This window comes from Haliotis rubra, unplaced genomic scaffold (assembly GCF_003918875.1).
Source record: "Haliotis rubra isolate DU_JTF1 unplaced genomic scaffold, ASM391887v1 Scf33, whole genome shotgun sequence".
Taxonomy (NCBI): domain Eukaryota; kingdom Metazoa; phylum Mollusca; class Gastropoda; order Lepetellida; family Haliotidae; genus Haliotis; species Haliotis rubra.
In genome coordinates, this window is record NW_025767002.1 from 2,544,424 (window position 1) to 2,605,371 (window position 60,948).

At 39.6% G+C, this 60,948-nt stretch overlaps 1 protein-coding gene across 1 annotated transcript; it reads left to right on the forward strand.

Annotated features, from left to right (window-relative positions):
• The first annotated feature begins 22,758 nt into the window (after positions 1-22,758).
• Positions 22,759-60,697, forward strand: LOC124284165 (UPF0764 protein C16orf89 homolog). The gene is made up of 7 exons (XM_046720227.1): positions 22,759-23,177; positions 40,400-40,561; positions 43,273-43,423; positions 51,070-51,187; positions 55,300-55,459; positions 57,822-57,947; positions 60,459-60,697. Exons 1-7 carry the CDS (start codon positions 22,976-22,978, stop codon positions 60,626-60,628), a joined length of 1,089 nt encoding a protein of 362 aa, XP_046576183.1. The 5' UTR covers positions 22,759-22,975; the 3' UTR covers positions 60,629-60,697.
• Positions 60,698-60,948: the final 251 nt, after the last annotated feature.

Genomic DNA, 60,948 nt, shown 5'->3' on the forward strand with positions numbered 1-60,948 from the left:
CATGGATACCCAATTGTGGTGTCTCCCGTCATGACATTGCTGAAATATTCCTAAACGCAGCGTAAAGCCATACTCACACTTTTCTATGAAGTAATGGAAATATCCTTCAATAGGAAAACAGTTATAAAACTATCGGATTCGAACATGGACCTCCATCTTAACAAAACAGATCGTACCTTGAAGTATTTACCGACCATATTTCTTTGCTCCATTGTCATTTGCGGTAACACGGACATACATCTTACCAGGTAATCTACCATCTGCCATTGTCATTAGAAGAGAAGAACCATCCATTAATTATGTTGGAGCCCGAGCGGACCAACCCCTGTGATCAGAATCAACCTGATGCTGTCATCAAGCTTGTGGGATAAATTACCTCATTTCGTTGACACAGACTAATGACATTAGGGCAGATCACAGGACCAATCAAACATAATTTACGACAATGCATCATACATCATTATAAAGCGATGTACTTACATAGGGTCTGCAATTAGTCTGGAATTCTCTAAGGCTCTGTGCTATTTGCGATGAAATATCACAATAAATTTTCATATATAACCAGTTAAAAGAACCCTACACCTGCCGGTTATTGTCACTGCATATTAGATATATGATATATCCGCACTTTCTTACATGCTTGTGTATGTTGCATAAATGGCATTATAATATATCATATCCCATAAAAAGGAAAATTGAAATGGGGTTTAACGTCGTGCTTGAGAATATTTCGCTCATATGACGACGTGCATGCGTGTGTATGTGTATGTGCGGCTGGTGGTACTAGCCCTGACTTAAGCTGGTTTTATAGTGCTAGCCCACTGAGATACCATGCCGCAGTGATGCATGAATACCCCACTCAGACACATTATACTGACTTCGAGACGACCAGTCCTTGTTGTATCCATTATTGCCGAACGCCAGACAGGGACCAACAAGTACCATATTTTAACGTCTTTTGGTATGACGCGGTCGGGTGATCGACCCCCGCCACCTTCCGCTCTCTGGGCGGACGGTCTAACCACTACACCACGGAGGCGGTCCCATAAAAGGAAGATCGTTGAGATTAATGACAATAATTACTTGATATCGGCGATTGAGTCTTCATCATTACATGTTTACGAATTAGTATACAGATACACGGTGCATTCGTCCGTTGGTGGCTTTCTTCAGCAGTCAGGCTGATGGATGTCTTCAGTACCAGACAGATAAACTTGAATATTGGTAAGGCTGACAGTTGATGGAACTATACATGCATCTTCACTGTCTATGGTAGTCAACATATTATACGGAAACGAACACTCTCAAATGCACACAATACAACAATAGTTCAAATTTCAGGTATGGCTAACAAATTCGTTTCCCGGACAAGAGAGAACTGCAATACTTATGAATATATGAACCACCAATAAGTTATTTTTTTCAGTTGGGGCAGCCAAAGTCGAAACTGTTTAAAAGTTTGGAATACAATTCAGGTACATGTATATCGATGATCTAATAGTTTTCAACAACAGTCAAATAGCCAATTCCCTTTGAAATATTTACACACCATAGAAATAAAGGTGATCAATGAGACCTACTCAAATGTTACATATAAATCTATGCATAAAGAATCCGAGTGACACAGAGACTTTCCACATCACTATATGACACCACGAAGGTTGACCTCAACATCTAACATTAGGTTCATATCGAGCATTATGCCTACAGCTCTATGGCCTTTTGTGGTTACGTTTAACAACCTTTGAGGTACAATCAAGCATAAACTTTCCACAATGATTTCAAACAGCGTCTTTCAACTCTTGCAGATAAGTTTCATCAAAGGTATAACATTCCAGGCCCCAGTAAAACTAAGGAATCGACTCTATGGTGGACAGGTGGAGGACATTTCTAACATTACCACACCAGTAAGAAAACGTTTGCTATTATTTACATACATGTATATGACAAAGCACTATTCATTGACATGACCAAGGATGGTCAAATATATTGCAAGGTCTTTATCGTAATGTTGCATGTTTTCCTTCGAGTAAGCGGTAAATACTGCATGATCAGACAAGTGTCAGGTAATCTGCCATCTGAATAATTGCGACAGGGAGTTTTCCACGTTCTAATATTAACACACAAAGCTGTGTAGATCTGTTGCTGTTGAACCTATCTGTCGTTGTTGCTTCAGAGGAGCAATCGGGGCGGTGGGGTAGCCTAGTGGTTAAAAGGGTTGGCTCGTCACGCCGAAGACCAAGGTTCGAATCCCCACATGGGCACAATGTGTGAAGCCCATTTCTGGTGTTCCCCGCCGTGATGTTGCTGGAATATTGCTAAAATCGGCGTAAAACCAAACTCAGCCAGTCAGTCAGAGGAGCAATCCTAACTGATCTAGTAATGTGTCCTACCATATATGTTTCACATACGATGCTCATGAACAAAAGAAGTCGCAGTCTGTAGAGAAAGCAAGGTCAGTAGCTGATGAGTCTAACCAATCTTCTTGTGCCAGGATCTTCCAAAACCTCAAAACAGTTCTTCGCCTGCATGAACGAAAAGCTCACTGCTCTGCTTCCAACTCTGAACTGTCAATGTATCATTTGGCATCAAAAGTTTCCCTTTTCTTTAGTTTGCATTTCTCTCCAGCTATTCACCACTTGCTTCGTACAGTATCAGTTTTTTTTAATTATCATTGTTTAAATTGAACAATGAAATATCGTCCAGAACCCCTCATGAATCGTTGACAGTGACACGCAATGTCAATTACTTTTCATACTTTTTAAGAGTGAACCCATATATACTCCTCACAAAAAGTTAAGCAACAAGTATTTTTTTCCACATATTTTCTTCATGGGTATATGAAGTTATTACTTGGCATATAAGCCATGCAGGAGAACCCTTTACGATTGATGAACTTAAAGCATTTCCCATATTGTTTTTTCTGATAACATTGTTAGCACCGCCTGAACGCAACCACCCTCAAAACTCACATGCAAAATGCATGGAAAACATGTGCTATACACGTCGCACATGCGTTCTGATTGCGTTAAAACTGCCAGCAACGACAAATTGTTGACAGTAACATTTGAAATGGCTAGGCGTCACTTGACACCAACTGAAGTTGCTCAAATTGTTGGAATGGTGCAGGGGGTCAGACCCAGAGTGCTGTTGCCAACCATTTCAATGTTCATCGAAGCGTCATCTCCAGAGCGATCACTCGTCACCAACAGACCGGATTGATGACTGAGAGACCACGCTCAGGTCGTCCAAGGGTGACAACTCCCAGAGAGGACCGATACTTGGCCACCCTAGCCCGGCGGAACAGGTTCACCACAGCCAGATCTCTCCAGAATGACCTCCAGAGAGTTGCTGGGAACAGAATCTCCACACAGACAGTGAGGAACAGACTCCATGCTGAAGGTCTCAGGTCCCGAAGACCAGTGCAACGTATCCCACTGCCTGCACACCATCGTCAACAGAGACTGAATTGGGCTAACCAACGACGTAACTGGAGAGTCAATCGCTGGCGTAATGTTTCTCTTCACAGATGAGTCAAGATTCTGTCTGGACTTTAATGATGGTAGGGCTCGTGTGTGGAGAAACCGTAACGAACGATACGCCAACTGTACGATTGCTGAACATGATCAGTATGGAGGTGGGAGTTTGATGATCTGGGCAGGAATCCAAGTTGGACGACGAACTGATCTTGTGGTCATCAGACGAGGTACCATGACAGGTGTGAGTACCGAGACGAAATTGTCACACCTGTGATCATTCCGTGGGCTCATCAAGCAGGTCCTAACTTCATCTTCATGGATGACAATGCCCGTCCACATCGAGCAAGAGTTGTCACTGATGTTCTTCAGACCAACAACATCACCCATATGGACTGGCCTGCAAGGTCTCCTGACCTGAATCCCTATTGAACATGCTTGGGACATCCTCGGAAGGCGTGTGTACGGCCTCCACGTTCGTCCTCAGACTCTGGATCAGCTTTGCGGAGCATTGCGGAGAGAATGGCAGAACATTCCACAACAGACTCTAGACAGACTCATCTGGTCAATGCCTAGACGTCTTGAAGCGTGTATTCAGGTCAATGGTGGCCATACACGTTATTAAACTTTGGATCAGTGCTCAAAACTGACAGTAAAAGTGTTTTCAGACATTTTCATACCCTGATGCAACACATTTTGCACGGCTTTTTCAGTGACACTGTTTTTGATGATTTGCAAGTCAGTTATTGTTCAATGAATTTTGATTTCTTTGTTGGAAAAGTGTGTGGATATGCTTTATCTTTGTTATGTTTGATTCAGTTGTAATGATCATGAGTAAAGGCATATGTACTGACCAAAAAATACACTTGTTGCTTAATTTTTTGTGAGGAGTATATTTAGCTTATCTCTTCGGACCATATCCAAATAACACAATAGTGAATGAGCGTGTGATGTGACTTTAACGCCTCAGTTATGTTACTTTATATTAGGATATGTCAAATGGGAGGCAGGATGAAGATGCTTCTACTTCTACTACAAACGAGGGGTGATAAATGTAATCGGTGCACATCTGCAAATCGAAGATAACCAGAACTCTTATCAATGTTGCTTCATTAATTTAGAAGAACCACCTGTCAGAACAGATTTATAGTGACAGTGGCTTTCGTTTATCGCGAGTAATATCTCACCGATTTTACGGTGTGACACCTCGACAATGAATATTTTATGTTTACTAAAATGTGTTCTTGGATGAATTGAAAAATGGACAGCAAATGCAAAGTGCAAGTTATGCTTATTTGTATTTTTGTGTACTCGTATCTTCGTACCACACGATATTCCATACATGCATTGAGCGAGCAAATAAGATTTACATGTACTCTTTAATACTTGCATCTTCGTATTGTGAAATATTGCAAATATGGCGAGCCATATCCACGAAAAATTGTAGAGTAACAAAGATGACCCTATCTGCAAAGCAAAAGAGTACATAAATGTGCAATTAACATCAGATGTTCGCGAAAATATTGGGGACGATATGCAATTTTGTATTTCTGGGTTCCAAACTTCAATGACAATGAAACAACCCATTGTCTATCAAAGAACGATATAAATATGATAAAGAGACGGTTATTTTGGTATCTCCAAGAAGTCAAAGAAATCCACTCTTCTATCACATTAAACGTAAAACAATGAACCCCATATAGTCTCCGTCACGTCTTCTGTAAATCTCCCACCACCGACGACGTAGTTTCCTGGCAGTGATGAGGATTCCTGCAACACATGACGTCTTTACAGGTGCCACAGACAATGAATAAATAATACCAGCGACATCCTTATTCTTTCTGTCATGGGGCACGTCGATGTCAGACATGTCGGCGTGCTGAAATATTGGTCGAAGATCATTCCAACACCTAGCGCGACTCATTATGCTCTGGTCCATGTCACGACTGTGCACTCACGACAGGAAAGTCTGCTGTAAATTGAAAGGTCACCAACGTTGTCTAACATAACGTTTAATGGTTTACAAGGACGCGTGTGATCTTACATATTGCCAGTATTTTTTCACACAATGGTTTATTTGCCATATCACTTTTAAGTGTTAGTATTTAACATTAATTAGGCCCTACGTTTTCTACATTTTTCTCACTGCAGGTATGTATCCTCTTTAAGAACAGTTGGGGAGGCAGACATAAGATGAGTCACTAGGATCAAGACAGAAGGCGATAACCCTTTATTCAACTTACAGGGAATTAATGGTAATGGGTAATGAAACGCATTTCCTTGGATACAGATGTATGTAGAGTGATGCTGTATCTGGATGGTTCATTGAAGCTAGTGGAACACTGCCTGTCCTAATCCAGTCCTTACAGTGATACTTTACGTTTACTGGTTCTTCGTCACTCGCTGGCAGTAAATGCAGTAAAAGATAAAACACGTGTCAGGTAATCTGCCATCTGAATAATTGCGACAAGGGAGTTTTCCACGTTCTAATATTAACACACAAAGCTGTGTAGATCTGTTGCTGTTGAACCTATCGTTGTTGCTTCAGAGGAGCAATCGGGGCGGTGGGGTAGCCTAGTGGTTAAAGCGTTGGCTCGTCACGCCGAAGACCAAGGTTCGAATCCCCACATGGGTACATTGTGTGAAGCCCATTTCTGGTGTTCCCAGCCGTGATGTTGCTGGAATATTGATAAAAGCGGCGCAAAACCAAACTCAGTCAGTCAGTCAGAGGAGCAATCCTAACTGATCTAGTAATGTGTCCTACCATATATGTTTCACATACGATGCTCATGAACAAAAGAAGTCTCAGTCTGTAGAGAGAAAGCAAGGTCAGTAGCTGATGAGTCTTGTGCCAGGATCTTCCAAAACCTCAAAACAGTTCTTCGCCTGCATGAACGAAAAGCTCACTGCCCTGCTTCCAACTCTGAACTGTCAAAGTATCATTTGGCATCAAAAGTTTCCCTTTTCTTTAGTTTGCATTTCTCTCCAACTATTCACCACTTGCTTCGTACAGTATCAGTTTTTTAATTATCAGTGTTTAAATTGAACAATGAAATATCGTCCAGAACCCCTCATGAATCGTTGACAGTGACACGCAATGTCAATTACGTTTCATACTTTTTAAGAGTGAACCCATATATTTAGCTTATCTCTTCGGACCATATCCAAATAACACAATAGTGAATGAGCGTGTGATGTGACTTTAACGCCTCAGTTATGTTACTTTATATTAGGATATGTCAAATGGGAGGCAGGATGAAGATGCTTCTACTTCTTCTACTACAAACGAGGGGTGATAAATGTAATCGGTGCACATCTGCAAATCGAAGATTACCAGAACTCTTATCAATGTTGCTTCATTAATTTAGAAGAACCACCTGTCAGAACAGATTTATAGTGACAGTGGCTTTCGTTTATCGCGAGTAATATCTCACCGATTTTACGGTGTGACACCTCGACAATGAATATTTTATCTTTACTAAAATGTGTTCTTGGATGAATTGAAAAATGGACAGCAAATGCAAAGTGCAAGTTATGCTTATTTGTATTTTTGTGTACTCGTATCTTCGTACCACACGATATTCCATACATGTATTGAGCGAGCAAATAAGATTTACATGTACTCTTTAATACTTGCATCTTCGTATTGTGAAATATTGCAAATATGGCGAGCCATATCCACGAAAAATTGTAGAGTAACAAAGATGACCCTATGTGCAAAGCAAAAGAGTACATAAATGTGCAATTAACATCAGATGTTCGCGAAAATATTGGGGACGATATGCAATTTTGTATTTCTGGGTTCCAAACTTCAATGACAATGAAACAACCCATTGTCTATCAAAGAACGATATAAATATGATAAAGAGACGGTTATTTTGGTATCTCCAAGAAGTCAAAGAAATGCACTCTTCTATCACATTAAACGTAAAACAATGAACCCCATATAGTCTCCGTCACGTCTTCTGTAAATCTCCCACCACCGACGACGTAGTTTCCTGGCAGTGATGAGGATTCCTGCAACACATGACGTCTTTACAGGTGCCACAGACAATGAATAAATAATACCAGCGACATCCTTATTCTTTCTGTCATGGGGCACGTCGATGTCAGACATGTCGGCGTGCTGAAATATTGGTCGAAGATCATTCCAACACCTAGCGCGACTCATTATGCTCTGGTCCATGTCACGACTGTGCACTCGGGACAGGAAAGTCTGCTGTAAATTGAAAGGTCACCAACGTTGTCTAACATAACGTTTAATGGTTTACAAGGACGCGTGTGATCTTACATATTGCCAGTATTTTTTCACACAATGGTTTATTTGCCATATCACTTTTAAGTGTTAGTATTTAACATTAATTAGGCCCTACGTTTTCTACATTTTTCTCACTGCAGGTATGTATCCTCTTTAAGAACAGTTGGGGAGGCAGACATAAGATGTGTCACTAGGATCAAGACAGAAGGCGATAACCCTTTATTCAACTGACAGGGAATTAATGGTAATGGGTAATGAAACGCATTTCCTTGGATACAGATGTATGTAGAGTGATGCTGTATCTGGATGGTTCATTGAAGCTAGTGGAATACTGCCAGTCCTAATCCAGTCCTTACAGTGATACTTAACGTTTACTGGTTCTTCGTCACTCGCTGGCAGTAAATGCAGTAAAAAGATAAAACACGTGATGTGGGCAGATGAAAGTGTAGTGACAGTGTGTTTACTCCTCATTCACGTGTTGTTTGTCAGATTATATTATCAATCCTCACTTTCATTAATTTGCGTATTAAACTAAGCTGTAGTATGTTGAGCAGAAAGTATGGAATACTGTAAGGGACATTCTCGCGATCTCGCATTCTCGCGATCTCGACCTTTGGAAACAAGTTAAACATGCCAAAAGTGCGAGAATGCGAGATCGCGAAGAACGCGAGATTTGGCCAAAATCTCGCGTTCTCGCGATCTCGCATTCTCGTGTTTTTGGTCCATAGCACTTTTTGTCAAAAGTCGAGATCGCGAGAATGCGACATTTGTACATGCTGTCAAATTTCGCATTCTTGCTATCTCGACTTGTCAAAAATAGCCATAAAAACATGAAATCGCGAGAACGCGAGAATGCGACATTGCATTTTCTCGCGACCTCGCGTTTTAGACGCTGTCGTTGCGCATGCGTAATATCATAAGGTCAAGGCGTATGCGTATCTAAGTAGTGCTGTGGTCATGCTTCTTTCATGCTTTTCACTTCCCAAGTAGTATTTAGCATTTAATTCCTTCACATCCCATGAAGAAATTTTATGTAGCAGGTTCTATATGATTATGTTCCATTAGAGACGAAAAACGGCCTTGGCAAACTACTCTTCCTCAATCAACGATCTTCAATACACAATACACGATAGACTATCCATACTAAACGATGAAATATAACCGATCCACGATCTACTTTCGACAGTCAGAAATCCAAGATTTACAATACATGGCAATCCGATCTAAAATTCGCAATCCCCGATCTACCATCCAGGTTTCCCTGATCTACCATACACGAATTACGACACACAATCAATAAGCCAAAATCCATTATCTACAATCCATAATCCACGATCTACAATCCACGATCTGTTATCTATAAACAACAATGTCCACAGCCTACAACCCACAATCCACTTTTCATAATCACTACTACAATAAGAGACCATATACTCTATTATATTATCTCTGCAACAATACACAACAAAGTCGATGAAAAGTTCAAAATATTACGTTCAGTTGCAGAAATAGGGAATTTTTTTTTTCGATTTTCAAAGTATAATTGATACGAAAGAGATGCTGATCGTATTTTGGAATTCCCCGTTTTCAAACGCTTGAAATCATTATTGGCATTCTGGCAATACAATCATATGCCATCTCTGACCTGTTTGTTTTTAACATCTGAGGCTTAGACTGATATCGAAATACAGATGAGAAAAGTACATCTCATACAGACATGAGGGGGTTACATACCTGGAAGTAGACATTTGTGATGTTTAAAACAACAAACCAGTGGAGCATGTAAGGATTTTCAAGTCCACTGCCTCCAGAGAACAATGGAGGTTCTATGTTATTTCAACCACATGGGTCATACAATCTCGAAGACATTGGGGTGAGCCTTAGAAATAATTTTCTTAAGGCGACCATGCCAACCTTCCAGGTGGTTATTGGTTCTTGGACCGGTGTTCTGGTAGTGGTTCCACGCTGTCTGGGGTATATGTCCTTCCACCCACTGGGTGGTCACGTAGTCGGCGAGACGGAGGCAGCGAGGGTCGTCAGGCATGTCTGCAAGTGCGTTCAGCCACACGTCGTCTACCTGGAAGCACAAGATTATTTTATGAATACATAATTTGTGATTATTGATCATCAGCCGCGAAGTACACAAAATGAATGACATAGTTTAAGCATAGTAATATATGATTTATAATAATAAAATCCGATTCCAATTCAGGCGCAATGCAATGCAATACTTACAGGTCCATGGTTATGTGGGCTGGGATGCTTGGTGATGATGTCGTTCACAGTAGAGACAGTCGCAGCACATGTCTTCTCCTGGCATCTCCAAGATGCCCATGAAGCATCGTTGCGTCTTCGATTCAATCGAAACACAAAGCCTTCAACAACTAGATAACGTCCACCACGTGAAGTCGGGAGAAACTTATAGTCTAACTGCTGGTTTGCCATTTTTGACAGTGATAGATTCTTGGTGGAATTACCATGATATATACCCAGTGTGAGTTTATATCAATCAATCTAAATTCTATAGTTAATTTGTGAGTTGATATCAATCAAATAATCATAATTGTGTTATTTGTCATTTAACTAGTGAGTTCATATCAGCAACTATGTTCATAGTTAGAACTAGTGAGTTCATATCACTAATTAGTGAACTCCGAGTTCACTCACCAGTTCAAGTTTTAGTGTCACCCATCTCATTAATCCTTTAAAACAACATGTATCTACCTCGGCCGAACATCAAAGGATTTTTACTGTAATAACAAATGTCTACTTCCAGGTACGACACCGACATGAGTGAGTGAGTATGGTTTTTAGCCGCTTTTAACAATATTCCAGCTTTATCACGGCGGGGTACACCAGAAATGGACTTTATACATTGTATCCATGTGGAGAATCGAACCCAGGTCTTCGGCGTGACGAGTGAACGCTTTAACTACTAGTCTATACAACCGCCTCCATACAGACAAGAAAAGTACAACTAGTAGCTGAATAAAGTAAAAACACATAGAAATAAACTGCCGTGCCGCAATTCATTGTGGCGACTAAGAATCAATAACATTATAAATCTGTACAGAGGGTGTCAATTGCATTAGTCAAACCAAATTCAAATTTATCAAAGTGATCCAAAAACGGGACATCAGTGATTTCCTCATACAGACAATATTTGATTAGCGTTTGTATTTTTATCATATTCTTTAGAATAATCAGTTCCTTATTCATGTTGATGGAATGTGAAAGAATGTTAACTTCCTTTGTGTAGTGTGATAGCCACAACATAATTGCATTTTAATATTCAAAGGTACGAGCTTTGAATTACATTCCCACATAGATATAGAAACATAGTCAGCTATATCTGATCAAATGAACATTTGTCAAAATAATGTTGGCGTCATACTTCATGTTCATGCAAAATGCGAAAGTGATTGGATGTTAAGTCCAAAGTTTTCCTCACACAAAAGTTGGAAACATGATTGTATGGAGACATGATTGCGTATAAATTTGCCCTACTTCTTCTGCGCTTCGTCAAAACATCGAGTCAGTGATGTTGGTATGCGATGTGCTAATTGAGTTAGTGTGGCGTGGGTATAGAGTAAGTGATGTTGGTATGTGGCGTGGGTATAGAGTAAGTGATGTTGGTATGCGATGTGCTAATTGTGTTAGTGGTGTTGGTATGCGGTATGTTATACTGAATAGGTGATGTTGATTGGCGGTTTTGGTATTGAGTAGGGATGGTATGCTGTGTGGGTATTGAGTATATGATGCCCTTTGACAGTATGGGTATTGAATAGGTAATGTTGGTATGTGGTGTGTATTCAGAGTGATGTTGGTATGTGGCGTGGGTATAGAGTAAGTGATGTTGGTATGTGGCGTGGGTATAGAGTGAGTGATGTTGGTAAGCGGCGTTGGTATACAGTAAGTGATGTTGGTATGTGGCGTGGGTATAGAGTAAGTGATGTTGGTTTGTGGCGTGGGTATACAGTAAGTGATGTTGGTAAGCGACATGGGTATAGAGTAAGTGATGTTGGTATGTGGCGTGGGTATAGAGTAAGTGATGTTGGTATGTGGCGTGGGTATAGAGTAAGTGATGTTGGTATGTGGCGTGGGTATAGAGTAAGTGATGTTGGTATGTGGCGTGGGTATAGAGTAAGTGATGTTGGTATGTGGCGTGGGTATAGAGTGAAAGTGATGTTGGTATGTGGCGTGGGTATAGAGTAAGTGATGGTTGGTATGTGGCGTGGGTATAGAGTAAGTGATGTTGGTATGTGGCGTGGGTATAGAGTAAGTGATGTTGGTATGTGGCGTAGGTATAGAGTAGTAAGTGATGTTGGTATGTGGCGTGGGTATAGAGTAAGTGATGTTGGTATGTGGCGTGGGTATAGAGTAAGAAAGTGATGTTGGTATGTGGCGTGGGTATAGAGTAAGTGATGTTGGTATGTGGCGTGGGTATAGAGTAAGTGATGTTGGTATGTGGCGTGGGTATAGAGTAAGTGATGTTGGTATGTGGCGTGGGTATAGAGTAAGTGATGTTGGTATGTGGCGTGGGTATAGAGTAAGTGATGTTGGTATGCGGCGTAGGTATAGAGTAAGTGATGTGGGTATGCGGCGTGAGTATAGTGAGTGAGTGAGTTTAGTTTTACGCCGCACTCAGCAATATTCCAGCTATATGGCAGTGGTCTGTAAATAATCGAATCTGGACCAGACAATCCAGTGATCAACAGCATGAACATCGATCTGCGCAATTGGAACCGATGACATGTATCAACCAAGTCAGCGAACCTAACCACCCCATCCCGTTAGTCGCCTCTTACGATAAGCATGGGTTACTGAAGATCAATATTTTAACCCGGATCTTCACGGCTGCGTGGGTATAGAGTAAGTGATGTTGGTTGACGGTGTTTTATACTGGGTAGATGATATTGGTAGGCTGTGCTGGTATTGAGAAGGTGATGATGTAGGCTCTGTAGGTATTGGGTAGATGATGTTGTAGGCTGTGTGGATATTCGGTACACAGTTGGTGATGGTAGGCGGTATGGCCCAATATTAATGCGATGTTGGTACATGATGTGAATACTGGGTATATGATGATGGTAAGCATTAAGTAAGTGAATGAATCAGATTTATGCCGCTTTAAACAGCTGCCCAGTAATTAGATCCCGCCGATAATAACTGTGAGAAGTTTGTACATGTTGAGGACACTGCATAGTTGATGTTGGATATAACATGTTGTTGATAAATGGTGTTGGTAAGTAATGGTTTGGGTTAGTCACGACACCGATTGAGGATAGGTATGCTTTTGCGGAGAACCATCGCGATGGTCAAATAACAGAACGTGAATCCTTCCTAAGAACCTCACGTTAACCTTCACCTATGAGGAATGTCTCAATAAATCAATGACACATCAATATGTTTATCTAAGTTACATTCTCTTCATCGAATTATTTCCCTACGCCGAAGATAATGGAAGATGGTCTTGGACAAGAGTTGTATACTCCCCAGGAAGTTGAGATTGATAATACGATGTGCCGTTGAGATTGACATCCAATGATCGAGGGGAAAATACCAGCGCCTTGAGCATGCAATAGTTGCCTGGATATGTGCGCTATATAAATATCCTATAATAATAATAATAACATCACCACGCAGAGACTCAAAAAATGTTCTTGGTAAAGGGTATAGCAAATTCAGAAGATTGTAAGTTGCTGAAACGAAGCGAGGTTTATCTTTTACAGTTTCATTTAGTAGTTTAAAAGCTGTGATGGTACAAAGGAACAACGTTGTGTTCCTCCGCCATTTTCTGCTAAAAGGCCAATCGATTCGATTACGCAACAGGCAAATCGTCCAAAGTAAACATATTTCATCTTTATGGTGCCGGCAAATATGAATTTTTCAGATTTTAATCATTGATCGAGATATAAAATCCCCTATCAGATATTTTTATTGCGCGACTTTGGCCAAAAATACTTCAACTTACAATTTCGCCATATGCGTTTATTCAAACAATTTCACATTAAACACACGAATACTCGGTCGTCTTGCTAGTGAGTGAGAGTTGTTTTACGACATAACCAATAACGAACCATTTCAGGCATTGAGTGCTGGTCATCTGCTTGTATTTGGTCCTAGAATGTCCGAGGATCTGACCCAAAGCCAAGGAAGTATATATACTCATGCCAATAATGGTTGTCACCCCCTTCAATTTTTTTTATTGGAGAGGGTGTGGGGTGTGGGGCCGGGGTTGGGGTAAGGGGAGGGGGGTGACAACCATTATTGGCATGAGTATATCTGCTGATTCACAATTTTATCAGAGAAAAGGCTGGTGTTTTGTTAGTGTCGTAATGGTTCTGATGCATTTCATGTGGTTTCGCTTCTAGCCAAGTATCACATTCACATTGAAAACATTTGCAGTGAAGTCTTCAGATCAATACAAAATGATAAATCAAGCTACATTGGGTTACAGTGATTACGCCAGTTATTACGCGAAAACCCACTTAAAGAAAGTGATGACACCCTGTTGTAGCAAAACACTGTAAAAACGGTGATGGCGCCAACTGTTCACAAACCACTGTAAAGTTATAATGACACCAGGTGTTCACGAAACACTGTAAAGCGCGTGATGACACCAGCTGTTCACAAAACATTGCGGAGTATGAGATGACAGTTATACTGCGGACCACTGCAGTTAGTTGGTTTGTTGCTTTCAGCAATATTCCAGCTATATGGCGGCGGTCTGTAAATAATCGAGTCTGGACCAGACAATCCAGTGATCAACATCATGGGTATCGATCTACGCAACTGGGATGCGAAGACATGGGTCAACCAAGTCAGCAAGCCTGACTACTAGTTCCCGTTAGTCGCCTCTCATGACAAGCATGGGTTGCTGAAGACCAATCCTAACCTGGAACTTCACGGGTCTCGGACCACTGTAAAGCGGGTTATGACACCAGCAGTGTTAACGTAGCACTGTAAAGCGCGTGATGACACCAGCTGTTCACATAACATTGCAGAATATGAGATGACAGTTAATTGCGGACCACTGCAGTTGGTTGGTTGGTTGATTGGTTGGTTGGTTGGTTGGTTGGTTGGTTGGTTTGGTTGGTTGGTTGGTTTGTTTGGTGTTTGTTTGGTTGGTTGGTTGGTTGGTTGGTTGGTTGTTTGGTTTGTTGGTTGGTATCGATAACTGGGATGCGAATATATGGGTCAACCAAGTCAGCGAGCCTGACTACCAGTTCCCTGTGATGACACAGGCTATTCACAAAACATTGCAGAGTAAGTGATGACACCAGTTAACTGGGAAACTCTGTTAAATAGCCTATGACACCAACGGTTTGCGAAAAAACGTCACAATAGTGAAACCAGCTGCAAAATACTGTCAACGATATTACCAGGTTTCCACGAAGCACTGTATAACAACAGTAATGGCACCGCATCCATTATGAGCAGGTGCTTCCTTGCAGTGTACATGTACCTGTAGCCCCGTGTGTTGACTAAGGTCAGTGCCACACAAACAAGTATTCCAAAACCTTCAAAAGTTCTTTCGAAGTGTGATGGATGAAATGCTCAAAGAAATGTTTTGCAAATTAAAGAAATCATGAAATCATGCCAATTGAATGTTCTTTCGTACTTTGCTTTTAAGCAGATAATTCTTATGAATACGGAATGGGGTTTTTTTTCAGTGTTTAAAGTATGCTGAACTACATTAGTGCGACAGATATCCGTATAAAAAAGGCCTGTCAGAAGAGATACGTAATCTCTACCCAAAGGACTTTTGTTTTCATGTCGGAGGGTTTTTGTTCTACGTTCCATACACATGGTGTCAGTCAGGATTTCACGCTCTTCACACAATTACAATTCCAGGGAGGATTCACCACCTAATTTTATCTAATTAAAATTAGGAACTGGAATGTTTTTCTAATGTCAATGTTTGGGTTTTAACAGGCCAGGTATGGATTTTCCAAGTGAACCATCAAACCATTGGTTGATAAGATCAGATAAGATGAGATTCACACTTTGGAACATGATGGCGTAAACTTCTACACAACACCAATCATCAGTATGGTTTATTGAGTCATTTTATGTCTATGAATATGAGCAGTGGAAATGTGTTTGGACACAAAATCATTGATCATGATAACATTGGGCAATTCACTTATTCATAAAGGTCTCATGGGTGACAGTTAAAATATTTGATCCATACAATGGCCCGCTAGCCAGTGGCTAGTAAAAATGCAGTCGGGCCAGTCAATTTCCACAGTCACTGGCCCGACTGGCTAGTGAATTTTCATGGGGTAATTTTGTAAATATATCACTTTCTCCGACTTGTTAAGTTATAACACACTTTTAAATCATACATTATGGCTTGATAAACATGTTCATCATATTACCATTATTGATGAAACCCGCGTCATGCCGACAATATCTTACCTATTTTTTTAATCTTTTGCTTAGTTTGTACATTTATATTTCGGGCTAGTGATTCATTTTGTGGGCTAGTAACTTTCAGGCATAGCTAGCCCGACTGGCTAGCAAAATTTGGAAACTGTTTCGCACACTGTGTGTACATGCATTAACTTTTGCATTCTCGGGGTTTTGTCAAATATATTAACTAGTTAACCCAAAGGTTCTTTTGTGGTATACAGACTATTAATGAAAATATCTGGAAATGTATATGATATGTGTGAATATATACTCAGCAGCAAAAGAAACGTCAGTACGAATTCAAAATTAGATAGGCAGTGTTATCAAATCATTACAGAAATTGACATAATAAGCGACTCAAAAACATTTTTTGTGTACAATATTCTGACATATCAATGAATAACTCATCACAATTCCAAGACATTACGTGAACGTTTGCAGTCCATTCAGACTCTTGACTTCAGTATCTAGTGTGACCACCACAAAAGGCAATAACTGCAGCACAACGTCTATACATGGAGTGCACCAATCGACTGATGAAGGCCATTGGCACCTGGAACCACACTCTGAGAAAGGCCTGGCGCAATAAATCGGCTGTGTTCGGCCTTGGTATGACATTATACAGTCTCCTCTGAATTGCATCCCAAAGATGTTCAATTGGGTTTAAATCAGGACTAAGGGCTGGCCACTGCATAATGTTGACACCGTTCTGCTGTAGGAAGTCCCGTGTAGCTCTGGCAGTATGGGCCCGGGCGTTATCATGCTGGAAAATGTTGTTCCGGTGACGTCGGAAATGTGGTATGACGTGGGGTCTGAGAACTTGGTCGATGTAGCGCACCGCTGTGATGCCGCCTCCTCTCCCTGGACCAAGGTTCTGGAACACCACATGACCCACTCTTTGGTTCAGGCCTATTCCACCCCATACCATGATGTTTTCACCTCCTCATGAGTCTCTTTCCATAACACATCCGTGCTGTTTCGGATACCTGCAAGAAGGGATTCTGTACATACTGTCGCACAACATGGAGGTCTTGTCGTCTTGTGGTCACCCTTGGTCTGCCCGTACGGGGCGATCATTTGTAGTGTTGGTGGCCTGGAAACGTTGCTGCAGCCTGTAGATGGTCCGAACGTTGACCTGGTCTTCCTAGCGCCTGGTTCCTCTGAGCTGTCGTGAGTCGCGGCATCCTGCTGACGTTGTAATGTGAGTGTTTCAACCAGGTTTAGGGGTGCATTTTATAGGGCTGGTCCATGTGAACAGCACGTGCAGCATGAGTTGCATGAAAAACATGGAGAACACCGTACCATCTCCGAGATCAGGTTGCGGTTTTGAGACCATTTCCTGGGTTCAATTCTGAGTTTGGGAAAGAATGTCTTTGCTCAGGTAAAGTTGGAAATGTTGTCAAAAATATACAATCAAAACATTTAATGAGTTTACAGTTATCCGTTTCTGCGAAGGAAAATTCCAAAATGACGTTTCTTTTGCTGCTTAGTATATTATGTCGGTACTATATTTGCAAAATTGTCAAATTAACGAAATAATAATTACACCAATTTTGCACATACACTTAGTAATGGATCCATATCTATTTTAACACAAATGTTTTGTACATTCCGTTTATGATCTTATTTGTTGTTTAACGCCACACTCAGGTATATGACATCGGTCTGTAAACAATCTAGTTTGGACCAGACCAATTGAAATGACCACAATATTGCTATATGAAAACTATTACATATTGGTATTATTACCAATAATACTAGCCGTACTAAACTATAACATACGATATATTTTGGATTACACTTTTTTTAGTAGTAAACTAGTAATAGCAGTTGTGTGGCAGGCCCGACTAATTTTACATTAAGTTTTCAGCATATTGAAGTCAGACTAGTGATAACTGCTTTCGTTTAAACCTACGCTAATGACTCTACACCAGCATCGAGCACAACAACTATCACACATCACACACACGTCCATCCTGGGGCGGTGGGGTAGCCTATTTCTGGTGTCCCCCGCCGTGATGTTGCTGGAATATTGCTAAAAGCGGTGTAAAAACAAACTCAGTCAGTCAGTCAGTCACGTCCCTCCTATCATTTGAAACTGTTCTTACACCAACAAAACCTCTTCAGCTTTTACTTTTGATTTAAGTAGTCCTCATAAATATAATGCTTTAAACATTAAATTTAACAATGGAGTGGTTTACAACCTCTGTTAGTGTTCCATAGTTCAAAGGCTATTTTCCTTTACTTTATGTCAAGAAAACCTCCTTGTGCTCAGGGAATTTAAACCGACAGCAGCTTCAGACAATTGCGCCGTAATCAAATTAACGGATATAATCAACTGACACCGCAGTAGACACATCTTTTTTCGGGTTGGAAGAAAAAGTAGTAGTAAAAAGTGATTGGTACTCTTTTTTTAAAGATCAAACTGACGATCTGAAATAGGTTTGCTCATAGTTCATATTAACGACTTGAGCAGTGATGCTATTTCTCAATATTTTATGGGATTATACTTCATTGAAAATTAATGTATTTGATATTAGTTCAATTTCTTTGTACGAAATACACACGGTGGACATTTTGTGCCAAATTTCCAAATTAGATTATGCCTCAAGATGTTTACAATATATTTTAAAGTCCATTCTCAATGTTATTAGCCATTTCGAAACAACCGTTATTTCTAAAGCATCAAATAATATTTATTTCAAATACAAATTCAACCATCGGGACATTACAATCATCCGAAAACATATATCTACAAATATTAAACTAATAACTTGAATGCCAAACTAAAATATCCTTCCAAATTGAAATATCCTTAACATAATATTGTTATTGTCGGGATGTTTTCAAAACTCTTCGCGTAAGAGTATCAGCTATCACTAGATTATAGATAGCTACCTTCGAGGAACATAGCGTAATGGGATCTCTGTTAATTCAGAAAATGAATAGACCGTCTCTAGTGGTACAACCTAAGGGTCTCTTAACTGAGAAGGTCAACTTCTGCAAGGGTTCAGCTTGATTGTTGTTATATACTTAAAAATGACTGTGTATTTGTTTCGGTTTATTGAGGTCTGTATACGCAGTATTATTGACAATAATGGCAACTAACACGAGTGAGTGAGTGAGTGGCTGGGACTCACACTGGGGCTTAATCCTGACACTTCAACCACTTGGCTCTGAGCCTCATCTCAACATAAATACATCTATATGAAATCCAGAGCTCACTCTACCATATGCTTACCATATATGCTTCGAAAGGGCATTGGTGATGAGCTGATGAGTTCATTAGCTAATGAGCTCATGAATATGTGTTACATGTCTCATATACTTCTCATCAAAAGTTTAGACTCTCTAGTGTAAATATAGCCACTTACTTCAGTCAACTGTTCTAAACTAAATTTTGCAAAATATGCCATACTGTTTAAAGGTATGTTTACATATGAACTGATGTATTGTAAACCAATTCGTAACGTTGAAAAGATTATTGTCATGAGTTCAGTAAATGAAGAAAATCAGTGAAAATTGGCGAATTCTTAACATAACTGTACACCACAACGCAGCTGTTCACATGCACGATATTTGCACGTGCTTTTCAGCAAATTGATGCATGAAACATACATATATAACAAAACATATAGTGAATGTTTTAAGTGAGTCGAAACTTTTGAAGATGAGTAGGCAATTATCTATTTGGAACACTTTGAGATATGTCTCTAGTGAATCAAAATTGAAATAATATTCTACAACTAAACGAACATTCCTGAACTCTATACGCTTTTCAATGAACACGTAGTCCAGGAGAATCATGTGAGACATTTATAAGAGATATTAAATATAAATAACTTCACCATTAAGTAATTGAGAAAGGCCACACATGCCTATGGGAGTGTCCATTTTACCAATATGGTTTCCCAGGCTGATGAAGGTCAGACGGGGAGAGGCGTTGATTTCAGACACGTAACTCACGCAAGTCAATGTGCTGCTCTACTGCACAATATAAGAGGAAAGAAAGACGAAAGTGTCTCCAGGAAATGAAGAATGGTACCAATGGATCCAATTTATCCTGACGAAATCCAAGGAAAACGTATTGAAGATCATACATCATTCGTCTGCAAATTTGCTTAAGCCTCGCGTCATTTAGCCAATTGTTATACTGTGTGAGATACTGGCAATTGATAAATGTACTTGATTACCATGAACCATGACGGAAAATTTGAGGAGTGTGTCCTTCGTTCTGACAGTACGAATACAGTTAATCACCTTATCACACATGCCACCTCTGCCATTAGCATTCAATGCAGTGTTTCCTATCAATGTCAGTAACAAGTTGCAATCACGAAGGACCTTCTAACTCTTTGACCAGATAAAGATTTACAATCTCATCCGGTCTTATTGCTTTTCCTGAAGTGACACTGTACGGCTTGATCATGTCTGCGACTTGTCCACAGTGGCAGAGGTAGACTGTGGTGGAGAATTATCACATTGGGTTACGTGATGGTGTTGACTGACGCTCCCAACAACTTCTGCAGTTGCTTATTGGAACCTGGTCAGATCCCTTGTTGCGTTGGGATCACATAGTGGTTAATAACTGGTCACCGAGGGCCATCGTTGGCTGATATCCCGACCGCTAATTAAAATTAGTCTATTTCTGGCCGTAGTACGTGTGATGGAACACACTCGGATGGAGGGAGGTTTTCAAGGAAATGCAATATACATCTCCCGGAGTTAAATGTCTTGAGTTTCGCGTTAATAGGAAGGAAGAGAGCAGATGCTCTTTGTTCGGATGCAGATTCACTGTACCGTGTGATGCTATTGCTTCTGAAGAGCCGGTAGTCTGGCGATGTTTTCTAAAAGTACGAAGAGCATTATTTAGTATTAAGCTTAAGATCAGGAGGCCGGATTTAAAAAGAACACAGGACAGCATCACGCACTGTTCGTCACCAAACTGGAAGAAAATCCATTTATGTTTCAAAGAAATTCAGGCATCCATTTTTATGAAATGACCCCTTTTATATGCTGTACGTTGTCAAATCCTTGAAGTCCTGTGGTAGACAAATGTCACGTAACATTTGATGGGTATGTGATGCGTTTCATTACAAGATGACAGGGACTGATTATGATCATATTGTCCGCCGCGGACAAAAAGTGTCAACTTCTGTACGTCCCGTTTCTTTTCTTGACGACTACGGACAATGTGAATTGTATTTTATCAAAGAAACGTATTGTTTCACAAACCTGTTTATATCTTCGCATACACTCCTGTTGGGATTCTGAGTTATAATAGGTCCCAGAGGGTATAACAGGCCATAGAAACCAAACTAAATGCTTGTCCTGGGATCTGGTTGTTTGGTTGATTGGGTATCATCTTTTCCCGACGGTGGTGAACAGTAGTCCACTGTAATATGAATGAGGTATCATTGTTCAGACTTTATTATTTTTCTGGGCACATTTATATTGATTAAATATTGCTGACCTTGACAAACCGCAGCATTCCCTCACTCACACATTGTCAGTGAGGATGACTATCTATATGTGAATGTTGGATGATGTCATGATTCTTTATCTCGTTTCGAATTACATTCTCACAGCATCTGCAGATCACAAGCATTAATTTTGTAAAAAATGGAAAGGCTATTACATCGATAAAGTCACATGGATGGATTATACCTCTCTCTCTCTCTCTCTCTCTCTCTCTCTCTCTCTCTCTCTCTCTCTCTCTCTCTCTCTCTCTCTCTCTCTCTCTCTCTCTCTCTCTCTCTCTCTCTCTCTCGTTGTTGAGGATCAACTATAGTTCAACGTTTTTGACTATAATGGTGTGTGAGTATTTTTCATTATTTAGATGTCAAGGATATATGGTTCAGTGGTTCAATGTTTTGAAGCAGTCAGTCTATTCTGAAATCTCATTGAACAAAAGAGCTATCTCTGTTTATCGGAGTTACATTGATCCCTTGAGAGCCCAGACAGCAGCGTAATTGCTAAACCTCAATACTGCTGTCTGTGAGAACAGAAATATAGCAAACATTCCATCAATAATATATTCAATGCTTTTCCATTTGGAAAGAAACGGTGAAGTAAATGTATGAATGAACGCCTATACAGAAGTCAGAGTTTTTCTCAGAGAACTCTTATCATCATTGAAAGAATCAGTGCGTGTCGTGAAAAGTTGGAAATATACTATGAAAATATTTGGAAGATTGTTAATAAAGAGAATCATACAGTCTAGATGTAGTCAAAGTACCTTTGGTTTTAACGAACATAACAGATATCCGTTTATGTACAATTTCATAGACTGCGGTGATGAAATATCGTCACTCGAATGACGGCAAATTAAATTCCATGCTCGTTTCGGTCTTCTAAAGTTTCGGCTCACAACCTAGCATCAAGTAAGTAGAAATTATAGTTAGAATATCACAAGTTCCTTGAATAGCGCAAAAGGACCAATGAAAGGGCCTTGAATCTGTTAATATGACCATCCCTGTCCAGGGGCTAGTTTACCGCCATACAATATGGAACAATTAGTATAATCCAGGTAATGTTGTACGGACAGCGGAAACCTGAGCTCGCTGTCTGTCTAGTAAAGCGCAGCAGCGTCCGCTCGCCGTGGATCGATGACGGGATTTGATGCAGAGAGTGACACTCTCGTGAGATCGCAGGACAGTGACTGCCAGGAAGACTGCCCCTCTGCGTATGTGTTCTCTCCGCAACCAATAGGAACAGCCCAGTCACCCACGCAGGGTGTAGTGGGTATATCTTCACAACATTAGAAGATGACGATTAGGAACCAACTGCTGCCTCAAAGATTACGTGTTGAAAGTATATAGTAGAAATGGTAGCTTTTGCTAAGGCGGTTTGTTGCTTGCTACTCTTCGGGGTACCGGCTTCTACACAAGCTAAGGCCGTCGTCAGCAACGACACTGATGTTCTTCTCGACCGTACCCTTAGTGCCTTGGGTGCCACTCTGGCCTTCTTCAGCAAGGAGTACCGAAGTGTCAACTTGGATGCCATTATTGGCACAAGGATCGTTGAAGGTAAATTTGATGAACTTCATTTTCTATGTCGATAGTTTAAACATTTCAAGTTTCAACAAAGCGAAAGTACAATTCAAAAGTAAGATTATCGTGTCACAAGCACAACGTATAGAACTTACATTGTAACTTTAATGTTTCAAATACATTATCCGTCTCAAGGTTTCAATGACTGTCAGCAGTTAACACAAAAGTTTTCAGAAGTGTCCGCTATAGACTCCCACCTGCGAAGTAATAATGTTTAAACATAAGAGAGTTTTGAATTCACCTGATGAAGGAGTAAGGATATACTCCGAAACGTTGTGTTCCTCAAAATAAAGAAGTTGACATCCATAAAACTCTCTTCCTCGTGTGTATCACTTCTAAATGCCGTTCAAAGACCTAATGTTTAAACCTGTGCTCACCAACAAATCACATACGCATTACATGGATGATAGAATGTGTCAGTCAAGAATGCGTCCAACAAATACTTGTAGAAAATATTCATTTCTACTTCCAGGCATATATACAGCGTTATGCATACAAACGATGTCCACTCTATTCGGTAATCACAATGATTTGTGGTATAACAGTGTATTACCACATGATGAATTCGATCGATTCTGTTATTGTAATCGTGTTGCCCAATGTTATAATAAATGACGGTAGCGTAGTCACTACTTCCGATTCCCCAACACAAGTCCATGAACGAGGCATGGCTATTACAATGCAGATGGCTATTCCAAGATCCATTCATCTTCCCAGTCTGATTGATGACGAGTTTATACTTTCCATTCGTATGTTAATCTTAGATCGCATCGTTATGTGGGTGTCAAAACGTGCTGCTCGCGATATATCCTTCGTCTGATTTTAAACGAAACAGGAAAATATATCGTATATCTATAATTCAACGTTGGGATCAGCTAACGCAGACTTTCGGCTGTACGTGATCGATATTCTCAGTTAAATGAAAAACACAATGTCAACTTTCATTTCAAGTTTCAGATGTCTCACGTAATGAAATGTGTGAAAATATATTGTTTTAATAGCAAATGGACACTGAAAAAGAAAAAAATATTGTTACAAAAACATATCATTTGATACAGTGGCTGAACTGTTTTGACAATGTTAACCGTTAGGTATCATTTTAACCAGTCCGTGTTTTTATAACTGATGTCTGTATTTTCCACATTAAGCCCGAATCACTCACTAACTCACTCACTCACTCACTCACTCACTCACATTTCTGAATACCTTCGTTGATTCCATTTTAGAAGTTGGAAAGTACAAGACAGACCTTTAGCTTGACAATGTTACAAGAATCTGTATCGAAACGGCACACTCAGGAAATATACAAAATTGTTATCCATAAAGTTTGTCTACTGACATCTCTAAAATAATATTAAATGTGTCCAATTATATAGCGCCAAACTCCTAACTAGGTATGCTCATAGCGCTAACGAGGCGGTGGGGTAGCCTAGTGGTTAAAGCGTTCGCTCGTCACGCCGAAGGCCCGGGTTCGATTCCCCACATGGGTACAATTTGTGAAGCCCATTTCTGGTGTCCCCCGCCGTGATATTGCTGGAATATTGCTAAAAACGGCGTAAAACCGTACTCACTCAGTCAGTCATAGCGCTAACAATCAACAGCACAGCACATTATTACCCCGGATAACCCAAGCTACCTGTAAGGCGCTAGAAGGTTATAGTCACATGACCTTTTCCACCGGGTACCCATTTTCCTGCTGGGTGAACAGAGGCAAGTTTGAACAAACTCACTATAAAGCAGGTGAACACCTGGTGTCATCACTGATTTCATTGTCCCGTTCATATCATGTCATCACTGTGTTTCCTTTTACACTCAATACAATCTGTTTCATCAGAACATCGAGACTGATCATTCCCTCGTCTTGACGTTTAAAATGTACATTAAATAATCTACCTAAAACACATTCAACATGCACTAAAAGGATTTACTAACTGTTCTTACTTTTGTGGAATTAGATATTGCACTGATTGTTCCAGAAATACACTGATCAGACACTTGTATGGAACTGCGGTAGTGATAAGACAGCAATTCCTCTTGATGTCTGCTATAAAATACTAAAAAGCAGTAACATTTTACCAGCTAACATGTCAAACTGCCATTGGTTGTCATTGGGATAACTCATTAATTCCACAAAGAACTAATTGATTTGTCGTTCTCTTTTGTATTCATTAAATCTTCATGTGGAAACAGCCCTAAGGTATCTAGGCGCTATTTCTTATTTTTTAATTTAAACACAAACCATACTTGTTAAGGCAGTAAACAGGGTGGTCGATTCAATTATAATCTCCAGAATGGCATAGAATCCGTTCTCTTCCCCTTCTATGAGGTTTCAGGTTCAAGATGATATTTTACTTGTTTCAATTGAGAAAGGGAATTCTCATTAAGATATCACATTTGGGATGTTTCTGATTTAAGCGGTCTTTCGAAATCGAGAATTAATGCATTTTTCTATTGTCGCTAATGAATCCACAAAATAAGAATGTTTCCATTTAAACCTTATTTCATGAGATAACCATTAATGGATGCGTGTTGGCAGTTATGCATCACGGTAATCTACTGTGCAACCTGACCCACCTTAATGTAAGTAACCCGAGACAACTCATCTATATTGAATAATTGTATAATGAGAAATGTTATTTGCATCTGGGATAAAACGACATGCACGGATGATATCATTCAATCATTGACCTCCCCCGTCTAAGCAATCATCTATTCTATGTTCACCTGTATACGACACATCGTTAAAAACCCATTCATTAAAGTAAATAATACGTAATTGAGAATGAAAAGAAACACCTAAATATATCACGCCTTCATACGAACCCCAAAATGTGTATGGAACCTAAAGGATTAGGGTTAGGTAATCTGTGACGTTGAAACGAGATACATATCTCGTGCCAACAAAATAGTAAGACTCAGAAACGAGACATTTATGTCGTACAAACGAAATGTTTAGTCATTCTAACTAAATTATGAGCCTGGTATAGTCAAAGATATTTTAAACTAATGTACGTTTAAAGGTTTCGTAATTACATGTATCTCCTAAGTCTTGTAAACATTGCTTTTAGGTTTTGGTAGTACACCATAAAACTTGGGTCTTTCCTGCTCAGCTACTAATTAGCAATCTTTTAGGCTGCAGTTTGTAAGCATTCAACTTCTCCTTCTGCTGCTGCTTCTGCTGCTGTTTAGACATACATCACCTGGGTCGACCTAGTTTTTAAGTGCACACTTTGCAATTGACATCTGAGGTTTAGTGCTTTTTCACTTTTTGAAATTATAAACGACCAACCCCTTTTAATAGCCACAGAATGTTAAATTACGATTCAGACAATATCATACGCATGTGTTTATGAACATCTATCAAACAGTGATCATACCTTAGGCTGGCTCTAGGTGTTAATCTGATCCTTCGCTCCTACGTCATATACACATGGAAAGGCAAGTCAATTGCTCGCCTAAACGACCGCGAGAATTGCTATGGTACTATTAAAAAATATTACTTGAAAATGTACACCCAATGAATGAACATTCAATGTCTGTAACATTAGAAATTTACTTCAGCCTTTGAGGTAACCCTGATAAAAAAGCACTTTGACCAAAAAGCTTATAACGGCCCTTCAATTGTGGCAACGGTTATTCCGACTGCCCTATGCGTCATAAACATGTCCCTACATATTCATAGCATGTTATCTTGAATCAAACGAATCATGCCTCCTATGGGAGGTTACAGCGGGTTTTAAGAAAAAATTGAGGTATCGGTGAATATATATTGCACGTGTATTTTCACATATCTCGAGCGGCCATGGACCTTTTCAAAATATTACTTTTCGAACATGTCACTCTGATATATTTTGCTAAATGCCTCTGACACACAAACAAATATTAAGTGAGTGACGCTTGACGCCGCTTTTAACAGTCCAGTAATATCACGGCGGAGGACACCAGAAATTGGATTCACATATTGAATCCTACTGAGTGTTTTACGCCGCTTTTAGCAATATTCCAGCAATATCACGGCGGGGGGCACCCGGTATTGGTTCCACACATTGTACCCATGTGGGGAATCGAACCCGGGTATTCAGCTTGACGAGCGAACGCTTTAACCACTCGGCTAGCCCCACCGCCCTTGAATCATAAATAAGTGAGGTCTTCAAGGTTGCAAGTTACATGTGTCTTCTTTGACGGGCAAGCAACGCTTTGCCGAAACATTCTCTAATTTGTTTTTCACTTCAACAGAGCCCATATTGCACAGTTTTTACACCGGCTAAAATGCCAACCCTAACGAGTAAGATTAACGAGACACGGTTATTTACATTTACTCCAAATGCAATACAGAGCAAATGTTGTTACGCCATTTATTTTGATAACTTTCACGACAGCCCCAGTACAAAAATACCATTGATTGACAGTTGCTGTCCACATTGTTTGGACATGAGATACGGGAACTATCGACTGGCACATGTATTTGTTAAAAAACATTAAACAATATTCAGCCTTCGGTAATGTTAACAATCAGCTTCAGGGTGATTTAAACGTGTTGTCTTAGTTTATCTGTGCAAACTACACTGTGATCATTGTAAACAGGGAACACGAGTGGCCAAATCGTCTTTCCGCAGTGCAGAGTTGCCTTTCTTCAGCGTATCAGAACCCTATGATACCGGGTTAGAATTCGCCGTGCTTATGCTTCTGGCTTTGTCAGAACCATGTCTGTAAAGGTAGATTTATGCTTAATAAGTTGGGGGAAACCCCTTTCGAAAATCATAAGAATCTCAAGGCTTTAGTAACTATTGAAAAGGTTTAATAGGCATGATGAAGATGTTTCCAACTTTGACACACGATGGATGAAAATGATACCTGATGCAATTCCCTAGCCTATTTCACTGTATGTTTTGTGTTTTGCAAAACAGTTGACTTGACTGTGCGTGTGTTTGTGACAGATGCCACAGTTTAGGCACAATGCGCTCACCTTTTCCCAAACACAAATGGTTCCTAAATATGTTTATGACATTGTCTGAATGGATTTCTTATTTCAAAGGATTTCCGATTTTAATTGAATTGGTTTGTTGCTTACATTTACATAGCTTGCTGGTGCAGTTGAATGAGGAGTTCATTGATCATCGTTGAAAGTTCTTTGTACCATGTGTTCACACTTAAGAGATTGATCTGCGCTTTCAACTCAGCCGTCTTGTAAAAGTCAGTTTGTGATGAACGTAATCAAGTAAGCGTTATAATAATTAAATTATCGCATGTGCTTATTTAATAACGTGCATTGAAACCCAGTGTTCAGTCTCAAATCAGTTTACGGGTCGATTTTGCCCACATGTTCTATATTTCATAACAGCATTATTTGAACATGGCAAACGGGTAAATCTCTTCTCTGATATGACAGCAAAGGAAAGCATACATTTATTTGATGACTAAAAGTTACAAAAACAAAAAAATGGTAATTCTATGGTAATTTTTTCTTACATTAGCGGCGTTTCGGCGAGTATTTTCAGTCTAGTGGTGAAAACTAAATTTCAAATGTAAACTATGTTTTGCCGGACAGTTTATGTACCACTTTATATAAAGATATATACATACATATAAACATCGCGATATGTCTTACGGTACCATATGTCACAGTTACATAGAACTGACTGTTACTATAATCATCACATCGGAAACTGACGAACACGGGCCCCATGGAGATCCAGGTTAGAATTTTTCTTGAGCAATCCATGCTTGTCGACATAAGTTGCCTAACACATCTGGTGGTCAGGTTCGTTGACCTGATTGATTAAGGTACAAATGTATCTCTGTGTGTCATTCACTAGATTGTCTGGTCCATATTCGAAAATTTACAGTCAGCCGTCATACGAGTGCAACAGACTCAGCACCACGACGAGAGACCAACATTGACCATGAATATTTAATCTATAGGTCGAAAATTTAAATAATAATCGGAAATAAACTGACGGTCAAAAGAAACTTTACGGTAGCTTTAAATCAGTCTTGTAAACCATGAATGATAGAACATCAGCTCTGAACAGACAGAGTAAAGACGGCCCTCTGCCAGTCACGTCACTGCCAACGACATACAGTCCCGAACCCATTAATCTCTGACGACAATGTTGGAATGTCAAAATCTGTCCTCTGTAAAGTCAGTTAGTACTAAATCCTTGAACCCTGAGTCGTCTTGTCTCTATTGCTGATGACGTTACTGTAAATAATCGAGTCAGGAGATGCTAAATATTCAAATTCGAGTCTTTATTGGACGCTGGTCTGCCTTTTTGGGCCTGTCAGTGCTTAACGTTGCACCATTTTACTTACGATGTTCTTTTTACCACCGATTTAACTTGTATATTAACTATTTTCAAATTTATATAAAAGTGGTCAAGTTTCTTTTGCCCGTCAGTATACTTCCAAAACATATCCAACAGCAAACACGTCTCTACTTGCCGCGAAATGCTTCAAACGTCAAACTTAATAGCATAGTAACGTCCGGTATTATTTACCAGAAGTTGAGACATTCATCCTCGGCCCCCAGTGACTTGTGTATTGGTTGGCTATGTCTGACAGATCCGCAGAACCGTATTACAAATGCATATTTTATGAAGTCACTGAAGCCAAAGAGCAACACCAGGGACGCCAACCTACTATAACGTACACAAAGTATGGTCATGTGTATATTTTATCGCATATACGTCTCCGTTCCCCAAAGGCAGTGAGATGTGTGGCGTGTATCTTTACAATTCCAAAAACAATTAGTTACAAGCTCTTGTAGCAGGCCAGGAAGCAACACACCATCAATAAGTTACGAATCCAACTGTGTTACATTAGCGGCTGAATAAACAGAGTGTGTTGAACACACACATGGAGCATGCGCTGTCGGTTTTGTCACGTTCGAGTCGTGCCACTTTGGTAATTTTACTAAACTAAATTTAAAAACTAAATAGCCGGACAACTTTCTGTGTTACCAACATTTTAAAATGACTTTGAAAATGTAATTTAAATTATTCACGTGTTTAACGGTCATGTGGTGCGCGTGTTCACAGGATTGCGTGTTATGTCTTATTGTACGTACCCGTCATTCAGATAGATTACTGGGGATGTAAAAAGGGGAATTAGCTTTCAGTTTGGGATTTAATATATTTCAAAACGTTGTCTGTAACATATTTTATAGAAGCCGGGTAAAGCGGATTTAGAAAGTCAACTATAATGAACTTAAAGGCGTTTAGAACGAATTCATAGAGTGAGTGAGTTTCCTTTATGCCGCACTCAGCAATTTTCCAGCTACATGGGGAAAGTCTGTAAATAATCGAGTCTGGACCAGACAATCCCGTGATCAACAGCAAGAACATCGATCTACGCAATTGAGATACGTCATGTGTCAACCTAGGAACCAAACAAAGTACTAGAATCTGTACTTACTGAGAAAGTGTAATTCCAAATAGAACATGTGTTGCCTGACCACCCGATCCCGTTAGTCACATCTTACGACAAGCATGGGTTACTGAATACCAATTCTAACCCGGATCATCACGGGTCAGATTCATAGAAGTTGACGACATGATGTTAATAGAAGTAATAGCGGATATACATGTATAGAACTCGGTTATAATAGATGTATAGAAGTCGACAACAGATTTGTAGAAGGTTGCTTTACCAGATCTATATCGAAGGGAAATCGGCTGTTTTAGAACCTGTTTTTATAGGTGTCTAAATTTGTATAAATCTACTATATATTTTTAAGAAGACGGTTATGACGAACTTATAGAAGTAGGTCATACCAGGTATGTGATAGGTGGATGCAACGGAGTAACTATAGTCGGTTTTGACAAATGTCATAGGCCACTGAAAGGGATGTTAGTGCAGAAAGATTATCGCGGGAACCGAAGTGACTTATTAGACAATAACAAACGTGAAGAATGTTTTGACACATGTAAAGAAGTTGGCAATAACAAACGTGAAGAATGTTTTGACACATGTAAAGAAGTTGGCAATAACAAACGTGAAGAAACTATAACGGGTGTAAAGGAGTGGGAAACAACAACTGTAAAGAATAATGTCATAGATTTTACAAGTCAGTGGTGATGTACATTAGGACTTCAATAAGGAAGGGTGAGTGAGTGAGTTTAGTTTTACGCCGCGTTTAGCAATATTCCAGCAATATCATGGCGGAGGACACCAGAAATGGGCTTCACACATTGCACCCATGTGGGGAATCGAACCCGGGTCATCGGCGTGACGAGCGAACGCTTTAACCGCTAGGCTACCCCACCGCCACCTATAAGGAAGAAGTCGAATTTGACGGAAGTGTGACTATTTCGATTTGTAACAATCGACTATACCGACTATAAAATGTCAAACTTTAACAGATGAAAGAAGTAGCCTAAGTAAAGAATGTTCCTATAATGTGTGTTTGTTAGTTTTGTCGTTATTTAACGCCGCTCTCAGCCCGTCTAGTGACCCATTGATTGACATCTTGAGCATAGATCTTCGCTGCTGGGTTATGATGACATGACACCGAGCCTGACGTTAGAATCTGAGTTAGAATTGGTCTTCAGCAAACAGCTTTGTCACAAGAAGCGACGAAAGGGATCGGTGGTCAGGATCGCTAACTTAGTTGACGCTTCTTATCGAATTTCACTGGTGTAGATCGCTGCTCATACTATCAGGCACTGGATTGTCTGGTCGGGATATACCTGGAATACTGCTGAATGCGGCGCTGAACAAACAAACATATAATCCATCCTCACATAGTATTTTTTAGAGCCCAGGAGAAATGTATCTAAATATGAAACGACCTTTGTCTTCTTGAAACCCCTGTAGAAACGTGTACGAGGTAAATAAGGTTGACCGTATCTGAAATTAGATGTGCAACAACACCAACAGCTGTCTAGACGTATTAGTGAGTAGCTCCCAACGAAACCTTACAATCTGTTTTCAGGACCAATTACTGTCATATATAATGGTGGAGGCGTGCGTCTCGTCAGATGAGATGCTTGTTAACCCGTATGTGATCCTTGTGTCCTAACCCTGTTTACCTATAATATCATACATCTGTATGTACTGTAGGGTTTATATCACTTTAACCTCTCCCTATAGGGGCACGGATTGATGGTTATGCCCAGAACTCTGTCCCTATTCTTTAATATGTGATACATCGAAACAAGAGATGCATGAAGGGAGAGGAGGCGATAGATGGAGGGATGGACTCAATGGATGGATGGATGGAATCAGTGGATAGTTGATGGATGGAATCGATGATGGATGGATGGAATCAATGGATGAATGGTTGGATGGATGAATGATGGATGGAATCAATGGATAGATATATAGAGTGAGAGAAAGAGAAATAGAGTGAGAGAGAGAGAGAGAGAAAAGGAAATCAGTTATTCTCCTACTGACGGGAACAACTTGACCTTGAAATTGGTAACTCCAATTGGTAACATTTGTCATTTGAACCATCTTTTGGCAAAATGTTTCCATGGTTACGACATGAAAAAACGATTAACTTAATCTAAAAATGATACACACTTTTGACCAAAGTGTTTGATATGATAACATTATGTTTAAAGTGAGTGAGTGAGTGAGTTTAGTTTTACGTCCCTTTTAGCAATATTCCAGCAATATCACGGCGCGGGAGACCAGAATGGGCTTCAAACATTGTACCCATGTGAGGAATCGAACCCGGGTCTTCGGCGTGACGAGCGAACGCTTTAACCACTAGGCTACCCCACCGCCCTTATGTTTAAAGAAACAGCTTGGATTGAAACCATGGGTCTCGGTTCTATTGTGCCCTCTATACATCATGTCAGCAAGGTTTGGCTTTACACCCGGGTCATAATGCAATACTTACAAACGAAATATGGTATTTAAAAAGGATTGTATTTCTTATTGAAAAATATAACTAGTATTCATAATACTCAAGCATATAAATTTCATAAATTATTATGTCATTATTTCGATATTTTTCTATATGAAATGCTTATACGTAATTATTGTGTTTAATTGGTAATTGTTACGACATATTTCTATATGAAATACGTATACATAATGATTGTGTTTGATTGGTATTTGAGTTCAATAATTTAGTATCAGGTTCAGTGGGTGCTAGAAATACAGGGTTATAAATACTGAGATCAATAATAGTAAATTTAGTGTATATCCGTTCATACGAAACGTGTGTGAAAAGCTACATCGTATCCACTCAATATGTCCACGTTTGAACAATGGTGGCAATGACATCTGTACAGACAAAACACATCGATTTTCAGCTGATGAGTTTCTACAGACACCATTTCATAAAGCAACTCCCCAAGGTGAGATAACTCTATATGGATGACGCGATTAGCGATTACTGATCATCTAATTGCTCATCCTGGAAACTCGAAACTAATTTGCGATGCGCGCGTGTGTTCAATGCCCAGTAGGCGGCCATGTTTTCCGGCTCTTACAACAAGCACTGGCGACGGCTCTGCTTCCTACTCGCTCCTACCCTACTTCCGGTTTGTCACGTGACACGACTAGGTGGTCTGTTTGGCTGAGTGATCGGAGACAATTGAGTCATCTGGAAAACCGTTGACAGCTTGACTCGTATCATTATTGGACGTTTTCCCAGTGGAGCGGCTCATAATTGTGGCAAATCTCCACGGGATGCCACATATAATCACTATGCGTTGTTTGGCTTTTAATATTGAGGTAATAACGTACATGCTTTCAAACTGCTACACGCCTCATTCTAGAGCGTAAGTATGTGTACCTGCGAGTTTAATTAATGCGACATCTAGGTGTCATTCCTGGTAGGTTTTGAACGTGTCCTGGGAAGGTGCCGTCTTTGGCAGCTTGACTCTTGAGAGTTTCTAGGACTTCAGTCCTGCCCCACAACGAAACACATATGATACATGTGGTCTCACCTCAGGCATGTGAGTTTGTTCAAAATTGCGTCTGTTCACCCAGCAGAAAATGGGTACCCGGTAGGATAAGTCATGTGACTGTTAACCTTCTAGTGCCTCACAGGCGGCTTGGGTTATCCGGGGTAATAACTAGTGTCTTAGCGCTTTGAGCATGTCCCTTGTGCATGGAAAAGGCGTATTATAAATTCACATTTATTATGTCGCGCCAGACTCCCTTGATCCCGTGTGAGTGCTAAGAACAATAAGATCTCCCGTTAGCGATATTTTCCATCATGTGAAATATTCAGGTATACAGCTTTTGTTCTGGATGCCTATCGCAATAATACCATAAACGATTTCAGAAGTACCAAGGTATATTTGCGCAAATGGTACCACAAAAGAAAAAGACCTGTAGCTATATGTACTTGTGACCAGCAGTGTAGGCGGACGGAGTAATGATTATCTTTATTTGGAGGTATATACTCTCTTCCGACTGTAAAGATAGCACAAAGAATCTCTTCTAATTTCATTGCCTATTCCATCGTGAAGTACCAGCATCTCAAACCACACTGAAGACTGACTGTAACAACCAACGCATTTGGTTCCTTGAAGTCATCCTCGGCGTAACATTAACTCTCGGGTATACACATAACTTCATGGTCCTATGGATCTTTTACTGGTGCTGTGTGAGAGTTTTATATCTGTCGCCGACTGTACGGAAGCAGAGCTGGAAGATGTAGCTTTATCGTGAAGCTATTTCCATTCAATGTTTCTTAGAAACAAATCTGTGGGTCAATGGTGTTGTCTGGCCTTCATTAAACAGTGCTGGGAAAAGGCGACCCATAATCGTTCAACAAATATTAAAGTATTTTTGTCATTATGATGTTATAAGTCGGTTTAGGCCTACAGCAGGAATGGTAACTCTTTGGCACTATTTGTGTGTATTTGCTTCAAACACGGGTTATGTTCACAGTAAAATCGACAAAGCCATTTCCATAATCATAAGAAATATCTGATAAACGTTCATTGCCCTATTCCGGCTACAGCATGAGAATGCGTTTATGAAAGAGTATAAAGTAGCGATGATGCCAGGAGGTCACGAACAGGAACAGTTTCCAACATGGACAAACGTGGACGACCATAGTTTACGGTACAAGTCAAAGGAGGGACATTATTTTGGCCAGGTCACGAAAAGGAGAGCCTATCCAGCATGGACAAACGTGAACGACATTAATTTTATGGTACAAAATAAAGGAGGGTCTTCATTTTGGTCACTGATGAGTCTCATTTGGAAATGTTACCCGACTGTCCAACATAAAGCATTCTGAATGCTGTGAGGAATCCTTGGACGCTGCAACCTTGGTCCAAAACGTTTGCCGTGTGGCGTTCTTTGAAATCCTTGTAAAAACAGCTTGACTGTACTCAAAACTTGCAAAAATATGATGCTGGAGTATCCACAATCAAACCCGTGACGATCCGGGTTAGAACCGATTTTCAGTAACTTCTGATTGTCTGTTCCAGACCACCGTCATATGACTTAAATATTGCTGAGTGCGACGTAAATCTTAAACTCACTCAGAATGAAACCTGAACACAATATCCACTAGGCTACCGCAGGTCGGACATCGTGTAGGTTCAACTCTCTTCTCATTCCAACCATAGAAGGGCGGTATGGAAGCCTAATGGTTAAAGCGTTCGCTCGTCACACCGAAGACCCGGGTTCGATTCCCCACATGGGTACAGTGTGTGAAGCCCATTTCTAGTGTCCCCCGCCGTGATATTGCTGGAATATTGCTACAACCGGCGTACAAACTAAACACACTGTCTCTCTCCAACCATAGAAAGGTTACGATATGGAGCTACACAAACCAGACTCAAGGCAGTTATCAGTCACTGAAGCACATGATACTCAGTCGGTCAATTCCCATCTAAATTCCGAACTGAAATGCTCTATAATTCACCTCTAGGGTATAAACGATTGCATATATTCAACACAGGATCCGCCGTACCCTGAGACCGCCAATACTCTATCATGTCATCTGAGTCCGATTCTACTGCATAAGAATGTATTCCTACTGAACATCCGAAGCAAGCCTGTTTTATTCAGCTGGACTGCATCAAGAACGAACAGGTTATTGGAACGAAGTTCTCTACAGACGTCGTACACGTATCTACATGCAGACACTTTACATGTTCGGAATACATATAGCGTCATTAGAGCCGGCTTTTAATGGACACTGAAGAATGAAACAAATAAAGTTCCTGGAACTTTTTACTGTGAAGATTGTAGGTTTGGCTTTTTGTATTGGATTCTAAAACCAGATCGGCAGTTCTTGGTGCTTTTCCGTTTGTTTATTTGTTTGTTTGCTTATTTATTTGTTTGTTTGTTTGTTCAGCATAATTCTTCTCTGCCAACACAACCGTTTTAACTGGGCATTACCCGCTTGGACTACACAATCCAGCGACTGACATTATGAGCAATCAGGGTAGGATGGGTAGGATCATTAGGGTAGGATCATCAGGGTAGGATCATCCGGGTACGATCATCAGGGTAGGATGGGTAGGATCATCAGGGTAAGATGGGGAGGATCATCATGGGATCATCAGGGTAGGATGGGTAGGTTCATCAGGGTAGGATGGGTAGGATCATCAGGGTAGGATGGGTAGGATCATCAGGGTAGGATGTCACGCATCCAACCCGACCATTATCTTCCGGTTTTACGATCAGCATGGTCTCTATGATACCCGAATCCCCACAGGCACCAGTGGATCTTCCATTATTAAGCTACCAAATCATGATAGAGTTGACATTGAGTCCAAAACCTAACTCTTTCCTATCGTACGCTGATGGTAAAAACCTTTGATATTTGTCCCATAAGGGATGTTGTTTCAGCAATTGATATTTCAGAATGTCAATGGGGATCTAGTCATAATGGCGTGGAAGCGATGGAGACTGAGTGGGTACACCATCAACTGTATATGGTTCTGTCATTTCGAGTAGACAGTGCATCCATGTCTACAATTGTCTACTTGTCCGTTATCTATTTTTGTCATGCTATTTTAAACATCAAATACTTCACACGTATTGTTTGTTCATGTCAAAACTGGAATATTATAACGGTGCTTTAGGTATTTGCGAGTAAATCGTCAACCGAGCTACAATATGAATACATGGCACATTGTATATACAATATGTACCAAAAACAAAACTAGGCTTTTATGAGGATGATATTATCGGTGGCGTTTCTCAATAACCAGGATTGTTTACTGCCAATAAAAATGTAAATCTTAACACATATATATGATCTTCAATAAATAACAAGGATTAAGTGTTTGCTCTTTTGACTGTGATGTCTTTTGAATCATGTTACCGTACCATTTGTAAATGAATTAGTCAGGCACATATACACGGTAAGATCTGCACGGTTGAGACTCATTTTACATGATTGCTGGTGAGAAATCTGTGTCGAATACTTCACACGATTCTACACGAAGCATCACCTATATGTCAATGCTGATTTGTTTCTTTTAACAAAATATTATTTGCAAGCGAACTTTTATTTCTCCTGGCAACACATGTGTCACTAAGCAGCTAAGTAGCCGATGTGACGTCAGATATATACTCCCTCAAACATGTATCACTGTAAAATATCATGAACTTCTCCTATAATGACGAGCAGGTCAGTGTAGACCACCATTTACCATTATATCTCCCATGATCATACACAGACATTTCTTTCTTCAGCCAACACACGTAGGCCATTGTTAACAATCAATCAATTCTCCTGGCATCACATGTCGACATTACAAAAGCAAACATGTATTATCATTTCTCCTGGTAATAGACGTAATTCAAAATATTTTTTTTCTCCTCAAATACAAATTGGTCATTGTACCTTGTCATATCTTTCTATTGCCATGTGGATCATTGTAAACAATCAGGTATAATTTTCTCTTAACAACAAATATTTGTCACTGTACTTAACCATTTAGTGTTTTTCCTGCTGATGGCATTGGGCAGCAATATTTCTTCCTCTTACAAACACAGCTGGCTCATTTTTCCATATTTCTTCATCCTACTCACAAAATTCTTTCACTTTACAAATACACGTGAGTGATAGTACAAGATCACTTCACTGTACTGCCAGCACTCATGGTTCCAACTGAATCAGTCCTTTCTCTTTCATGTGCGACTCATAATATATTATCTACGGTAATTTCGTTCTATTGCGAAATACACGAGACACTGTATATGACCTTAGAGAGAGAGAGAGAGAGAGAGAGAGAGAGAGAGAGAGAGACATAGAGATAGAGGGACATACACACACAAACACAGAGACACACAAAGACAACAGAGAGACATGGAGAGAGAGAAAGAGGTGTTTCTATTAGTCGACCATTTTTCAGCATTAACAAACTGATATCATCCCAGTTTAACTAAATCTCCGTTTCCATACATACATGATATGCAACACTTTGGGTTAATTAAGTAAACATGTCACCACATTTGCGACACTATAACGCACCTGTCCACCTCATATCCATCACAACTCCCTTGGCGCGTCAAACTCATTCATGTAAGTCTGCCTTCATGACCTAATCACCTGAACAACCTAATGTCTTGCCGCTCCACCTGTCATTGTGTAGTAGTGGAAATATGGAGGAGCCTTCCCGAACCTGCCAGTAGCGTGTCCATTGTTCATCGTGATGACATAACCAGAAACAGCTGCAACTCCCCATCAGTGTCCTGAAACCAGTCAGCGTTATGACACTGTCTCCCAAGGGTGCTCTTCACCGATATACTGGGATTCTGACTCACGATTGCCATGTTACCAATGTCAAATATGAATGGTTTAATTTGGCTTTCATCAAAGAATTGTTTTCAAATACCACGCGATGGTTAATTCGTAAAGTCAACTCTGTATTGGTTTTTCATTGACTCGGGCCATAAAGTGACACATTACAACGTGTTGACAATCGAACCATTGTTCGTACCGCACTGAATCTGTTATTTCTGTCTCCGGATGATAATAGGACACGAACTACGGGATATACATAAATAGATATAAAATCATTGACGCAATCATTTTGATAAGTTATCGTGCTTAATTTAAATAGTAAATTAATGAAATTATTTGGTTCAGAGATTATTTCATCAAGGCGTTTCAACACGACAAACTCTTTTGATCTTCCTGAACTTGCACGCAAAAACGGATTAGTTATAATCGGTCAATTGCATTTTTCAATTTCTTTTTGATCATACGCTCCATCGGATATATTAGCTCACCTTGATGTTATCGATGTGAGCTTCTATCATCTAGATTTGTTCGCCGTACGTGCACTACATCTGAACTGAATAACGTTCTTCTCTTACACTACTGACACCCATGAAGAGCCTGGTTAGAATTTGTCTTTCGCAACCCATGCTTGCATAAGAGGCGACTAACGGGATTAGGTGGTCCACTGACATGACACCTGATGTCTTCACAGATATTAGGTGGACAATTTATATAGTTTTTCCCCTTTACATAATGTGGAATTTCTTTCTGTGAATAGTCGAGAGAATGTATTACGTGTTTGATGGGCATTTTAGAAGTTGAGTTGATGAAGAATAATGACAATTATTATGGATATACAACTTCTTTTATTCTATGGAGGTGACGTTTCGACATAGATTCTAATGTCGTTGTCAAGCAAGTTACATGAGTAACAAATTGAGACAATATATACATGAGTTGTTATTACAGTAGATAGGGAATGAGTTGTTTATACAATAAATGAGGTTGATGTACAACGCTTGTATAAGACATTGAGTAAGTTGATAGGAAGCCAGTAGGGTGTCATCCAAAGACTGAGCTTATATTCAGAGCTTATACAACTGATAGGAAGCCAGGTGGATGTTAAACTATGGATGGGGTTGATGTACATAGTTGAATTGAAACAGATAATGTACACAAGAAATATTATTGATTACTTTATCAAGTGATGGTAGTTTATATTTTATATTTTGCACTGGTGTTTATATTTTCGGATACAAAATGTCGTTTATTCACATTACGATAACGTCACAATACGATAACGTTGACTTGTTTGTGCCTCGTTATATGACAATGCGCGGCTACCCCTTAGGCAGTGCCAGTTTCATGTGTTTACTGAGGGACCTGTGAGAATCATGAACCCTTACAATTGTTATAATGACACACGCATTGTGCCCAATAATCGCTTATAGCGATTTGCCTGAAAGTCTAGTGCCTGTATGACCTTTGGGGATAACTGATTATTTTATAGTATTGTGACGCCACTATTTTTCTTACACAGGTACACTAAACGTTTTGCTTCGGAAGCTGGACAGAGATGCCCTTTTTCCCAGTGTTCCCGTGGGACAAATACAACAGATCAAGCAGCTGAGAGATCTGGCCAGGAAGGTCAGTGGCGATGCCACTCCCTATGTTGCCGAGGCCACGCCCAGCTACTATAGACGTGAGTAGTACCGTTGGTTTCATCTATCTGTATTTTCAAATGGACTCTTCATTGTGCTCTGTCAAGGTTATGCATTAGAGAAGCTTTAGAGTGACACCCACTGACTTGAAGACCCAAAATAACACGTGATAAAATACGTCAAGATGGATTTCCCTTTCTGGACGTAAAACCCGTGTTATAGTTAGGAAAATATAACAGTGTTTCGACAGTTCGCTCGGTGGTATGCTGTACTTATAGCCTAATGGTTAAAGCGTCCGCTCGTCACGCTGATGACCTGGGTTCTTTTCCCCGCATGGGTACAATGTGTGAAGCACATTTCTGGTGCCCCACACACACACACACACACACACACACACACACACACACACACACCGTGACATTGTTGGAATATTGCTAAAATCGTAAACCCATACTCATTCAGTCACGCACAAATACCATGTATTGAACGATGTCTCCTAAATTGGGATAACCGTTGACCTTGACCTGATGCGGCGTTTACAGCGTTACGCGTAACTGGTTTAACTGAGTTATTTCGTTTATCAAGAATCAAGAAATATTTATCGTCAATAGTCACACTTATCTATCAAGACCAAGAGATACAACATGACACCAGCTTCATTTCCTAACTGGTCAATGAGACATCTGACCAATTCTGACAACGTCTTCCGCGTCATGGCACGTCAAGTCCGTGGCTATCTTTAGACCTTGCTTGTGGATGCCAGATAAAATTCATGTGATGTCCAAGTCAATAAGACCGTCACAGTTTGTATGCAATAGTTTGTTCATTACGGTGTGTAAACGGTGACAATCAAATTGACTTGACGTTTCACGCCTCAAACGTCCGCTTCGAACCCTACTTAGCTTTATTGCTTTTTCTTTCACACTAATTCTACGACTTTCAAGAAATCCACATATGTTGTTAATGTGTATGTAGAGAAGGTCCTTGAAGTGTGTCTTCAAGACACAAAGTGGTTCTATTATGGATTAGCCACAATTGTTTGAAGCACTAAAATATAGATGTCCCTACCCGTTGAACTCCGGCATTTAAAATGCATGTACGATGAAATACCCAACCGAAGAAACATCTTCTGGCTTCCGACAATGCACAACATCAGAACAGACTGTATAGAACCTGGTAAATAATTTACGCTCCACAACTGATGTTACATCAATTTGTTCTGAAACAACGAGCAGCCAAGGAGATGGACCACCGCAATGGATGTCAATAATGAATCTCCATTCAAACATGCTCATTTGTTCCGCAGAGGGAAGATATGCCACGTTGGCATATAGGTTCCTCGTATCGCATCTGCCGTAGTAGTTGTCCTGATTTCCCTCCGGATGCCGCCGGTCGGTCTGCCATTTCCACGGGAACCTAATTGAATGAAAGGTGCTGATTTTACCATGCTGGTAGATCGTTGTAATTCAAGCCCCTCACTGGCCTTTTTATCCAACACGAGTTAATTCCCTTAACTTATACTCTTCTCGGGGCATATGGTACTGGCAAATTAGTGCTCCGTAAACAAAATCTGGTTTGACGTTTGAGTGACGTCAGGGTAATATTCCTACGCCTGGCTAACATACGTCAAAAACGGCCATTAACACCTGAGAAACGTGATGTAGAAAATAGATATGTGTAATGTTAGTTTTTAAAACAAAAATACTGATTCACTTAAGCAATAGATTTTTACCGTGCTAAAGAGACGTTGCCGGGCAAGAGGAAGTAAACGTTCGAAAACTCGATGCGACCAAAACATTAAAAACGTTTAAACGTTATTAGGCTGAAAACAGTTGCGGAAGCACAGCAAACCTAAAGTGAGTTTAGTTTTACGCCGCACACAACAATATTCCAGCTTTATGGCGGCGGTCTGTAAAATAATCATGTCTGGACCCAATAATCCAGTGATCAACAGCATGAGCATCGATATATGCAACTGGGACACGATGACATGTGTCCACCAAGTCAGCGAGCCTGCCCACCCGATCCCGTTAGTTGCCTCTTACGACAAGCATGGGTTACTGAAGACCAATTCTAACCCCGATCTTCACGGATCCACAACACATACTGTAAGAAGCACATCAGGACTGAATAACCATTACTTGTGTTTCCTCCTTAGCCTGCATCAAACACGAGGGTATACTTTCTTTTGCCCGGCAGAATATTTTGGCATCTAGCGAGTTCCATAGGGTAATGACTTTATTTTGTTGCTTTGTTTCTGTATTCATAAACCATTCCTGATTTTACGTTGTACGTGTACAATGGTGTGTTAGGATATGCATGCACACCTTCAGTAAACAACGGTTATAACAAATGAATGACCCCTACATTTAGTTCGTTATAATCGCCCTTTGTTATTTCGTATTGTGATGAAAAAATTCAGCATGCTTAAGTGGTTAAACAAAATAACAGTTCGTTATAGCCGTCAGTTCGTTATACGTGTGCTCGTTATAAGCGTAGCTTAATGCATGTAGAAAAATTGGTAAAATCGAATATAATGACCTTGGCCTTAACTAAGAGTGAAGTGTGCTGAGATAGAGAAACATCAAAACAAATATTCCAGCCCTATCTCTGCCCCAAATACCAACTCCAAGCCCCACACTTCCAAATACCTCCTCAACCCAAAACCCCTTCAGATATTGGATACTGTAACCTGTTCAGTCTGTGAAGGCGAGTATGGAGGATCTAAGGATTTTACTTGTCACTGTTATAGGTATTGGCGACATTTTGGCTGATGGATTCTGGGAGCTGGACTACCCAAGTCGTGACATAGATGCCAGCATCCCGATATGGGAGTACAAGCTGGAGGAGACGATGCATGAGCAGGATTCCGACGACTGCCTCACGGAGTTCTTCGGAACAGGGTACACGTTCTTGTAGAATTATATACTACCCATCAAAGGTTTAGACTCACTAGTGTAAATGTAGCCATTTGCTTCAGGCAACTGTTCTAAACTAGATTTTGCAAAGTATTCCATACCGTTTAAAGGTATTGTTTACACATGAACTGATGTATTGTATAACACATTCGTAGCGTTGAAGGGTTTATTCTCATGAGTTCAATAAATGATGAAACTCAGTGAAAATTGGCGAAAATTCTTAACAAAACTTTACACCAAAACGCAGCTATTCACATGCACGATATTTGCACATGCTTTTCAGCAATTCAATGCATGATCCTCGTGCAATTTATCTGCATAAGGTTTACAGTAATAACTGTTGGTTCCCCCAAGTTACTGGAGAAATTCATCTTTGATGTAACCACATATATATATACATAACATATAGTGAAAGGCCTTACTTTTGATGGGTAGTAAATATATCACAAAACATTTGTTTGTAGGTTATACACAAACACATTATCTGTGGTATGGAATACGTTATGGATGTCCACTAGTCCCGCAAGTTTGTTGTTTTGTTTGTTTGTTTGTTTGTTTGTTTAATGACCACCGTTATAGAGCTTGACTAGGCCTGTGTGTGGCGTTAACCGAAAATAACAGTGTCAGCATATTTGGATACCATACCGTAGTTCTAACATGGATAATCTACATTGAGAGACACAGAAAACTGACGACCAGCCGGCCAGTCCTTTCTTTATCACAAAGTTCCGAACTTTAAGGAATGTTGCAATAAGTACCATATTGTAACGTTTTGGCATGATGGGTCCAAAGGATCGAACCTACGACTATCCGCTGTCCCAGTAGCCACTATATCCATTCGACTACCCGGGTGTAACGCGACTCACATAGGAATTATTCATCATCTTAACTGCCATAACTTGTCGCTAATTTATTTATTGGATTAATCCCTCTTTTGTCTGGTGACCACTCAACTTTGGGTTTCTGTTTCTCGGAGGCAGCGCTTCATGTGTCAGGACTCAGGACACGTTGGACGGTTTCTCAGATTCCATCTGTAGCGAAATGCGTGGAGAGAACATTAACCCAAAATAGGAATTCCCACAAACTGTGCCTCCAACATTGTTGATCTGTTCGCTTAGCATATTGATCGAAATTTTGGCTCAAATTGGCAAAATTAAAAGAAGGGGTTTTCTCCAATTCATGAGCCTTTGCACCCGTGATATCGATGATCTGATATAGTTCAGTAATGGTTAAACACCCAGTTCCGTTTCTGTAATTTACCCACCGGAGCTGGAGAAAAGCAAAGGCCGGTAAAACTGATTCTTCTGTTTGATTTAAACATTATTATATTTCCCGAAAGATATGTACTATACAATAAAGAAAAATATACAAAAGAGAAAAGAATCAGCAAACAGGCTGCAAAACCCTATACAAATGTTTCTCCTAAACATAACGAATGAGTATGCATTTGTGGAAATACAGAAAATGCGCTGACAAATGTTTTCATAATTCAAAAATTACAAACTAAATATGGTACCACACTTTATGAAAAACGGTAGGTATCATTCAAGAAATTATAAACAGATTTTATTATCAATTCGTTTTCATACTGAGACAAAGATTCATCGCCGCTTAGAAAAGCATGTAAACTTATATTATTTTGAAAAAAGTATTTGTTAAATCTGAATCTATCATACAGAGGACACTGAAGGGAATAATGGAAATGATCCTCTAGAGTGTTTCCACAGGAGCTTCTTCATTTCATAAATCCATTGTCTTCTATTTCATAAATCCATTGATATCTGGGAGAGGAGCTGACGGGTTATAACCTTTTCAAAAATATTCCCAAAAGACACATTTTCTTGGCAGTGGTGACAGTAAATGAAACCGTGTTAAAAGCGGCGTTAGACCAAACTCATTCACCGACTGCTGTGTCACGACGTGTGTTACAGTGCCTATATATTGTGGTAAACTCTCTGAGAAAGGCCAAACAAAGAATGCATGCATATTTACACATCTATATATTGTGTTTCAAACAGTTAAACAACCATTTGTTCTTCGTAACATATCTCGAGGCCTCGATTATATATCAAAATAAATATATGCCATCACATACTGATAGAAACACACCCACAGGACATGCCATCACATACTGATAGAAACACACCCACTGGACATGCCATCACATACTGATAGAAACACACCCACAGGACATGCCATCACATACTGATAGAAACACACCCACAGGACATGCCATCACATACTGATAGAAACACACCCACAGGACATGCCATCACATACTGATAGAAACACACCCACAGGACATGCCGTCACATATTGAGATAGAAACACACCCACTGGACATGCCATCACATACTGATAGAAACACACCCACTGGACATGCCATCACATACTGATAGAAACACACCCACAGGACATGCCATCACATACTGATAGAAACACACCCACAGGACATGCCGTCACATATTGAGATAGAAACACACACACAGGACATGCCATCACATACTGATAGAAACACACCCACAGGACATGCCATCACATACTGATAGAAACACACCCACAGGACATGCCGTCACATACTGATAGAAACACACCCACTGGACATGCCATCACATACTGATAGAAACACACCCACTGGACATGCCATCACATACTGATAGAAACACACCCACAGGACATGCCATCACATACTGATAGAAACACACCCACTGGACATGCCATCACATACTGATAGAAACACACCCATACTGGACATGCCATCACATACTGATAGAAACACACCCACAGGACATGCCATCACATACTGATAGAAACACACCCACTGGACATGCCATCACATACTGATAGAAACACACCCACTGGACATGCCATCACATACTGATAGAAACACACCCACAGGACATGCCATCACATACTGATAGAAACACACCCACAGGACATGCCATCACATACAGATAGAAACACACCCATTGAGATAGAAACACACCTGATGGACATGCCACTGATAGAAACACACACACTGGACATGCCGTCACATACTGATAGAAACACACCCACAGGACATGCCATCACATACTGATAGAAACACACCCACAGGACATGCCATCACATACTGATAGAAACACACCCACAGGACATGCCATCACATACTGATAGAAACACACCCACAGGACATGCCATCACATACTGATAGAAACACACCCACTGATAGAACTGATAGAAACACACCACAGGACATGCCATCACATACTGATAGAAACACACCCACAGGACATGCCATCACATACTGATAGAAACACACCCACAGGACATGCCGTCACATACTGATAGAAACACACACATATTGAGATAGAAACACACACAGAACATACTCACGTTGCATTGTCACAGATCAATCATAGAACAGTCAGAACATGCTGACAAAGAACAAAATGTCATTGAACGGATTGTCATAGAACATCTGCCCTGAACACAATCTCATGTAAGAAAACGGTCACATAAAATCACGTCGTAGAAAATACCGTCACTTTTCATAGCGCGTCATTTCAAAACACATAATAGAAGACTTCTTTCATAGAGAACAATTAATGTCATATTATGCAAAACGTCCTATCCGTGAAGACCTGTTGGAATTGGTTTTCTGGTTTGTTTACAGGCCGCAAGAAAGTCTTGTTCCATTTAAGGCAAATGTTATGAGTGGTGGGTGCAATCTGTTGGACAGGACATTACCCTTTGCCTTATGTAATCACTGATATTCAGTGATCCTTTCATATAATTTATACAGCTACTTTGCCCTTATTGTTTCTGAGGATAGTCAAGTCTGGGTATTCCTTTGCACAAACTGTCTATATTTTCAGCAACCCTGTCTTGTTGTAACAGGCGACTACAGGCGTAGATCGATTCTCCCCACGTCAATCACCAGATTTTCTGGAACAGACTCGATTATTTATAGACCGGTGTCATACAAGTGGAACGATGGGTGAGGCGTTAAACAACAAGGAAATAAACAAATCGTTCTGAAATGTCGATCAAATAATGAGTATACTACTATATTTTGGCCATTGGGCACTATTAGAACAAACTATGTACCATGTTGGTCATTGGACACTATAAGAACAAACTTTTGACCATGTTGGTAATTACAAACTATAAGAGCAAACTATGTACCATGTTGGTCATTACATACTATAAGAACAAACTATAGACCATGTTGGTCATTGGAAACTATTAGAACAAACTATTGACCATGTTGGTCATTGGACACTATTAGAACAAACTATTGACCATGTTGGTCATTGGGCACTATAAGAACACACTATTGGCCATGTTGGTCATTACATACTATAAAAACAAACTATTGACTATGTTGGTCATTAGATACTATAAAAAAAACTATTGGCCATGTTGGTTATTTGACACTATTAGAACAAACTATTGACCATGCTGGTCATTGGGCACTACTAGAACAAACTATTGATCATGTTAGTCATTGGACACTATTACACTATAAGAACAAACTATTGGCCATGTTGGTCATTGGACACTATAAGAACAAAATATTGACCATGTTGGTCATTGGACACTATAAGAACAAACTATTGACCATGTTGGTCATTGGACACTATTAGAACAAGCTATTGACCATGTTTGACATTAGATACTATAAGAACAAACTATAGACCATGTTTGACATTAGATACTATAAGAACAAACTATTTTGAGAATGTTTGACATTAGATACTATAAGAACAAACTATAGACCATGTTTGACATTAGATACTATATGAACAAACTATTGACCATGTTTGACATTAAATACTATAAGAACAAGCTATTGACCATGTTTGACATTAGATACTATAAGAACAAACTATTGACCATGTTGGTCATTGGGCACTATTAGAACAAACTTTTGACCATGTTTGACATTACATAATATAAGAACAAACTATAGACCATCATTTGGACTATCATTGACCATGTTTGACATTACATACTATAAGAACAAACTATTGACCATGTTTGACATTAGATACTATAAGAACAAACTATTGACCATGTTTGACATTAGATACTATAAGAACAAACAAACTATTAAGAACAAACTATATAGACCATGTTTGACATTAGATACTATAAGAACAAACTATTGACCATGTTTGACATTAGATACTATAAGAACAAACTATTGACCATGTTTGACATTAGATACTATAAGAGCAAACTGTTGACCATGTTTGACATTAGATACTATAAGAACAAACTATTGACCATGTTTGACATTACATAATATAAGAACAAACTATATAGACCATGTTGGTCATTGGACACTATTAGAACAAACTTTTGACCATGTTTGACATTACATAATATAAGAACAAACTATAGACCATGTTGGTCATTGTAGACTATAAGAACAAACTATAGACCATGTTTGACATTATATACTATAAGAACAAGCTATTGACCATGTTTGACATTAGATACTATAAGAACAAACTATTGACCATGTTTGACATTAGATACTATAAGAAGAAGCTATTGACTATGTTGATCATTGGAAACTATTAGACCAAACTATTGACCATGTTTGACATTACATACTATAAGAACAAACTATAGACCATGTTGGTCATTGGGCACTATTAGAACAAACTATTAACCAACAGATGTTTTGGTTGGTCAATGATTTAACATACGACTTTATGGATAACAACGTCTTCTTTATTACATAGAGTGACGTTTTGAATTCGATATAGATTCTTACACCATTATCGTGAAACGATGTAAGAATCTATATCGAAACGTCGCTTTGTGCAAAATAAACAAGAAGTTGTTTTTCATAGAGTCGTATAGTTCGTTATATATGATTCAATAAAGCGCATGTCCTTGAAATATTTTCAAACAGGGTGTTGTGTAGTCATGAATCTGGAGCAACATTAATCAACGGTTCCACTGCAGCAAGAACGCAGGTATTGTGCTGTCGTCAGCATATTCTAACAATTACAGACATCTGCTACAGAACAGAGGCCCCCGTCTCAAACAAGTCCTGAGAGACTAACAGGAAGAGCTCTGTCATAATGCCGCCCGACTTGAGAAGCTCTGACTCACTGCCATTCATTCAGGGGGATTAGTGGGATCAAGGAGATTACCGTTCTCGACAGATTAAAGCTTTAGGTCATTTGCCGTGGCACCGTCCTTGTCACTTGCATTTACATGAGACAGAACAAGGGCAAGTTGGCTTGGTAATAACAAAAACATTGCAAAAATAACTTATCTGTTTGTGCAGATAGATGGGTCTAATTGCGCAAGTGAAGTTGGTTGTTGTCAATGGAAATTATGAAGTGTATCTCAGAATGTTATTACCGGTATTATCAGTCAGTTTTCATTATGAAGGTTGAAAGTGACGGGGCTGGATGACATATTGTTTGACATTATTTTTTAATGGCAATGATCTCGGTATCACACTTACTCCCTCGCCACAGGGATCTAATGCCAATAGTCTTTGAATGCCATTTGGGGGTGATACACATAAAAAGGGGAGATTATGTATCAGCTGTAATATGAGGAATTGTTGTATCAATCGTATTCAGTGTGTAGTTCTTACTCCCTCACGATGGATACCAATCATCTAATACCAATATTCGCAGCCATATGGACACGCACACAAAACGACCACACCTGCATATATATATATACTGTGAATAAAAAGTTAAGCGCCACCCAGTATATTTTGCCAATATAGGTTGTCTCATAAGAAATCTTTCAGAAAAAAACAACTATCATAATTTGGTTTAGTACGTTTAGTTTAAAAACAAAACCATTATGGAAATTATCTTTTACTTTAAACAGGATGTATGCGCTTTGGAAAACATGCATTTTGTTTTCCTCAAAAAGGTTACCTTCTTTTGAAAAGTGAAAATCAGAAATGACTGTTATATGGTCACATGATTGTCATTTTTGACAAGTGAAACCTACGTTTAATAGTGTTGTATGAGCAGATTAGGGATGGTTATTTTACTATAAAAAGCAGTGCCATCATATCTTTAACAATATTTCCTTTAATTGTAAATACAAATGTTTATGATATCCCTAAATCAGTTACCAGATGAGCCTTCTCTAAATATGGATTGGTCTTCCCAATTATATTAGCCTAACATTTCCACAGCTTCACATCTTAGTTTTGAAATAGGCTGGCGCTTAACTTTTTATTCCCGGTATATTAAGGTTAATGCTCACCCACACCCATATCAACAGCTACATCAACATCCACACCCACATCCACACCCACACCTGAATCCATATCCACACCCACACTTTCATCCGCTCCAATATTAACACCAGTTTCCATATCAACATCTGCACACACATATACACCCACATCCTTACCGAAGTCCACGTCTGCATCCACATCGGCAGAACCACACACATAGGCACACACACAATCATAAAGACACCTATACCCAAATCCACATCCACCCCCACCCACCACACCCCACACACATATTTAAACCCACATCCACCACAACCACACCCTCCCAAAGAAGCCCACGACCCTAAAGAATTAGTCATGTTTTCATATTCATAATTTTTAACTCAACACTGAACCCCATACATGTCTGTTTCTGCAGCAAGACCAGTAAGAAGGAGTGTCATATATCAGACAAGTGCTGGCGGATGATGACGGCAGATGGCTACAGTGGATACTCACTGTCACACGAGATATTCTACCTCGAAATAGGAGAACGGGTGAGTAAAACTCTATTGAAGCCAACACTGAAACCTTCATGTCATACCCTTGTTTTCTTACACTTAGTACGACAGACAGGGTAACAACAAGTGCCTGCATTAAACGTCATTCGGTATGACGTAACCGGGGATCGAACCACTGACGTTCACTTGACAGACGCTCTATCCACTAGACCACGGATGAGGTCAGTCATCCTTCTGATGACATCAGAATGACAATATGCCCTCGTAAAGGACAAACCAAGTAACATATTCTATTGTTTTCTTTTCCAGTAAATATTTGAGCACCGTGCGCTCAAAAGCAATTTTAAACCTAAACTTGAAATAAAACCTTCGATTTTATAACTTTAAAAAGGAAAGCCAAAACTATTTATGTGGTTAGTATCATGTTTATATTAGTGGTGATCCGATTAATTGAAATAATCGAATATTGGTCATAGTGACTAAACGACCAAGCAATCGATCATGTTTTCTCATAATCGAACACAAACAATTCTTGAACACTTGTTTTCATCAACAATATCTTTCACAAGGCTGGTTTTGTCTGTTGCATTTCATAACCACTACAAGCTCGTTCCAAGTCATGATTGAATTTATCTTAAAGACACCAAGAAATGTATGTTCCTAACATACTAGTCATCCTTTATAGATGTGAAATTTTGCCCCAAAACCTCAAAATAACTACATGTTTTTTTCCCTTATTTTTTGTGCATTAACAAATTTCATAAATGACGCTGACCAATTATTTTCGATGATTGATCGGTGGTTATGAACCAATCATCAATTATGAGATTTTAACCAATTCCCACCACTAGTTTTTATACACGTACAGGGGCCACCGGTCCATTTTACAGGTACAGAGCATCATAACGACTGTTTGACAGGAGCGCTGAGAACAAACATTACTAAATTATACATTGACAGTATATGGTATAGGCAAGACAATACAATCTATACACGATGTTGCTTAACAGAAGGTTTTTCTTAAAAAAGGAATTACGTTTTTTCAAAGCGAGAAATACGTATTTTGGAAGTTTATTACAGACATTATGTTTGTTACTTGCAAAATAATAAAAATATTTTGCCAAGAATTGGGAACAGATACTGATATTGTGGAATAAGACTGGAGCAAATCTGAATATAATGGGCACACTAAACAAAAGTGGATTTCATCCTCAACTTTTGCTGAGTGAGTGAGTTTAGTTTTACACCGCACTCAGCAATATTCCAGCTATATGGTGGCGGTCTGTAAATAATTGAATCTGGATCAGACAATCCAGTGATCAACAGCATGATCATCGATCTACGCAATTGGGAACCGATGACATGTGTCAACCAAGTTAGCGAGCCTGACCACCCGATCCCGTTTGTTGCCTCTTACGACAAGCATGGGTTACTGAAGATCAACTAACCCGGATCTTCACGGGTTCAACTTTTGGGGTAATACACAATGGGCATAGCCGTTCATGTCTTGGTATTAGAAGACTAGAAGACCGTGGTTGGATCCGAGCAATTTTACAATATTCGTTCCATATATTTTGACATCAATTTAATGCAGTTGTAGTACTGGACGTTATCTTTTATGGAAGAAAACAATTCAAGCTTTGAAAATTGTGGGTAAATCACTATTTTCTGAATACTCAGCATTTGCAGTGAATTCTTTTCTCTCACTTTGTAATTGTCACTAATGAAACGGACACGGTGTGGAATCTATGTCTATACATGACAACCTTCCCATTACCGTTGGCCTCTGGTCAGTTTCCTTAAACAGAAGACGATGGCATGATCTGGGGCCTTTGATCTCTATACAGGGAAAGGTCACAGGTGATGCTTCTAACCAAAACTGTTCCAGATTATTAACTAGTAGTTATTATTTACAAGACCAGTCTGCAGTCGATGTGCCTACACAGCAGGTACGCCATTATTCCATCCCTCCGCCTTGGGGCAGTCTAGTTCCCGGGGGTGCCTGCTTGACCTGCTGGGGAGTCATTAGTGGCCAGTAAACAGTACATTAGCCTGTACACGTACACGGCGGATCCCTCTATACATAACGTCTCTTCTTATGCTTCACGCTGAAAGTATATACTGGTCCATCGTTTCAGCTAAATGAAAGTTATGTATTGGCAACGCGCAGGTAGTCGCACTGAGCAATATTCCAGCTATATGGCAGCGGTCTGTAAATAATTCGGACCAGACAATCCAGTGATCAACAGCATGAGCATCGATCTACGCAATTCTATTGATGAGATTTCAGAACTCAGTTTTGTTTGTTTGTTTGTTTGTTTAACACCACACTCACCCATGTTCCAAATATATGGCGGTCTGAAAATAATCGAGTCTGGACCAGACATTTTAGTGATCAACAGCATGAGCATCGACCTACTCAATTGGGATACAATGACATGTGTCAACCAAGTCCGCGTGCCTGACCACCCAATCCCGTTAGCTGCCTTTTACGACAAGCATGGGTTGCTGAAGACCCCTTCTAACCCGGATCTTCATGAGTACTGAGATCGAGAACCACTATAGAAGAATATAAGGCCACCACGTTATGTAGGTTATCAAAAATTCAAAGAACATTGAAAAATTGAAGGTAATGGAGAGAAAAGTACCCGTTTAGCTCATGCATGTGCAATACATGACAAGGTACAGTTTTTTTTTGCAGGTTAAAAACTGTCTCATCTCCCACCAGCCAAGTTGATCTGTCAGCGCAGTCTGTTTGTCTGGATAGGTTAAGGATATCAACACTTTTCTGGATGCATGAAAGATAACGGTACTTCAAGAGTACCTGCTCTCATCTTTGTAACATTTATGTACATAACCACGTACGTCGGTGCACTTGTACGGGTTATTTATATTTTTGCAAACTCTCTGCACTTGTACACGGCAGACGTAATTCAAAACTAAAATCTCGTTTTTAATTTGATTGAAACCAGTAAATGATTTCCAATAAACCAGCCTTCGTGTCACGGAAAATTCAAAGGTCAATCTCTTGATTGTCTGGGTTGGTATGTGGTGTCATAGCAAAAAGAACAAACAATATTTTAGGGCGTTATGGCTGCTACTAGGTTTTTGTGGGGCACACATTTCGCGAACACCTGGTGACATCACTGATTTTCATCCAAATATTAGTCTCCTCCATTTTGCCAAATGGAAACGGTTTCAATGGATAACCGATAGAGTTAAGTCTACGTCCGTATTGAATTTTATTACAAACTTGTCAATCAACTATTGTAAATCTTGGTAAATACATATTTCTATTTTTAAGCTTTATTGTGCACGACATAAATAATTTCAACGGTAGTGAAAAATTGTATTTATAATATGCTTTGTACATATACTCATGCCAATAATGGTTGTCCCCCTCCCCACCCCAAACCCAGACACACCCCACACCCCCTCTCCAATAAAAAAAATTGAAGAGGGTGGCAACCATTATTGAGTATATGTATCAGTATAGATATCTATGTATCTATTCGATTTTGAGACAAGTGTGTATATGATGTTTTTGTAAAACATGTGTTTGTGTATTTTACAATTGTCATATGGGCTCTGTAACTCCGATGAGTGAGTGTCGTCCTGGCTCATGATACCAATCACTGGATTGTCTTGTCCAGAATCGCCTATTTCCAGACCTCGGTCATATTGCTGGAAAATTGCTGATTGACAAATATACGTAAATGAAGAAGCATTTGCCAATATGTTGCTTGTTCAATGCCGAAATCAGCAATTTTCCGACAACATGGAAAAAAATCAGTTTGGAACAATCTCTCCACTAATTCTTTTTTAAATATCGTGTATTGCTCGAAAGGATAGTCTTGACATCGACAGAAGACCTCAAACAAAAAAAGTCAATGTCAGATAAACAAATCCTTCCCTTTCAGTGATGAAAACTGCTTTTATTGAATTATCATGGGAAAGAACCCCATTGCCGTCTATAATATATCTGGATGGATCTTAAACATGTAACCAGCAAATTGTGTCCAGTGATGAGAAAAACGTGATGCTATACAGAACACAGAAATTGAAAAGCTGACATCACATTTATGATGTTATTCTCTTGTTACAACATGGAATTGGTTACATAACAATGTCTGCCTTCATCGTTTCAGTTCGGTTGCCTCCCCCAAATGTTGTGGAAAGTCCTCACCCACCACCAGGCGTCGCTGGAGAGCCAAAGAGAGAAATTCTGTGCTAACATGTTGTCTGAAGCGCGCCTCCTAGCGGCAAACGATTACCCTCCACCCAAACAAGATCTCTTTATGGAACAAGGTTTGTCGCTGGTTAACTCATTATAGTAAACATGTTTGTCATCGTTTCTACTCTGTCATAGAACAAGGTTTGTCATTGGTTAACTCATTATAGTAAACATGTTTGTCATCGTTTCTACTCTGTCATAGAACAAGGTTTGTCATTGGTTAACTCATTATAGTAAACATGTTTGTCATCGTTTCTACTCTGTCATAGAACAAGGTTTGTCATTGGTTAACTCTTCATGGTAAAATGTTTGCCATCGTTTCTACTCTGTCATAGGACAAGGTTTGTCATTGGTTAACTCTTTATGATAAAATGTTTGTCATCGTTTCTACCCTGTCATAGAACAAGGTTTGTCATTGGTTAACTCTTCATGGTAAAATGTTTGTCATCGTTTCTACTCTGTCATAGAACAAGGTTTGTCATTGGTTAACTCATTATAGTAAACATGTTTGTCATCGTTTCTACTCTGTCATAGAACAAGGTTTGTCATTGGTTAACTCATTATAGTAAACATGTTTGTCATCGTTTCTACTCTGTCATAGAACAAGGTTTGTCATTGGTTAACTCTTCATGGTAAAATGTTTGTCATCGTTTCTACTCTGTCATAGGACAAGGTTTGTCATTGGTTAACTCTTTATGATAAAATGTTTGTCATCGTTTCTACCCTGTCATAGAACAAGGTTTGTCATTGGTTAACTCTTCATGGTAAAATGTTTGTCATCGTTTCTACTCTGTCATAGAACAAGGTTTGTCATTGGTTAACTCTTCATGGTAAAATGCTTGTTATCGTTTCAAAGTTTTGCATTAGTTAACTCATTATGTTTGTCGTTGCTTTACTGTTCTATATCTTGTCGTGAGAGGCGACTAACGGGATCGGGTGGTCAGTTTCGCTGACTTGGTTGACACATGTCATCGGTTCCCAATTGCGCAGATCGATGCTCATGCTGTTGGTCACTGGATTGTCTGGTCCAGACTCGATTATTTACAGACCGCCGCCATATAGCTGGAATATTGCTGAGTGCGGCGTAAAACTAAACTCACTCACTCACTCACTTTACTGTTCTAAGTATAGTGCTTGTCATTGGTTAAGTCTTTATGGTAAAGCATTTGTTCATTGAGTTACTCTCCTAAGAACAAGGCTTGACATTAGGTACTATTCATGCCAAAGTTTGCACTTGTGAGTGGTCATGAGTTGGGTTAAACACTGCTTTGAACAGCATTTCAGCTGTTCACGGCATGTCAGCTGAAGGGGAGAGGAAATTCAAAAAGAGAGAATAATTAACTCTTCACACGACAAAGTTTTCATTGCTTAAGTGAGTAAGTAATAGGGCTGCGCAATATAACCGGTTTACCAGTATTTACCGGTTCAGACATGAAAATGATACGTATTGCGATACACTGATCAAAAACCGGTATTTTGACTTTCATTCGGAAAACTTCGTAACACTCGGAAATCTTCGGATATTTCCTTGTTTCAGTTGTGCCAAATATTATTTACATTTTTATTGTTATGATTAAAAGTTTTATTAAAGCTTAATCAAGCATAGCGATTGTGTTGTGTTCATGTTTTATAAATCAAGCATTAACTCGATTATACGTAGTTTTTTGTTTTAAAATTCTTCTTGAAATATATTGCAATACATATCGCAATATATGCTTTCGCATCGCAATATATCGCAATATGAAAATTCTCTGCAATACCCACCCCTAGTAAGTAGGTGAGTTAGGTTTTAATAGTCTTCCAGTTAAATAAGGGCATGTAGGAGGAAAGCTCTAAGTGTTTCAAGTCTCATACATTTACCACTGACAAACCAAGGAACCTACTCAGGACGAAATATTGTTCTGCAGAGCGAATTGCAGGACCTTACCCCACTGGGCTACCCGTGCAAAGATTATGAGTCAAATGTTATCACTAGTCAATGTGCGAGCCCAGTAACCATAGAAATTATGTTGCTCCATGGCATATCATGGTATGATCGAGGTATATGTATTTTTACTTTGCTTTGGGGTATAATTTGACAAACTGAAACTTTCCTTATAGTAAATTGTGAATTGCTGCAACGTCTCTGTTTCGTAACTTTCGTTAATTTTGTTGCGTTTAACTGCTGTTTGAACATTGTTTAGTTACAACAGGCATTCCAGCTTCATGCAAGAGAAAAGTACAAGTGACCCAGGTAGTAATTTATTTTGATGAACCCTCGAGCATGTTCAGACTTTGACAGACAAGGGATCAATAAAAGCGAATTTGCCATAAGAACCTATGATCCGCACATCGACGGGTCGCACGTGCTTCCTTTCACAACGACGTGGATATGTGATTGAGACAGGAAGTCCGTTGTTTTGTAACATGGTAATGACTCTTTGGCGTACTTTTTAGGTGCTCTTTGTGGAATGTTGGGATACCGGCAGTTCGTGAACTCTGACTGGCTTGAGAAGATCCTTGGCTGGCAAGATCTGAATGTTGGATGTTTCCGAGGGACTCCTTCAGATGGACTTGGCAGAGGTTTGTTTGTTTCTTTGTAATCACAATCGAACTTGGCGGAGGTTTGTTGTTTGTGTGTTTGTTTTGTTGTTTTGTTTGTTTGTTTTGTTTTGTGTATTATTTTGTTTTGTTTTATTTGTTTTACTTGTTTGGGTCTTTTTGCTTGTATGTTTGTTTGTTGGTTGGTTTGGGTTTGTTTGTTTTGGGTTTTTTGTTGTTGTTTGGGGGTTTTTGGAGGGGGTGTTCTTTTGGTTTTCTTTGTCTGACATCACATCTTATTTGGCAAAAGTGACAGGATAGGACGGCGGCCTATAAATACGTGATTCTGGCGCATATATGTGACTGATATTATCGATGTTCCACCTCGCCGGGATACCTTGACATGCATCAATTCATCGAATGACTAAAAGTCTTGATTTGGCAATTACTCTCTTGGCACTAGTTCACCATGTAACGGTGGCGACAGGCTTGCTGGTACGGTCACACGCAGATGTAAAATGTTTCGGTTCAATTTGAACACAAAGTAGTATGTGTGTTGTGTACATTAAATTAGTCCAGAAGAACTAAGTTGATATACGATCTACGTTTGTAGAAGTATTTTGCACATTATCCAGGAAACATTCATTTGTCAACAGATTTCGTTCAGACCAACAAATTCCAACTGGAAATAGCTCTTAGTGAAGACACCCTGGACAGGGAACTTTAAATGACCGGATTAACGTTTAAATCCAAATCCTCGTGTCTCCCGACGTGATTCATATGGGTTATTGCCAAAAGATGTGTCAACTCACTCTCTGTTAAGCTGTTACACTTGGACGTGTTCCTGACAACCTCCCGCCTCAGTAGCAGCAAGGCGTTGATGAAACCTTACATATTTGATGACCAAAGCGGAATTGAAATTCACAACGGAGGCTTCAAACAAAATACGTTGAAGTCTGCTCGCGCAATAAAACAAGGTCACCATCATCCGAGAGAATATAATCTCATAAATGGGCAAAGAATCTCTGAATTTTAAGCCCAAATCGCTGACTATTGTCTGATAATCTCCCTACACAATTCTCAGATCGATTCTTCGCGCAAGAGAACACTTTCAACAGCACACAATCAACTTCTTTTCTTTGAAAACAAGTGCATTAATGTCATTTTACGCCAGCGTTGCATGGGGACAGTTTAGTAAACATGTTTACACGTCCTTGATGTGGAGAGAGTGTGAACGTCCCAGTATAATTTAGCGTTTGTTATCACTAGGCGTCTGACGTTGACCTTCCGTCGGCGACGTGGGGGTTTACCACTGAAGTAAACTTATGTATGTTGTATTGAAGTAATTATTCATTTCCTAGTTAAGCACAAAGACGTGCTGATGCATGGCTGATGTGGGCTTGCTAATACATTGGTATCAGTGAGTATCTCTTTGATACGTTACACTAATTTTAGGAAATATCGAGTGTGAGTTGTGTCTATTCCCCAAAATGGGCAGGCTGTACGAGATGGATCCCCAAAAATGGATACATGTACATCATTGATACACGTAATTCTCGAACATTCTATTGATATAGCATTGACTTAAAGGTATAAAATATATGTTATGCAGCAGAATACCTGAAATAGTAGTGCATAGCCGAAACATTATATTGATATAACATTGACTTCATGGTATAAAATATATGTTATGCAGTAGAGTACCTATACTACAAATCCATAGCCTAAACATTATATTAATATAGCATTGACTTAAAGGTATAAAATATATGTTATGCAGTAGAGTACCTAAAATACTAGTACATAGTCTAAACATTATATTAATATAGCATTGACTTAAAGGTATAAAATATATGTTATGCAGTAGAGTACCTATACTACAAGTCCATAGTCTAAACATTATATTGATATAACATTGACTTAAAGGTATAAAAAATATATGTTATGCAGTACAGTACCTGTACTACAAGTCCATAGTCTAAAACATTGATATATTGATATAGGCATTGACTTAAATTAAAATGCAGTGCACAGCCTACAATATATTGGACATTTTAAATTAAAGCAGTACGCACAGTAATGGACTTTTCCGTAGCTGGCATAAAATTCAAACAGTGCATATGTTAAGCGATACAGTGAACCCTCACTGGTTCAGACGTTTGTGTTCCGAATGGTTTGTCCAGGTTAACATATGCCTCGATGTTTAAATTATTGGACAGGAAATTACTCTATTTGTCGTAAGATGTAAATCAGCATTGCTCTGAATAGCGGAGTTCCAAGACTAGCAGGATTTCACGGTGCATCCTTTATGTAACAGAAACATGTATGTATATATATGGAAATAGTTAGAGGTAAGTCAGACAGAGTGTAGCAACCTCTCTCACCCATATTTGCAAATATGTACTAGTATATATATGGAAATAGTTACATTACGCACAAGGTAAGTCAGACAGAGTGTGGTAACCTCTCTCACCCATATTTGCAGATAAGCAGTTTAAGGACTCATGGTGAAGGTTCATTACTAATAGTGCAAACATATTGTGTATATTTCAGATGATGTACACTTCAAGAGGAACCCACTGCGAGTGAAGAGGGAGGAGAAACGTTTGAGTGACGGGTGTTTATGTCACAGGACGACAGTAGCAGCTGCTGCGCTTGCGCAGTACGTAAGGTTTATTCTGGAGGCGAAGTTGGAGGCGGAGGGGAACCCTATTACATCATAAACACTCGGTACAAATGACGTCATGCTGGTTGTGTGAGCTGCGATGCGAAATAAAATGTGTTTATTTTTTTGCAAGAATTTTCAAATTATTTGTGTGAGCAAGGTAAGAACGTTTACAGCCTGCCTTGGAAATTCGTCATGACAGAGGAAGATTCCGTGTGCCTGAGTCATCCAAGGCGCCGTCATACATGTATACTGTAATGGATTAGTTCCAGGGCTGGACCTGTTTGGGGTTTTACAGCTTATCCCCCGGACAAGTCTTCACAATGTGGTTGTCGATGGGGTAGCCTCATGGTTAAAACGTTTGCTCGTCACGCCAAA

Bases quoted from the DNA above. Each gene is read 5' to 3' on its own strand.
- LOC124284165 (XM_046720227.1), top strand. From the start codon at position 22,976: ATGGTAGCTTTTGCTAAGGCGGTTTGTTGCTTGCTACTCTTCGGGGTA. The intron at 23,178-40,399 runs GTAAATTTGATG...TTTCTTACACAG, and splicing joins TGGCACAAGGATCGTTGAAG to GTACACTAAACGTTTTGCTT. The intron at 57,948-60,458 runs GTTTGTTTGTTT...TGTATATTTCAG, and splicing joins TTCAGATGGACTTGGCAGAG to ATGATGTACACTTCAAGAGG.